The sequence below is a fragment of the Hippocampus guttulatus genome, chromosome 2 (assembly GCF_054856545.1).
Source record: "Hippocampus guttulatus isolate MCC_2025c chromosome 2, RoL_Hgut_1.0, whole genome shotgun sequence".
Taxonomy (NCBI): domain Eukaryota; kingdom Metazoa; phylum Chordata; class Actinopteri; order Syngnathiformes; family Syngnathidae; genus Hippocampus; species Hippocampus guttulatus.
The window spans coordinates 36270482-36337500 of NC_141262.1; the positions used below are offsets into that span (position 1 = coordinate 36270482).

Genomic DNA, 67019 nt, shown 5'->3' on the forward strand with positions numbered 1-67019 from the left:
TGTTCTACTATCAGGCTTACACAACAGGTTTTAACAAATACCGTATGAAGTTTTTTTTTTTTGTTTGTTTTGTTTTTTTATTGGAAACTACACCCCCTTTTTTAGTCAAGTCAAGTCAACTGTATTTCTAGAGCACTTTCTAACAGCCATCGCTGCATACAAAGTGCTGTACGTGGAGCAATTTAACATGCACAATAAACAGTAAGACAAATCGATAATAAAGGCGGTAGAAAGCACCAAACAGTAAAACCAAGAACAAATCAAAGTCATGTGAGTCGAATGCCAAAGAATACAAGTGGGTTTTGAGGAGGGTTTTGAAGATGGGCAGCGAGGAGGCTTGCCCAATGTTCAGTGGGAGCTCATTCCAGAGAGAGGTACCGGCAACGGAAAAGGCTCCATCCCCTCTGAGCCTCAGTTTAGTTCTTGGTACTTCTAATAATGTCTGGTCCGCAGACCTGAGGCGCCGGGCAGGTGCGTAGGGGCGGATGAGCTCAGAGAGGTAAGTTGGCGCGAGATTATTCAGAGATTTGAAAACAAATAAGAGGATCTTGAAAAGAACTCTAAAATGAATGGGGAGCCAGTGAAGGGATGCCAGAGTAGGAGTTATGCGCTCCCTCTTACGAGTACCAGTCAAGAGGCGAGCGGCGGCATTCTGGACCAGCTGAAGGCGCTTAATGGAGGACCGGCGGACTCCAAAGTAAAGGGCATTGCAGTGATCGAGCCGGGATGTGACAAAGGCGTGAATTACTGTCTCAAAGTGTTCATGTGAGAGGAGAGGTTTTATTTTGGCCAGCTGTCTAAGGTGAAAGAAGCCGGATTTAACAACGGCACCAATTTGCCGATCGAGTTTGAAATCACTGTCCAGTTTAAGGCCCAAGTTTGAGACTGTTGACTTAAGATAAGGAGACAGGGGGCCCAAGTCTACAGGATGGAATGTACAAGGGCCACTGGGACCAAACAATATCACCTCTGTCTTCTTTTCATTGAATCTCAAGAAATTTTGTGCCATCCAGGTTTTGATTTCTTCCAGACAGGATAGGAGTGGCCATAATGAGAAGGCGTCTTTCTTGCTCAGTGGGACATAGATCTGGCAGTCATCTGCATAGCAGTGGAAGGGAATACCATGTTTCCTTAAGATGGAACCCAATGGGAGCAGATACAACGAGAACAGCAGAGGCCCCAGAATTGAGCCCTGTGGAACACCACATGACAGGGGAGCAGTGCGTGACTCAGAGCAGCCAAGGCTGACGCAAAAGGTTCTGTCAGCTAAATAGGACCTAAACCACTCAAGAGCACTGCCGCCAATGCCCACCAAGTGCTGCAAACGAGTGAGCAGAATACTGTGATCCACTGTATCAAATGCTGCAGTTAAATCCAATAAAACGAGACACACGTGGTCGCCAGCGTCATTTGCCAGGAGGATGTCATTAGAAACGCGTAACAGGGCTGACTCCGTCACGTTCTGCATGATGGTAGTTGTAGGACCCCAAAAAGCAGGGAGGCAGGGAGGAGCAGGGTGGATTGACCAAAATGTATTTAACAAAAAATACACACAGGAGTACAATGGAAAAAACACGAAGTCGAAGTACTCAAAAATGCCTGGAAATCACAAGTATCAAAGCAAATTATAGCAGGAAACAAAACATGACAGGAGCACATGCATGCTCACATACTCACAGCTCACAATGACCCAACCAAGACTGGCAGAAACTCAGGGAACTAAATACAAGCCAAGTGACGAGACAACGAGAAACACCTGGACAACACACAAAGGGTCGAGGGAGCTAATTGGTTACACACAAGGAACACTGATAACGAGAACAGGTGGCGAAAAAAGGGCACATGAGGAATCAAAACCAAACGTAACCAGATCGAAACATAACAGACTCCGTGCCATGCATCGTCTTGAAACCTGACTGGAAGACCTCCAAGATGTTATGTTCATCCAAGAAAAATTTCAACAGCATGTGCACCACTTTTTCCAGAATTTTGGAAATGAAAGGCAGTTTGGAAATGGGCCTGAAACTTGACAGCACATCTGGATCAAGACCAGGTTTCTTGATCAAGGGTTGGACCACAGCGTGTTTAAACCGTCGGGGAACTATACCAGAAGAGAGGCTGCTGTTGATGATATCCAAGACCGATGCGCCAACACTCGGGAGAACCTCCCGAAAGAAGTGCGGGGGAAGAGAGTCGCAAGGGGAGCCAGATGGCTTCGTCTGGCGAACTACATCCTCCAAAAGCGCCAAGGACACGGTTTCAAAAGAATTTAGCGCAGCTGAACATGGAACATGGACAGAGGGGTCAGATGCGGTATTTGAGACCGGAGTCCTCGCCGTAGAGACCTTATCAATGAAAAACTGAAGGAATCTGTTGCACATCTCGGGTGAAGAATCCGAGCAAGTAAGGCAGAGGGGATTTGAGTACGGAATCTATCGTTTTAAATAGTGCGCGTGGGTTGTGACGGTTAGCTTGAATAAGGTCCGACAGATATTCTCTTTTGGCCTCTTTTACTGTGAGCTGGTAGTTACGCCAGCAGTCTTTCCAAATTTGATAAGAGACATGCAATTTGTCATTTTTCCACTTGCGTTCGGCTTTGCGCCGCCCCTGCCTAGCTGCGCGGGTAATGTCGCTAAACCATGGCTCGGGTTCAGGTTTTTGGTTTTGTCGGCCTATCGATGATGTTTTGCACGCAAATCGTGTAAACAAACTACATTCCTACTCTTTCAACAACAACAAAAAAACACACACACACAACACGACCCGTTAGAAATGTGCACACACGTTCTCATGTGCCGACGTATGTTACATTTTTCCCGGGGGAAAGAAAAGGCCTTCGTTATGCCGTGAGGGTGGAAAATATGCATAAGTTGTACATACTTGGCGTAGACTGAAACCGGCTTTTTGGGCTGGGGGGTCAGGAGTGGAATCTCACCTCCCTGCCTCTCTTGCCGCTGCGACGTGTGTCTCTGTGCGTGCGGTGTGTGATCAGTGTGCACGTCAGCATGCGCTATGTCCGCATTACCGGTCTGGCTGCGCTCTCGAGGCTCGAAATAGATACAAGGAGGTTTTTGCACCATGCGCGCTCTTTTCTGCCTTTCACGAGGATACGACTACAAACATTCAGCGATGCCAAATGATTTTTTTATTCAAAGACAGCTATGGATAAATATTTTTTCTTGCATGCTAACCATATGCTTTGCCTCGTATGAAATTCCTAGAAAAAAATAAATAGATGATCAAAGAAATAAATAAAAAACAACATTCATGATACGTTAATATAGTATGTCTTCGCATTGGACTGCTCTCCACCTGGTGTCCTTTGTCAAAAAAGATATTCGCTAAGTACATCGAAGCCGCATTGCGTTCAAAAGAACACTTCATCTTTTCCTTCCATTCAGTTTCTTCAGGAAAGCCGAGTAGGGTTTGAATGGTGTCAGGCTTCGTATGTTGTGTTCCATTTTGCACTGACGGTCGGTCTGAAAGAGGAACGGAAGTTTCATATTACTGTACTTGCCCGTAGGTAATGCACAAGCGGTCTATCGAAACACAACCCATTGTGCACGTATTCAAAGTAGGAAAGGCTCTGTGGAGATAACGCACAGTAACAGCACTAAAGTGCAACATTTTATTTGGTTTGAATTCAACATTGTGTTCAGTGATAGCACGGTGGACTTTTCCCTTCTAGCTCTGACACTACGGGTTTGAATCCGACAGCGCTCCGTCCATGAGCGGATGGACACGCTCCGCGGTAAATCCAAAGCTGCTCGCCTAATTCGGGTTCGGTGATGATCGTAGACCATCGCAATTAGTTTATTTGTCTCGATAAGTAAAAATCCGGTCCAGATATCAGGTGCTATGGCGCAGACATACCCGCTTGCGCCTAGTAATGAATCAAATTCAAATCGACATTGCAATGCAGTAGAATGCAATTTTCAAATGGTAAAGTTTCAATTCGTAAACTTGAAAAAAGAACCCCAAAAAATCGTAGGCTTTAATCGTTTGTTTGCTTCGTGTCTAGATATGTTCTGTTCTTAAGATGTGCAGTCCACATGTTTACATTTGCCGTTGTTTCATAAAACACAAAGTCACGCTGTCTTTCATATCAATTCATGGTGCATTTGCCTTTATTTTAGCATGATATTATCCTATTAGACCAAAACATTGATGTATAGTAAAATGATATTGTTTATCATTAATACAGATGAATGTATCGCTTGTATTGGTTAAAAAAAAATAGATGTGGAGAGGACCTTGACAAAAGAATCGCATATTAAATGCCAATTGCAATATTGAGGAGACAAAAAATCACAATGAAATGATTTTTCAAAATGGTTCCGCCATAACATACAGCCACATTATGTGAGTGATGTTATAACAATTATTCAAAGTTTTCTATATTTTTCAGCAAAAAATAAATAAATAAAATGCAGATGTTTGTAAGACGTGTCTGGCGTGTGCCAGAAGGGCTACCCACACACTTTGATGACATTGTTTCTGCTGACAAACCTGTTGAAGACGAGGCTTCATGCGCCGGAGATTTCCCTTGAGCTCCGTGAGGATGTTTTCGTTCTCTTGTTGTACCGTCACATTGCCGAGGAGAAGGCTCAGCTCTCGAATGAAAACATTCACGCAGGAGTCCTGAAATGGAGAGATGCCGTGGGCTTAGTCGTTAGGCTTTTTTGTTTCACCGGGAAGTGAAAAAGAAATGAAAAAGAGCTCACCGCATTATTGCGCATATCCCCGGACGGCGTCCGCACCGCATCCGGCTACAGGGATGGAAAGATATTAGATACATAACGAGACGTACAGTACATATTCTCTCATTGGTCCTGAGTCGCAACCGAGGTTATTGTCCTTAAAGGGCAAGCGAAGTCTTTCTCTGCAAAATAATGTTCTGTACACCCCTTCTAGTCGAAACATGGCATTCCGGTCAGTATTGTGTTTGTGGAATATGAATTCATCAGCAAAATCCAGTCCTTTTTATCCATCTCGAGGGGGTGGCCATTTTGCCTTGTACCACCCCTTGTTGTCAACTGAAAATGACATCGCGGCGCCTACGGACTCAAGTCATGACCGATCACGCCTCACCTGTTTTCTGGGTTCGCTTATGTGACGTTCGCAAAATGAACCCTTAGGCACCGCGATGTCATTTTTCGATGACGGCAAGTGGCAGCAAACGGGTAGATTTTGCCGCTTAATTCACGTTCCACACGTGCCATATTAATCAACGTTAATTCCTTAAAACGAATGGGCCCGTGTAGAACATGTTTTTGGGAAGAAAAATTTGACTTGACTTCCCCTTTATGAAAACCGACAACGAAAACAAAAATTGAAAAGACACTCTCATTAACCAAATGAAATGAAAATGCTTTGAACAATGAAAACAAACCGAAACTACAATTTACATTTATAACTGTGACTAAAATTAAGTTTATTAATAATAATTAAGAATTAGTTTTAACTTTTACACGATAATTGTCCTTTGTTTCCATCTTTGTTAAGTGATATCACTGACGAGGTTCAGGGATATTTTTACAACTTTTGCTTTGTATCGGGATTATATACTTCCACACCCTGACACTCTTGTGTCAATTTTCTCTTGTATTCAGAATGGATATTTATATACCTTTCTCTATTTATCAACTTAGTTCTGATTTATCATTATATTTAATGTTTAGAATTGATCATTTTAACTCTGATTGATGTAGGTTGTTTGTACTATTTTTTTGAATTTGTTTTTGAACTCATTTTCAGGTCCGTTTCGAGATTATTCCACAGATTGACACCTTTGATAGATACACTTCTTTGCTTGATGTTTGTTCTTGTTTTGAGTATTAAGTATACTTAAGGCTAAAGTAGGAGCCTCAATGGAGACTTCTTTCTTCTGACTTTTTTCTTTTCTGATTGATATAAAAATGATTTATTAGATAGAAACACTTAACGGGGTAGGACTAGATACGTTTTTTACTTCTTCCTACTCCCTTGAAGGTAAGAACTGTGTTGAATGAAGACTGATTTCTTTCTTTTTACTTTTTTTATCGACCTTATTTCCTGTCAAATTATTACTGTATACATGTTTTATGTTCAATAAACAAACAAACAAACTTATTTCGGTATCGCTGTACTTGGAAGCTACGGAAGAAGGAAGATTCATTAAACAATACTTCATTACAATTTTTTTTGTACTCGACTGATACCGCTTACATTAAAAAAAACTAAAACTAAAACTAATAAAAGCTAAATTCAAACAAATCATTTTCAAAAAAATAAAAACGAATTTAAAATACCTCACTCTAAAAAAAGAATCAAAATGAACTGAAATTTAAAAAAAAACGACACAAATCAAAATAAAATAGAAACCATTATGAAAAATCATAAACGATTAGAACCTTGGTGACAACCCTTGCAATTATTTGTAGTGCTTGCTTGTTCCCCAAAGGGTTGAGGATGATTTGGCGCCCATTCCTCATCAGCCAATTACGGGGCATATTCGGACAAACAATCATTCACATCTCAGGACAATTTATAGTCTTCAACGAATCCAACATGCGTGTTTTTGTAAACTCCACTTAGGAGGTTCCGAGCGGAGATGCGAACCCAGGACCTCTTGACTGTGAGGCCAGCGTGCTAACCGTGCCATTACTGTATTTAATGCTAAAACACTCACATGTACGTAGATGAAAGAAAACATGAGATATCAGCAATCATCCATGAAGTGACTCGGTTGTTTGAATTAATATTAATATACATCTATTGGATTCGCTCGGACCATGTGCGATGAGTGCAATGTCTAATATTTATGGGAATACGCGTTTGAACCGAGTGTTTAATGGAGGCGTGACTTCCGGGTCACGGTACGGTCGGCCCGTGTAATAACACGCAATAAAGTGTGATACCCACGCTCGATGGTCCTCGCACCTTTGCAGACATTGTAAGATAAGCCAGCAAAAAATAAATCAATAAAAAAAGGGCGAGCGCATTTTTACTTACGGACGTCATCTCGAGTTGTTTGCCTTTGTAGAGTTTGTTGAGTTTGCCCAGTCTTTCTATCATCTCCGTGTGCAGGTTAAAGTTAACGCCGTCGTCGGCGCCGTAGCAGAAATGCGGCAGCAAGACAAGAGCAAACACGCACTTCATCATACCGTACTCCAATTCGCTATCTATCTCGCTCTCTCTCCTTCAACGGGCCCGCCTCGTCGTCTCAAGTGCGACCGCTTACTAACGTGACCGGCGCCGGCCCGTTTTATTTGATTCACAAAGTCGCCGCGAAAAAGGAAGCGACTGATGTCATCCTCAAAATGCAAACGTGCTGTCAAAATTTAAAGATTGCTCAACAGTTCACACCAGTGGCGTTCAGCCACATTCTCACTCACCCGATGAGATTATATCAAGTTGTTATGACACTAAGAGTTGCAATTTCTGCCAACAGTAGCCGGTTTCGACTGGAGTTGATATTCTAAAGTCGCCGATGGCGTAGCTTTACACTCGCCTGAATTGTGTGCGGGCAGCGTGGGATCGGTCCCCGTTCAGCGATGGCGCGGATGCGGGTGCGAATGGTCGTTTGTCTCGATATGTGCCCTGCGACTGGCCGGTGGCAACGTTCGGGGCGGAGCCCGCCTTCTACCTACAGTCAGCTGGAATAGGCCCCGGCAACCTCCTCGCGACCCCCTTCGGGATATCCGGGGTTGGAAAAGGATGGATGGATGATATTTTGAAAATATATTCTCAGCCCCACTATGTATCAGTCAAGACTCACTTTGGCCGCGGAAGAGAACACGACTCCTTTCGCCGTGCCCGGCTGCTCGTTTACATCGCTCTGACTCGTAATCCGTAATTGATCATTTGTGAAATGGACGCGATGAAAATCAAGTTCAATGTCAACTTCACTTTAAACGGATGCGTTCACCGTTCTGCGCTGACATCGTCATCACGCGTGGATGAGTAACAGTGGTGGAAAGCTTGAGAGGTGTGCAGTTTGCACGGGCAACGTTGCTTGTGGAATGGTCACCGATCGGTTAGCGCATCTTCCTTCCAGTGTGGAGGTCATAAATTCAAATCCGCGCATTTGGCCTTCTCTTTGTGAAGTTTGCATGTTCTTCCTGTACCTCGGGGGGGGGGGGGGGGGGGGGGTCTTTGATTTCTGGCTCTAAATGATCCGAATATTATCTAGGTTAGTTTTAAGAGACGGCACCGATATAAATGAACGGTATTCCCCCGAGCAAATGAAGTTTATGGAAGCCAATCAAACGACGTTGGATCCGATGCTCGCGAACGACGAATAAAACGCTTCATTACATTGCTCTAACCCAAGCGCATAGACCGGGAGAACGGCTTGATGTTGAAAGAAAACCATTTCGTTGGATAGAAATGAATTCAGTCATGTCTTTGAAGTTCATCGAAGAAGTGTCATATGGGCAGCCCCTCTGCTTTTTGGGACCGTGACTTTGTAATCGTTTTTGTGCGTGTCCATCAGCTGATGAATAATAGGCCGTAAGGGACTTTCTGACGAGTATTTAGAGCACGGTCACAAAAGGCTGGGGAGAGCTCACTCGCGCGTCACCTCGTTCTCAGCTATTTGATTGGCCACGTAAAGGACTTTGTGATGTGACACGTGATAAACACTGAGCGTCGACGGTTATGTGACAATCGCATTATATTTCAACTGAAATTTGTATCATACAAGGTCCCGCGGGGCCACGCGGGGAAACGGTAAATGAGAAGAGAAGAGAAGACGATCTCCAAGTCGCGTCTCCTCACAAAACTCAACTCTTCTCGTGGCAAGCGTCAAGCTACTCTCCTTCGCCCCTTCGATCGCTATCGTCCCGGTCGTCGATCTACTCGGCCGCACGCAGCGCAGGGTGTTTATAGGCGGGTCCTCGGGTTTTAAAAGACATTTCAATTCAAAAATATACGTTACCGTGCCGTCTAACGAGCTGAACTCGGTGTTTTTCATTTGAGGGTGTCACTGCTGCTTCAGCATAGGGCGGGTTACTAATAGGCAGTGCTACAATCTGAATTCTGGACACAAATTCTGCGTGTTTAAGGCCAAAAAGGAACGCTACGGCGCACCTTTTCGGCCGCGCGCGTTCTCCCGTCAATTTCAGTTCATCACCGACACTCCGCTTATCGTCCCGAGGATCGCGGGCATGTCGGAGCCCGTCCCGGCGCTCTTCGGGCCGAATCGGTTGCCGGCCCATTGCCGGGCCCGCGTAGGCAAACAACCGTTCGCGCTCACAATCGCACCCGCGGACAATTTAAAGCACGCGACGAACCCGCCGCGCATGTTTTTGGGGAGGAAACCGGAGAAGAGCCGCGCAGGCGTAGGCAGAACGCGCAAACGCCGAGGCCTGCAATCGAAGCCCACACCTCCGCACTGCGAGACCGATGTGCCGACCGGTTCTCCGCCGTGCCGCCCCGTATTATTTCATACGTAGTAAAATGAAACGCGGCTCATATTCTTGCAGGTATGTTCGTCTTTAAAGCGCGCACTCTTTTTCAAATGGATTTCAGACAATCACTATTGTCGGGAAAAGGTCACGCTCCATGATTTCACTGCGTTACGCCTCCGATGGCTGTAGTCACGTGCGTCGTGCGTGGCAGACTCGGCAGTTGTGTCAAAAATCTGGATGGGAGAATGCGCGTAGTTCGATTGTGTACAACAAAAAAAACGACGACGACAAAAAAACTACGATTTATGCGCGGACGGGACAAGGTGGCCTTTTGTCACGCTATTCTATAGAAATACCATTTGCTTGATTCTAAAACGTGAATCAAAGTACTCGGTTCTGCTTTTCTTGGTATGACACACAAGATCACAAAATATATGGCTGAAAAGAAAAAGAAAACGCCTGCGCTTATCTCACGTGTGCGAAAAATGTCATTGTTATTCCTCCCATTTTCTTCTACCTCCAATGCCGTAGCGCATTTTTGAATGCTAGTGACGGAGTTGCCGTTTTGTGACTCATGCATCCTGGAAACGACCGCGGTGCATTTGTCTGACACCATCAGTGGAAGGGCAGCGTGATGAGTGTGCGGATGTTGCTTTGAGTGTTGCCTCGAAGGAGGGGGATATTTGCAGGATGTAGTGACACTTTGCACAACTTTCTCACATCTACAAATGCCCAATTCCATCATTTATGCAAATGCGCGCGCATGCGTTTAATATTTCATCTGTGTGGTCGTTTGTTTGTTTATCGAATGTATAAAACATACAATACAATAATAAATTGACAAAAATGAAGGTAAGTAAACATCGTAAAAAGGAAAAGAAAAACACTCATCGTCACAATTTTATGTTCAAAGGAGAAGGAAGAAGTAAAAAACGTATCTGAGGCGTGGCCGCGGAGCAATAAAATTGTCGTCTTTGCAAACGGATGCGACCGCGAATGATCCCTGATGAAAAAACAACGTCATCTTCCAAAGGGTCTGCGAGGCACACGCTTGCAGACCTTCGCCGCTCAGTGAGACACGAGTCTTCTCCCCGGTGAAAAACACTGAACTGTTAGATATGACCCGGGCCCCTTTTTTGGATGGCGTGGCCCAGCTTGACATGATTTCAAACTAAATGGATTATCTACAAGGGCGTGCCGGAAACCACCCGGGCGGATTTTGGCGCAATAAAGTCGTCAACCGATCACTGGGTACATACGCGGTAGACAAACAATGACTGACACCCACATTCAAAGCAACGGTCAATTTTGATTCTTCACTCAACCGAACGGGCATGTTTTTAGAAAGTGGCGGGGAACCGTAGTACACGGGAAGGTAGGGGCCCAAATTCCAATTTTCAGATCGCGAGCGTACTGCCCTATGACAAATGCGTATCTAATTGCCATACAATATTCTGCACTCACCGAAAATGTCAATTATTCAATGTATGAATGCGGACAGATGGCTAGAAACGTGTTTCGCTATTTAAAAAAGGTGGCTCTAAAAAGTTTTGTTCCGTCCAACCAATCGGAGGACGGAACAATGCTGACGGGAGCGGTCCTTGTGAGGATCATTTTGAAATCGGATTGGTTAAAGAAGCAGCCCTCTGTTAAATTAGTTTAAATTCACCCGAATCTCTGATTCTGGGGGGCTCCGGGCAGATAAGAGTGAAGGGCACAGAGAGGCTGATTTCTGATTGGGCGAAAAAGCAAATCAAATCTGTGATGCACATAAATGGTACTAAAAGAAGTACAGTCAAGAGAAACGCAAGCGTTGGGAATAAATGATTAAAATCCATGGACAGACAAAAACATTTCGGTGAAAATGTAGTCAAGTGTTGATGATATACGAGCGTTGAGGCCAGCAGAGAAGGCCTTGCTGACCCATCCTCACCTCTAAAGAGGTGTTCACACGGCAACTTTTGCGCCGGCGCAGCACCGGGGCTGCCCCCGTAGAGCGTTCGCAGGTGCAAAGTTACACCGGTGTAGCCCCTGAAAACAGCTTAAAGTTAACCCCGCTCAAGGAGGCGGTTTAAATATTTACTCCGGAGTAAATGCTCGTTTGCGGGCCAGCGCCGATGTAAATTGGGACGTGTGAACGCTACGGGGGTAGACTCGCTACGCATGAGAAGAGTTGATTACATACGGCTAGAATGCTCTGTTGTACTCCCGTCATCTTTCCTTTTGTAGGAGACTGGACTGTCTCGGACTTGTTTGTGTAATTTGTTCCTCTGTTGCATGTTCACGACCCCCCCCACCCCCCCCACCCCCCATAGAATTTATTTTGTGATTTCCTCTCTTGATTTTCTGTTTGGCGCATTATGTTTGCTTTTTTTGAGTGTCATCGAAGTCATCCTTGTTTCTGTTTTCGGGGGCGGTCCTTGAACGCCTCTCGAGCAGAAGGCACGGAGACCGAGAAGGAGAAGGACGTGCCCGTAGTTGCTCGAGTTAAACAAATGAATAAAGCGTATGTTTTCAAAAGAACCGACACGACGGCTCTTTGTTTCATTTCCATATTAATACCATCGTATCGCACGGCCGCAGAAACCGCCGTGCGAACGCAAGCGGGGCTGCGCCGGGGTCAAGACGCTTCTCTTTAGTCAGCGGCTTTTTACGTGTGAACGCTCCACAGAATTTGCACCGGCGTAAGATACGGTGTATCGCAACAAAATACGTCGGTGCGGCACCGATGCGAATGTGTGCCGTGTGAACACCCCTTAAAATAGGGAAAAAGAAATTGACTTCATCACGAAAAACGATGTGATTGACGGATAACAATATGATGACCGAGGTTCCGCCTACAACTGTCGTGCAAAAACCGATTGAGGATCCCGGTTGTGACGAGCATCGCAAACTAATCGTGGATTTACCACCCAACTCTCACGATGACTCATCCGTCGTCTTTGCAGACACGCGCTCTGTGGGAGGCATGGCCATGAAGGAAACCGTGTTGGCCTAATGCTGTTAGGATGGAAAAAGAAATGCATGTTTTCCAAGTGTAACGCAAGTAGGTGAAACGATCATCTCTTGAGAGATCGTGTGGTGATAAACCACCAATCTGACATTTCCGTTCAGACGTTCAGTGCGTCTGGTGCATACAAAGTCAATTTAGCCATCTCGATGTGTTTCCTATATCACAGTTGATCACGTTTGGATGTTCAAAAAGTGCGACCGACGCTAACAATTATTGCAAGGATGTTTGTTTAACAAGCCAAGTACAATCGTGTTGAATCTGCTTACAGAAAAACCTTTTATGTACCGGTACTTTTTTTTTTCTGGCAAAAGGAATTTTCTCTGAGGCGTAACTTGACCGGTTTCCATCGGTATCGGCCCGTGTAGGCTTTGGTGCCGGCGAATCAACCGACGTCACAGTTCTCACGAGGCGACGTTTCATCCGTAATAGTTATGAGAAGCTAATGAGACCATGATCTACAACCACCAACATATTGACATATTCTTGACTTTCGGATGTTTTGCAAAGAGGACATTGTCTATGACAGTTGAATGCAGATTACCTCCATGAGGTAGAAGACACTAGTTCCGTGTTAACACCATGCCAATGAAATACTAGAAGTGCAACGATTAACTGATTAATCAACAACTAATCAATAATCAAATCAATCAAAAACGATTTATGATCATCGATGGATTGTTTGGACCTTTTTTTGGTTTAAAATGGTCCAAATGCTCAGAATTTCAGCTTCTCATACTACCCAAATTCTGGGGTCTTCCGTGAACGTGGACTGGACATCTTTGTCTTACATCCAAATCAAACATTTGCTTTTACTTTGGGAAACAATGATCAACATATGTCGCCCTTTCTGAGATGTTGGGGATCCCGCCAGTAAGTGAATCATAATCCGTTTCAAATATGTCATGTTTTTAATGAAGCGATGCAAATCAAAAGCGTGTCCTCTAAAAATCGGATTCATCGATTAATCGACAGATTGATCAATTATTAAAATAATTGGCAGACGCCACCATCATGAATACAGCGAAACGGCGGCATTCGTGCCATTGAATGGTGGAAAGAGGTGTCAGCTTTCATGGGAATTCGAGGAAATTGTTGAGAATCAACGGGAATTTATGAGAAGACAAGGGAATAAACCGGAATTGAAAATGATTGAAGGTTGTCTCATAATAAGCAATTTACTGCGAATATGGTTTGAGGATACTAAATATAGTTTCACATAAACCTGACTAAACCGACCAAATTTTATGCAAGTACCGTACGTGCATTTTGCATTGATGTCCGTTAATGACAGAAAAAAATATTGACATTTTCAACTTATATATCAACATATGAATTCCCCAAACTCCCATAGAAAGTTTCTCCTTTGATAAAATTCACCATCTTCGTTCATTTCACATTGAAATGTAGCAAAAAAAACCAAAACAAAAAACATTCCGGAAATGTTGCAGCACTACCCATCGACTCTAACTTGTTTGTGTCTCTCCTCAAACGTATCTTTCTTCATCGCGTGGTCTTACAACGACAAGAATAAATATTTGCATTTGTTCATTTTTTAAAAATTTTTTTTTTAGCCACGCATGCATACCGATTTAATCCCGGTCCTAATAAAACCCGAGTCAATGGCCAAATGACATCGACATTGATCCTCTGAACACAACCGCGCTCGTGGTCGGGTGTGTTTGGCTTCAGCAAGTGTTAGAACAGCAACGAAGCAGCCACATAGCTTCTGGAAAGAGGCTCTTTTCACGATGAAGAGCAGGAACCCAAACATTGCCGTCTGTTCAAAAATACATTTTTAGCCCCTTTCCTTCAAAGCCTTCAGTGTGACGAGCATTCCTCCAGCATCGCGGAGCTGAAACTCATCCGGGGAATCATCGCGGTCGAAAGCGGGAATGTGATTTCCGCACGACACGTCCGCGCACTCGTCCTCGTCCTCATCTTCCTCAAAGTCATCCGGATACTCCACTTGGTCCTCAACGTCTTGGCGACACTGTAAAAAAACTGGAAGAGAGAATGCACATGAATTTGCTCAAGAGGTTTTGATCCAAACATTTCTTCGGACTGGCTTCGTGACAAAGTCCTTCAAGAAAATAATATGTTTTTTTAAAAATGGAAATGGAATGCCGAAATGTATCTGGGAAATAAGTAGGTCTGAGGTTGTCGCATTTGTGCTCTAATTTAAATTGAGACAACCCTTCTTTTAACCACACCGCATCTGAGTCTATCTGAGTATGAAGCGGAGGTGAACATTCTTGTCAGAGTGACATTGCGTTGCAGTTTTGAGGAACCGGCGGTTTCGTACACGTTTCCATTTCATTCACCGCATTTATGTCAGCTGTGCACTTTTACGTTACGGTCAAGTATGCTAAGCACTCCTGAAGTCAAGCTTTTTGTTTCTGTCGAGACACTTTTGAGTTCCCCCTAGAAACTTCTTTGATGCTTTCCCTTGATTAACTTTTATTTGAGCAGTCTAAAGCCCCCCAAAAACATGATGAAAAATGAAAACTATAATTATCCCCTTGCCCAAAATACGTGGTTTGAAAACCATCACTTAGTACAGTACACGCAAATTAATCGTCACAGAAAACCAATAGGCAACCGAGCCTATCGAATTGAATGCACTTCACACACTTTACTGACAAATGTATTCTGTATTGCCTTTGATCTAGGAGAAGGAGGAAGGTTGAATTTAGTTTACCTTACGCGGTGATCTTTTTTTTCCCTTGCATTCGACAAATGCTCAATATAGTAAAACGAATAAAAACTCAACTAAAATGAAGCCTTAAAAAATGAACTCCATCCATCCATCCATCCATCCATCCATCTTCTACCGCTTATCCGGGGCCGGGTCGCGGGGGCAGCGGCTTTAGCGGGGAAGCCCGGACTTCCCTCTCCCGAGCTACTTCTTCCAGCTCTCCCCGGGGGATCCCGAGGCGTTCCCCCTCGTTCAGGTGTAGAAAATGAACTCTAAAAAGTAATTGGAACTCATCCATCCATCCATCATCTACCGCTTATCCGGGGCCGGGTCGCGGGGGCAACAGCTTTAGCAGGGAAGCCCAGACTTCCCTCTCCCTAGCTACTTCTTCCAGCTCTCCCCGGGGGATCCCGAGACGTTCCCAGGCCAGCTGGGTGACATAGTCTCTCCAGCGTGTCCTGGGTCTTCCTCGGGGTCTCCTCCCGGTGGGACATGCCCGGAACACCTCACCAGGGAGGCGCTCAGGGGGCATCCGAATCAGATGCCCAAGCCACCTCATCTGGCTCCTCTCGATGTGGAGGAGAAGCGGCTCGACTCTGAGCCCCTCCCGGATGACCGAGCTTCTCACCTTATCTCTAAGGGAGAGCCCGGACACCCTGCGGAGAAAACTCATTTCGGCCGCTTGTAACCGGGATCTGGTTCTTTCGGTCACGACCCATAGCTCGTGACCATAGATGAGGGTTGGAACGTAGATCGACCGGTAAATTGAGAGCTTCGCCCTTTGGCTCAGCTCCTTCTTCACCACGACAGACCGATACAAAGTCCGCATCACAGCAGACGCTGCACCGATCCGCCTGTCGATCTCCCGCTCCCTCCTGCCCCCACTCGTGAATAAGACCCCAAGATACTTGAACTCCTCCACTTGGGGCAAGATCTCCTCCCCGACCTGGAGGGGGCACTCCACCCTTTTCCGACTGAGGACCATGGTTTCAGATTTGGAGGTGCTGATCTTCATCCCAACCGCTTCCCACTCGGCTGCGAAACGCTCCAGTGAGAGTTGGAGAGCCCTGTTTGAAGGAGCCAACAGCACCGCATCATCTGCAAAAAGCAGGGATGCAATACTGAGGCCCCCAAAACGGATCCCCTCAACGCTTCGGCTGCGCCTAGAAATTCTGTCCATAAAGGTTATGAACAGAATCGGCGACAAAGGGCAGCCTTGGCGGAGTCCTACCCCCACTGGAAACGATTCCGACTTACTGCCGGCAATGCGAACCAAACTCTGACATCGGTGGTATAGTGACCGAACAGCCCGTATCGGGGGGTTCGGTACCCCATACCCACGAAGCACCCCCCACAGAACTCCCCGAGGGACACGGTCAAACGCCTTCTCCAAGTCCACAAAACACATGTAGACTGGTTGGGCGAATTCCCACATACCCTCGAGGACCCTGCTAAGGGTGTAGAGCTGGTCCACTGTTCCACGGCCGGGACGAAAACCACACTGCTCCTCCTCAATCTGAGGCTCGACTTCCTGACGGACCCTCCTCTCCAGCACCCCTGAATAGACCTTACCAGGGAGGCTGAGGAGTGTGATCCCTCTGTAGTTGGAACACACCCTCCGGTCCCCCTTTTTAAAAAGAGGGACTACCACCCCGGTCTGCCAATCCAGAGGCACTCTCCCTGTTGACCACGCGATGTTGCAGAGGCGTGTCAACCAGGACAGCCCCACAACATCCAGAGCCTTGAGGAACTCCGGGCGGATCTCATCCACCCCCGGGGCCTTGCCACCGAGGAGCTTTTTAACCACATCGGTGACTTCAACCACAGAGATAGGAGAGCCCACCTCAGAGTCCCCAGGCTCTGCTTCCTCCAAGGAAGGCGTGTTGGTGGAGTTGAGGAGGTCTTCGAAGTCGGAGTTCTGATCGGGGGGGGGGGGGGCGTTCCTCCCAATCACGCCCCTCCAGGTCTCACTGTCATTGCCCACGTGAGCATTGAAGTCCCCCAGCAGAACAAGGGAGTCCCCAGCAGGGGTACTCTCCAGCACACCCTCCAAAGGACTCCAAAAAGGGTGGGTATGCTGAGCTGCTGTTTGGTGCGTATGCACAAACAACAGTCAGGACCCGTCCACCCACCCGAAGGCGGAGGGAGGCAACCCTCTCGTCTACCGGTGTGAACCCCAATGTACAGGCACTGAGCCGGGGGGCAATGAGTATGCCCACACCTGCTCTGCGCCTCTCACCTTGAGCAACTCCAGAGTGGAAGAGAGTCCAACCCCTCTCGAGAGAACTGGTACCAGAAGCCAGGCTGTGTGTGGAGGCAAGTCCGACTATATCCAGTCGGAAATTCTCTGCCTCACACACCAGCTCGGGCTCCTTCCCTGCCAGAGAGGTGACATTCCATGTCCCAAGAGCTAGCTTCTGCAGCCGAGGATCGGACCGCCAGGGTCCCCGCCTTTGGCTGCCGCCCAGCTCACATTGCACCCGACCCCTTTGGCCCCTCTCATGGGTGGTGAGCCCATGGGAAGGGGGACCCACGTTGCCTCTTCGGGCTGTGCCCGGCCGGGCCCCATGGGTGTAGGCCCGGCCACCAGGCGCTTGCCAACGAGCCCCACCTCCAGGCCTGGCTCCAGAGGGGGGCCCCGGTGACCCGCGTCCGGGCAAGGGAAACCTTGGTCCATATATTTTTGTCATCATAAGGGGTCTTTGAGCCGTGCTTTGTCTGGCCCCTCACCTAGAACCTGTTTGCCATGGGTGACCCTGCCAGGGGCATAAAGCCCCAGACAACTTAGCTCCTAGGATCATTGGGACACACAAACCCCTCCACCACGGTAAGGTGACGACTCACGGAGGGGTAATTGGAACTAACTGAAAAAAAAAGTCCAAACAAAGTAAAAGCTATGATGAAAAAGGTACAACTATTGTAGACCTGGAAAGCGGGTGCCAAAAATCAGGCTTCGGTAGCTACTTTGGTTTTGAGTTGCCGGGTCAGTGCAGCAGCCAGAATTTCTTCAGTGGGGTGACAAAACAGCTCAGTGCGGCGTGGCCAGCAGCGGCCGTACGCCCTCCGTCATTCGTTATCGTACGCTGTCAGGCTTTCACGAAATAAAATTCACGCAAATCCAGAACGATGGCCGGCACACTCATAGTCGAGGAGGAACACATCCCAGTAAAAAGCAATATTTGCTGAGCTTATTTTCATAGATGATGCCACTTTCTTTGCTTTGATTTACTATCTCGTTGTCTCCATCTATCTCATGTGCTGATTCGCCACCGAACAGCCAATCAAAGTGATGCGCTCTATTGCCGCTCTACGGCGATTCGGCGTTGCGATGTGAATTACCGAGGCACTCGGCAGAGCGTCTCCTTGTCGATGAGAACGATTGTTGGCTTTGTTCCGCCAACGAAAAATTTCGCTCCTCATCCTCATCCAAATCATCAGGGTAGGTGCGGCCGCAGGGACTCTGGCCACCGGCGCAGATGCGGCCCTCCTCCGCATCATCCTCGCCATTCGGCGTATCGTTACACCGAACGCGCCGTAAGTGATCTTGCACAAAGGCGCCGTCAACTATACGGGCAGCGCTCGGCCTGTTTCGGGGTTGAATGTTTAACATTCTCTGGATTAAAGAAGAGATGTTTGGAGAGTAAAGTTCAGGCACCGGTTCGTACTCTCCTTTGGTGATCTTGCAGAAGAGACCGAGGAGGTTGGAGGCTGCAAATGGAGGCGTGAGAGCGCAGATCTCATAGAGCAGGCAGCCCAGAGCCCAGATGTCGCACTCGCAGCTGTAAGGCGCATCCCGGCAGAGTTCTGGGCTCAGGTAGTGGGGAGTTCCCACACACGTGGAGGCCATGTCAGCCGTGTTGGTCATCACTCTGGATACCCCAAAGTCAGCCAACTTCACCACGCCTTGTTTTGTGAGCAACACATTTGAGGTTTTGATGTCCCCGTGAAGTATTTTCACTTCATGTATGTAACTCACGGCCAGAGCGACCTGCGCAAACCAGCCCATGACCGTACTCTCCGTGAAGAAGTCGTTGGGTTTCCTCTCTCGGACTCTGTCATCTAACGTGCCTCCGTCGCAGTAGTCCATCACAATAGAAATAAAGCCGCCATCGGGGCTCACAAAAGCCTCGCTGCAGTGCACGATGTGAGGCTGCTTCAGCTTTTTAATGATCTCCGCCTCTTGAAGAACAGCCCCCTGTGTCCGTGCGCTCTCCAGTTTGATCCTCTTCACCGCATGCAGTGCCTCTGACTCAACGTGTCTCATCAGGAAAACCTCTCCCGATGCTCCTCTGCCCAAACGCATCACCTTCTCGTACTTGTCCATCGTCTCGAGCAGAGCCGGGAGGCTGCCTGCTCGATACGAGACTGCTAGCGAGGTCTTTTGTGTTGTCGTTGCTATAGGGACCGGACGCTTTGAAAACCGAGAGGAGGGCCTTTTGTGTTGCGCTCAGAAATGTTTAAGGAGTCCTACTTTTGTACCTTTCTCCAAAAGTGAATCCGTGAGTGTGCTTTTGGCTCAACTATTCATTATATTTGTTATGTGTTAAAAATATTAAACCTTATCTAGATGTGACTCCATAATTCATTTAAAGTTTTCCCTGGGTCCGCAACTTTCCAGTATGGTCAATGTATTTTTGTGACACGCTGCTCACAATGCAATGGCTGTAAAGTTATAACTGATAGTTACGGCCATTGCCGATTTAGTTGAGCAAGTATAAGAACAATGTGGATAAACTATTTTAAAAAAAAGCTAGAAAATGCTGGAAAGTTGAATGAATAAATATGAAATCATGTGGAATGATATTGAATTAAATATAATTATGTGGAACAAGATGGAAAATGAAAATGGATGGATGGATAATTAATTATGTGGAATGGTATTGTTGAAAAAAGTGCAATATGTAGAAGAGCGGTATGGAATGCTATTAACTGATTGATAATTTTATGAAAATATGTGGCATGATGTGAAACGATATCGAACAATCTGCCATGATGTGGAATTATATTGGTGAAAAATATGCAATATGTTTGGGAATTGTGGGAATGTTGAAAATTGTTCCCAATGTGAATTGGACGAGCTGGCATTTTTCAATTTCAAATGGGAACGAATGATGATTTTTTTGGGGGGGCGTGGGGGGGGGGGGACTGCCATTGTTGGAATGGAAAAACCCAGTAGCCCGCCTGATGTTAATGTTCGGAATATGTTGGTAAAATAGCATGGTTGGTAAATTGGACTGGTCAGAATCAATTGAGAAATGTTGAAGAACGAGGGTGTCGAAAAATGAAGAGGGTAAAATATCATATCGTCAAATTGTGGAGTAGAAAATATTAACGCAATTATCATGTTTTTGTAAATTGTAAATCCAATCAGGAGGATTAGAAAGTGGCAAAAAAAGGTTGAGAAACCACTTCGTGTCTTGTCAACGACTCAACAACACTTTGCTGTACACCAGATGGCGGAATAAACACAAGCTGGCTACAATGTAGCAATATGTCGCCGTAGAAGAAGACAGCACACGCGTCTACTGCGCATGGGCAACCTAACAAACGTGATGGCATGCGCGAAAGTGCTGTTTACATCGTCCTCCCTTGTTTGAATTTCACGAAACAGTCACTTGAAATGCCACCAAAGGGTAAAGGTGGCAAGGGTGCCAAAGGTTCGTACTCAATTAATTGTGCATTTTTGTTTTTGCTTGAAAATGTTCACATTGTCTCAAATCGGGACTCGTATTGTGGCGTAAACTTGCTACTGTGGTTTTATTTCATGCATCTACTGTGCTATACGTATAGTACATAGGCTGCTTGACAGTTCCTCGTTTCTCAACATTGTGGTCAGGAGGTGCATCGGGAAGTGCGGAGACCGAGAAGAAGGAGAAGGCACCAAAAGGAGGCACTGCTGTCAAGGTTTGATAGATCTTTTACTCGTTCCTTTCTGTCTATCTACTTGGTTAGCCGAAGCCAAAGTACTCGCGTGCACATTTCGCCCAGGTTCGCCACATCCTCTGCGAAAAACATGGGAAATGCATGGAGGCGATGGAGAAATTGAAAGCGGGAGTTCGTTTCAGCGAAGTTGCATCACAATACAGTGAAGACAAAGCGAGACAAGGAGTAAGAACAACTTTTAGTCAAGTGATTCCTTAGCATTAACTGCAAAACCGAATTTCACTTGTGTTCTTTTGATTGCAGTCATTGTACAATTGTTTTGGAAAGGAAAGGGAACTAAACACTGAATTTGTCAAGAAAATATTTTGGCTAATGTTCAATGTTTTGGACAGGGTGATCTGGGTTGGATGAGCCGAGGATCCATGGTTGGACCTTTCCAAGAGGCCGCTTTTAACTTGGCCATCTCTTCTATGGATAAGCCTGTTTACACAGACCCTCCTGTCAAGACCAAATTTGGTTACCACATCATTATGGTGGAGGGGAAAAAGTAATGGGGCACCACAATTTTACATTTTGCTCGATTGTAAATATTATTATTCCAGTTAGTCCCTTGATGCAATGTCTGCAAAGAAGAAAGATTAAAAAAAACGAAACGATTACTTTGTCATATTACTTGTACACGGCCATGTTATTTGGTTAACCATTTAAATTCACACAACTCAAACTAATGAATGAATAGTTAGTCGAGTCCATTGAAGGTACGGGACTGCCTTTGAAGGACAATATCAAAGTTGGAATGTTGTACACAATAAGCAATTACTGAGTATGCGTGTTAACGGATCCACCGGCTATTATGTAAAATGAACCACATGGCAGAGCTCTAGAAATGTCCTTATTGTATCTCACCCAAAAATAAAACTATAGGTTTTGCCTTAACAATGATGGTGCTAAATACGATACAATGCAATACAATACATGCTGATTTATAGAGCGCTTTCACAACAGCGGCAGCTGTAACAAAGCGCTTATTGTCTGATTGTGTTAATGTTTAGGTTTATATGTATACTGTATAGAAAGAGAGAGGGAGCACGAAAGCGGGCAGCCCAGAGCCTAGATGTCACATAAAAGATGTTATTGTAGTATGTTAACCTGTCTGTATCTTAAAAAAACAACAAAAAACATTTCATTATTTCAAAGTAGGATAAAAGCATACTGTACAATCCAACCCTCATTTATCCCACTTCTTTGTGATTATGCATAAATCACATTTTCCGTTACCATGATGATGTTATTTTTCAATATATTTTGCAGTCCTAATTAAAACAAAATCTTCAGTCCAGCCCACCGAGTATTTATATAATCAGGTTTGTTGAACCCCCCCAAAAATGCTACTTTATGATTGATCTTGTGTTGTGCACGAATGAGTGGATGTGAGGCTCTGTTGTTGCGGTGTAGATAAAGCGCTATATAAGCGCTACATAAGTACTCCATTTTCGTTTTCCATTTGTAAACAAATGCAGTCTTTTTTTCTGTTTAAGATAAGATAAGAAAAGAAAAGAAAACCTTTATTAGTCTCGCAATGGAGAAATTCCCAATTCACAGCAGCAAAGTTACGAAAGGAAGAAGTAGAACAACAAAATATAGGAGCCGCCGGAAAGGCGGCCGCTCTCGCGGCGCCGTTTTGAAGTCAAAATAACAAAAAGAACACAACACAACACGTAGGACACAGACAGTCGTGCGATCTTCGCCACTTTTCTGCATACGCTTTGTTGTCTGAAGCGGTTCTAGATGAAAGGGGAGAGGATCAAAGTGTCCTTGCACCGGCGGCTCAGAGACGGCGCGCTGAAAATGGGCACACGTCTGCTAATTTGTTCATTAATTGTCAATACGAAAATTAAAAAAAAGCCAAGTTAATATTTACGTAGACATGCAATTTTCCCTTTATTTGATCAAATATACAATTAATTGTAAATAAAATGGTAGTTGATCACATAAACGACCAATTAAATATTGAAATTAAATACAGTCTTCTAGCCACTTTTTTAAAATATAAATATTTTACCCGATCCTAAAATATAATGATGGATGTTTTTTGTTTTTGATTTTAAAACTCTAATTAACAAAACATGAAGTCCCGACATTTGAGTCTCAGTTTGATTGGCGGTTGATGGGAGTGTCGCGTCATCCAGGCCACCAGGTGTCAGCAGTGCGCTGCTCGAGCTCGGCGAATTCCTGCTTTGACGTTGCTGAGGCTCGCTAGGTGATTGGCGAGCTAAGATGGCGGCGCCAGAGGAGCCTGAATTATCTCAGGCGCAGACCGAAAAACTCCTCCAATTTCAGGTGAACGACGACTAATACACGACCCGAAGCCAGTTCATTTTTGCCATCATACAATGGGGTGTGTTCTTCGAGCGCCGACTGGCACCGCTGGTCCAAATGTCAAGTGTTTGAAGCTTTTTCACACAGTCAACTTCGAGACCGGGCAACTTCGGCGCTAACGTTAGAACCAAAGCTAGCGTTAGCTAGCATATCTTGCGAGTCAGCGGACTTTATAAGGGATTGGATTTATTTGAATTGCAGGCGATCGCTCGTGCCTTCAACAGAGCCCAAGACGTAATGCTCCGGTGTTAACTAAACATTAGTTTGGATCAGATTTGCTGAGATTACGGCTCCGGTGTCACGACATCGCCGACCCCTTGTTTCAATGAGTTCCGTTTATCAGGACAGTCGGGACCTATCTGTCACTAAAGTTTTGCCACGTGTCTTTGAAGTCATCTTTGGACAAATTTTGGATTGTTATAATGAAAACGACCCAATGCATGCTTTAATCTGCTGTTGGAACTGTACCATAGTGCGCTTTCCTTGATGGGCAGTTACAGACCGAGTAGCTCCTCCGCTAACCTTCCGCATCATGCTAGAAATGTTGTGTTGAATGTTAATTTTGCCCGTTGTTAACTTGCATGTCAAGTAACGTTCGAGTTTATAAACTTCATCCATATATTTTCTTTCTGGCAGGACCTTACCGGCTTGGAATCAATCGATCAATGTCGACGCACATTGGAGCAGCATAATTGGAACATTGAGGTAACCCGCCAAAGCTTTCATACGTTGACAAGTCAACTTTTGTCGCACCATATCGTTCTACGTCAGCCACAACCATTAAACGTTTGGCTTCAACAATAATGCGCAATGCTGTTTGCGTAAACCATCGTAGCTGGAGTTTGTCTTAAATTGCTCCATGGACAGCACTTTGTATGCAGCGATGGCTGTTTGAAAGTGCTCTAGAAATACAGTTGAGTTGAGTAGTGTAGAATTGCACTGCACCTTACGAAGAAATGTTTTTGGGGATTTCCAAAAGAAAATGACCCTGTAAACCAGTAGCTCTACGGGGTCATGGAGAAGGGCTTTTCGTGCTTGGTCAGAATGTGGGCTTCAGGTGCACCTGGCGAGTATAGCCTCATCCTATTTTCCCACAAGTGTTGTTCCCGTTGTGAGTTTTGACTTTTTCCCTTCAGGGGTCATGATTAATTTAAATGTTTTGCCTTTCAGGCTGCAGTGCAAGACAGGCTCAACGAGGAGGAAGGCGTGCCCAGTGTGTTCAACCCTCCGCCATCCAGACCATTACAGGTCAACACAACAGACCACCGAGTATATAGTTATATTGTCTCCAGGCCGCAACCCAGGGTAGGTCCGCTGCCTTATACTGGAAAAATGACTTTTTCAGTGCTAGTGGATAAATGGTCGAGCTCGCGTTTGAACCCGATAAGATTTTCAATTTTTTTTTCCCCCCTCATTGATTTAATTGGCTTTGTATTCCAGGGTTTGCTAGGATGGAGTTATTACTTGATAATGCTACCTTTCAGATTTACATATTACACACTTCTGGACATGTTCAGGTAAGAAGACTCGATGGATATGCACCTTGAGCTTGGGGAAAGATCACAGAAGAGCTCTATTTTGTCTTCCAGGTTTGCCCTGCGGTTTGTGCGGCCGGACCCCCGCGGTCGTGTTACGGACCCCGTTGGGGATGTTGTTTCATTTATTCGTAGTTTTGAGGAAAAGTACGGTCGCTCACATCCGGTTTTTTACCAGGGAGCGTACAGTCAAGTGAGTTCGGAGGATTGCCTGATTGATTGATTGCATAATAGTAATTAACTGGTTGTCAAGAATTTGCCCGTTGTAGGGCTGAACAATTTATCAAATCTAAATCGACATCGCAACGTCGTGGAATTCCGTTTTCAAATCGCAGACTGCAAATTTGACAAATTAAAAAAAAAAGATCATTTTGGTCAGTTGGTAGGCTTAATTTTATAAACACATTTATTTTCTATATTTATGCAATGTCTGGTGTAGTCCACTTGTTTACACGTCTTTCTTTCATGAAACGTGGAGTCGCGAAGCCAGTTTTGTTTGCATTGTTGATGTAATCTGACTTCATGACTCACTGACTGAATCCCTAACATACAGCAAGTCAAAGTGTTTAGTATGTTAACAATTTAACTTAATTTAGGTGGAGAAAATGTTTTTCACATTAATGTGTTGTTCATTTGCCTTAATTTAATGTAAGCCTTATCCAAAAGACCACAACATTTATGTACAGTAAATCCGATATTGTTTATTGTAATGGAGATTAATTTATTGCTTGTGTTTGTTAAAAAAGAAAATACAAGGGAAGACGACCCTGAAAAAAAAAAGGCATATCAAATCGCAATTTCAATATTTGGGGGTTGGTGGGGAATCACGGTTCTATTGTTTTTCGAAATTGTACATCCCTAGTCGTTTGTGCGCAACGGACATTTGATGAATTAGCTCTAGGAGCAATTGAATCAGCTATGGGAAGTAGAGCAAGAGCCACAAAAACCTCCATTATGGCATAACTCTTTCAGGAACCATTAAGCTGCTCAGAAATTCAGAATGTTCAACAAAAGCTTCTCCCGCAAATACGCATTAAAAAAAATCGAATCTTATGTTTGAGCCCAAATCTATGGTGGCCTAAAATGCGGTTGTTGTTTTTTTTTGCAATAAATGATCTTACACATGTTGACAGGCATTAAATGATGCCAAACGGGAGCTCCGCTACCTTCTAGTGTACCTCCATGGAGACGATCATCAAGACACTGATGAATTTTGCCGGTATGTGTTGTGGACCTGATGTTGACGCCGAGTCATGTACTTGTTGGTCTTCTGCTGTCTACAGACGTTCGCAAAGCGCGTGAACAGTTTGTGAAAGCATAGATTAATTTTGTGCTGCCGTGTCATTCTCTGTAGCTCCACATTATGTACAGAAGAGGTAGTGACCTTTGTCAACAGCCGAATGCTGTTCTGGGCATGCTCAACAAGCAAACCTGAGGGCTACAGAGGTAAACGGACGAGTTCCTATTTAACTCAACATTCACTCCCGCATGTTGTTTAGCGGTGTCTTTTTCAGTTGGGCACAAGGGCGAGTAAAAATAATAATGTGTGAACATGTGTTGTTGGTTCTGCTGCTTTTCCTCAAATTTTGAACACCGCACCCAAATATACTCGAGGCAGTAAGTAGTACGGTTCTCCGCCACCCCAAACTACAACCGCAACGATAAACAGGCTTGGTGGTGTACTGGCACATTCGGGATCGATTGAAAATGCAAATGCCATTGATACATTTCCAAGCCAACAAAAACAACAAACAAACAAACCCAGACAAAAATTTGTGGAAGCTGCTTTAAATAAAAAAAAGAAATAACTAAACATGACTGTTGATGTGTTATTGTGGACGCACTGTTCATAAAGTGGGTTTTTATGGTACTGCCATTTTTTTCACAGATGCCTCATACTTTTCCTTTTTTTTTTTTTAAACTGAATTTCATGTTCAAAGTAAAGTGAATCCATTGGTTACATATTGGATATCTCTACACCGGTGAAATGCAATGATCGACTGATTATCATGCCCAAAATATGACCTCAATAATAGGCCGCAAAATGGGAAAATAAATCAAAACTTGCGGTCAACCTGGTGGGTTGAGGATATAACTCCAAGAGACCTTTTCTTTTTGCTAGGCCCGATGTGTGTACATTTGCTACAAGTTTGACAACAGCTCGCAGCATTGTGGACTCATACGAGCTTCTGTCCATTCCATTTAGTTTCCCAAGCCTTGCGGGAGAACACTTATCCATTCCTGGCCATGATCATGCTGAAGGATCGCAAGATGACAGTCGTCGGCCGCCTCGAGGGTCTCATCCAGCCGGAGGACTTTGTCAGTCAGCTCACCTTCATTATGGAGGCCAACCAAACATATCTGATGTCTGAGCGCCTTGAAAGGTACCGACACCGGTAGAACTCTCAAGACAATTGTATTGAGAGTAAGAGCATCGGATTGCAAAATATAATACAAACCATGTAACGCTGTAACGGGCCCTCTCTGTTTACAGCGAACACATTTTCCCCACATCAACCTATCGGCTCACAATATACATGATTAATGAAAATAAAAAGAACCCCACCCAAATGTTTGCATTTTCCATAAAGGGGTGGGTCAGAGGGGGCTATGCGAATCCACAGCTGCCGAACTGCAGGCGTGCGTGTGCCTCTCGCTCGTTCTAAAACGAACCTACGGCCGTAGCTTCCTGTAGGCGTACAAAGTAGGATTACAGAGGATGACAATTTTCAAGAAAAACGAGGCTGTGCTGAAATACTCCATTGTTCTTTCAAATTTGCACTCAAAACTAAATTATGTGCCTCCATACAGTGGTTGACAGTGGAATTACACCCAAAACAGAAGAGAGATGGGACTGTAAACTTGGAGGCCCATTTCATTTATTTTGAACAACCCATTTACATTGAGAGTTGTTTCAAAAATCTGTTAGAGGGTGACGCACAATTCTTACACTTGCATGCGTATTGTACAAATCCATATATTGGATTGGATGAAACTTTATTGTCAAATGTACTGTATGTGAAACATAGAGCACAGATGAAATTTCTTCCGTCTCAACACAAAACAAGAGGAGCCGCCGCGGGTGTCCGCGCCGCCGTCAAAAGAAAAGTTAACAGAAAAATGACAAAATAATACAAAACAACACGTGAGACACAGACAATCGTGCACTCTTAACCACTTTCCTGCATACACTTTGTTGTCTGAAGCAGTTATAGATGAAAGAGGACCATCTATATATATATATAAAAATGATTGTCTAAAAAAAAAATGACATAGCTTGGGTGCAAAAAATGAACCGCGAAAAAGTGAGGCTTCACTGTGGATGAATGTTTTCTATTTTCAGAGAGGAGAGGAGTCAGACCCAAGTACTAAGACAACAGCAAGACGAGGCGTACCAGGCATCCCTCCGTGCTGACCAGGAGAAGGACCGAAAGAAGCGAGAGGAGGAGGAGCAACGGAGGCAAGAGGAGGAGAAGGTCCGGCAATGCGCTCTCGCGGAGGAGCGGAGACGACGAGTGAGTCTCACCGCGCGTCGCAAACCATTACCCTGTTAAATAAACAATCCGGGTCATATTGCGATCGTCTTCTGCCAGACACTGGAAGAGGAGAAGGAGAGGAAGTCGGAATGTCTCCCGCCGGAGCCGCTTACAGACGATCCAGAAAGTGTCAAAATAGTGTTCAAGCTGCCCAATGACACGCGCGTGGAAAGACGATTCCTCTTCGGGCAGTCGCTTACGGTGAGTCTTCACTCAGGGATGTCATTTGTGTATGCTAAAACTATACTCGAAATTCGGTTCAATTTTTGGGTTTTTCACTTGATGTTCATCAATATAGTTTGAATGAACCACCTAAAAAAAAAATTGACATTGCTATATATTATTTGAATGATCCATTTGACATTAAAAAAAGTCCCACAATACTAACGTGGCAAGAGTCAGATTGATAATGGGAATCATTCAAAGGAGTTCCCCACACTGTCGGTCTGGGATCGCTCCAATGTTATCCGCTTCGGGAAAGTTGGGACGTTCGGTACGATACTTTGAGATGATTGAGCAATGCGGCAACGTGTGCACGCCCACCGCATTGGTCCTCCGGTGTTGCCACGTTTGGTTCCCCTGGCTGCCCGCCAGTCGACCGGTGAGCGCATCGGCCTCGCACCGGAGAGCTGCGGGGCCAGATTCCGGCTCTGGCCATCCTGTGTGGAATTTGCATGTTCTCCCTGTGCCCGTGTGGCTTTTCTCGGGGTACTCCCCTCCCACATTTCACAGACGTGCATGGCAGGTTAATGGAACACGCCAAGTTGTCCGTAGGTGTGATCGAGATGACTTCCATTATAATTAGTCCATTATTTGAACTTGAAAGCCCAAATATACAGTACATATTGAACTAAAATTAAACTAAAGGGGAAATGAGAAACGTGCTTTCTTAATGGTGTCCCAATCTAATTGCCTGATCAGAATTCAGCTCCGATCACATGCTTTTCAGCTAATCGGGCATCGTTGAACAAAGATGGGTTTTCCTTATTTTCTGAGATTGTATAGCTTACAAAGTGATCGCATCATCTGAAGATATCCATCCATCCATTTTCCGAAGCGCTTGATCCTCACTAGGGTCGCGGGGGGTGCCGGAGCCTCTCCCAGCCGTCTTCGGGCCGTAGGCGGGGGACACCCCGAATCGGTTGCCAGCCAATCGCAGGGCACACGGAGACGAACGACCATCCGCGCCCACACTCACACCTAGGGACAATTTACAGCGTCCAATCAACCTGCCGCGCATGTTTTTGGAATGCGGGAGGAAACCGGAGCACCCGGAGAAAACCCACGCGGGCCCGGGGAGAACGTGCAAACTCCACACAGGGAGGCCGGAGCCGGAATCGAACCCGGTACCTCTGCGCTGTGAAGCCGACGTGCCAACCGCCGGACTACCGGGCCGCCCGCATCTGAAGATATACTGTACATATCTTGTCTAAGTAGTTTAATGTTGTTTTATGTTACGTTTAGTTTTTTGTGATGCACAGTGGTCAGAGTGGCAGTAAAAGAAGCGCACCCACTTTTTTTTTGCGACAAAATTTTCATTTCAAATCAACCCGACTGTATTTATGGAGCACTTAATATAGCACCGCTGCTTCCAAAGTGCTCTTTATGGAGCAAAAATAAGTCGTATAACACCAAAGATGGTTTATACAACAGAAGATGCACAAAAACAGTCAAATGAAAAGCAAGCGTCGAGCCGAGTCAAGAGCCAAAGACGAAAAATGGAAACGCACGTAACAGCCGAGCGTCGTCTTTCCAATAGTTTGTAAATGTCCCAAGATATTCATTCATCTTTTTCTTTCTCAGGTAATCTATGACTTCCTGTTCTCGTTGAAAGAAAGCCCGGAGAAGTTTCAGATTGTCACCAACTTCCCTCGCCGAGTGCTGCCCTGCCTTCCGACCGAGGAGCGGCCCAACCCTCCCACGCTGAAAGAGGCGGGGCTCAGCCGTTCCGAGGTCCTTTTTGTTCAGGATCTTACGGACGATTAAAAAGCAAAACGAAAAGACCTCGAGCCGCATCTGTGCGGGAACACCTTCTCCAATGCTCAGCCGTACCCCCACTCCTTTGTCCTTTTTTTGTTGAATGGCCACGAAGGGATCATTGAGTAAAAATCTGGAATTTTGTCCAATTCCCCTTGGGCAGTTGTCGTTCGCCTGCGTTTACAGGGTTCCCAATAGCCTGGAAAGTCTTGAATTTTATTAAATATTTGTTGAAGTTAATCTTTGAATCCCTTTTTGTCCACAGAGGTCTCATCTCATGTGTATCGGTTGCCCGTTCATGTTGTCTTTACCCATGACTCAAGTACGTAGTTATTGCAGAGGCTGGTATTCCCTCCACTGAGAAAATATTCCGACAAGTAGCTGGGTCTCTTGCTAAACCGCATGACCAAAATGACCTTAGAGTAATTCGCCTTGGCTTTGTTTTAGTATTGTCAGAAAGAAAGAAAAAAATGTTTGACACCGGTTAGAAATGCCTTTGAGTTTCCATTCCTTGTCTTCTTTTTTACTTCCGTATGACGCGTAAGACAGCCAGATTTCGACTAAAAGGAAACATGGGAACCCTGTTTTAAACGAATAACGTGTACATAAGTGTTCATAAACATGGAGTTTGCCCGTCCCACCCCAACTCATCTGTGTCATATAATGACCGGATGCATGTTGACTGTGCAGACTGACGCTCAAGTTTCACAAAAGGGGCCACGGCTTTTTTTCCCCATGTGACCTGCTCTGCTAGGCTGCCGTCACTCACCACCGTTTTGCTTGTAACATCCAAATAAACTCTTGTAAAGATGACATTTCCCCAGCTATAAATAAAAAAAAAGTGGGTTTATTGAACATTTGTGGTTGCGTCCGTTTGAAATGAGACAAGTGTCGTAATAGGTATATGTAATACATTTATTAGTGAACAACCCTCTCCAATCAGCCACAACAATTAAAAAAAATATGATTGCACTACTTGGTAAAGCATAACTAGCAATTTTCATTTAAAAAAAGTACAAATCTTAAAAAGTTAACAGTATACAGATGCATATAATACACTAACAAGTTCATGTTAAATGCTACAAACGATGATTCCAATGGAATGAAAAATTAAAACCATTTCCTCTATGTAATATATATATATATATTAGTTTCCATCCTCCCACCCCCCACATTACAAACATGGAAAATGAGGTAACTGTAAATGTGCAAGTACCAAAGCAAAACATATTTGCCTAACACAACACGTGCCTCTGGCTCTTGGTGGGTAAAAGGGCTGAGGACCCGTTAACGACCAGGCCGGGTAAGAACAGTCAACCACGATCCCACCGCAGCCCCTCCCAAAAAATCATTGGTATACCTGAAATGGCATCTACGAAGCAATCAATCACAACTCCGAACATATTTTAGCTGCTTATTGGAACACCTTATTTTTGTTGCACCAGACAAACTGTGAGATTATCGAAGAAAGTTAACAGAAAGACTACAAGACTCTATTCTGTTGTCCTCATAAACTGCTTCAGTGGGAGGTTTATTTAGTGGGGTAGCTGGATAATGTCATGTGTTGGATACTCCCAAAAGTAAGCGCTAATATCAACATGAAGTACATGTGAACAATACATTTTAAGATATTGATACACCGAGGCCGGTACAGTACTACACTGGAATATGTATGACAACACTTATATATATATATATATTTTTTTTTTAACCCTTAAACTATAATTATGATTTCCACTGGGGTATTAGTATAACATGCTCGAAGAATACATGAGATCCATGACAAAAACTATCGCATTCACGCAAGTGAGTTTTTGTAGCTAAAAGCGGAACATCTAGCACCTCGTCACTATGGCTTTTTAATCAAACTACAGTAGTCTCAGAGCAGGTTGTTTTCAGTCATTAGGGCAATAACAGTAACACAACGCATATTAAGAATCGATGGACCCATCCCCCCCCAACAAAAATGAAGTTAGCGCAATAAAATCTTGTAGTCATTCAGTTCTATTAGAAATATGTGCAGTACAATGCATGGCAGTTATCAGCTGAGCAATAAGATCCGAACCTCCAGAAACTGACTCTGAACTGGATGACAAGCATGCATATTGTGCACCGTTAAATAGGTCCCCAGCAGATCTGAAGCTGTCCTTCACACGCTTTGCTCATCTTTTTTTTTTTTTTTGTAAGCATGCAAACACCTTCTGGAGTGATTAGGTAGGAGTGTGCGCACATTGAGAAGTTGGACCACAGCAAATAGTCAAAACTGGTTTGTAAAACGACTTGTGAACATTGCCTGTTTTTTTTCTTCTTCTTTTGAAAACATGCCTCGTCTTTAAACGGTTTATTATTTCAGACATAAGAGGATATAATAATTGCTTACATGAAATCATTAGTGGTCAGAGAAAAATGACCTCAACATAAATTCAGATAGCTCCTTTTCATGGCATCCTTCCCATTCGACACAAGACTTGACTCTTCTTGTCCTGTATCATACACCGAGTGGCCCTGAGGTTTTTTTTTAAACGTACAATATAGCCTGCAAACAGATATGTATGTACACGTAGATTAATTCTCGAAGCTGTGGGTAGAATTCATTAAATGGCTTTTTTTTCTTTTGAAGATGGCACACACATCAAAGACTGACATTCACTTAAGACACTTAAAGAAAAAGGCAAGATCCCTTTACACGCAAAAGCAATGCTCACAACTGCCTGTTAGTGCTTACTAATTAGTTTTTTTTTTCTCAAGTCACAACGCAAGCCGGAGAGTAGGAGTCCACCGGCGTTTCCGCACTACTGAACGCCAGTGACTTCTACGACATTCTTCTGTCTTCAAATCTAAAAGCATTCACGCACAAATTATACATACACTTGTTTTTTCTTTTCTGCTTTAACACCACCTTTACGTTGATGACCACGTTACCGTAAGATACACACAATGTTAGTGCTCCCAACGCGATCCTTCAACTCATTTTCTCCAAAAGGTTACAAAGCAATAAATAAAACCTTTTAGAAACGGTGAAAATGACACAGTATTTGCCAGGATTAGTCGTAGGTTTGTGCTTGTCAAGGTCATAAGAAGGCAGGTCGAAAGAACATCCGGAAAAGTAGGCGATATCCATATATTGGATTTGGCTCACAAACAAACAGACAAACGTCGACGGCCACGTCCTCCTCAAACAGGAAGATTCAAAAGTCGCCCCTTTGCAACGTATTGCTGCCCGCGCGCGACAACGGCGACTTGCATCCGCTTCAATGCTCGCCTTCCCACATAAGCGAGCCGTTCTCTTTGTACGACGCCTCTTTTTTTTTCTCGCTCCAGTTGCATCATTTTGGTGGTAATGCTCGGTTTAAATATTGCTAGTCGGAATCAACGGTTCATGCAAATCCCAGCATGCCGCCCCGTATCCAGTGTTTACACAATAATACATTGGCTCCGTGAACAGGATCAAGGCGCAAACATACACACGCACACACACACGCCGAGGATAGCCGTAGCACTTGTGCACTTATGCTCGATGACCTTGAAATGATCCGGTCTGTGAATCCAAGACATCTTTTTGCATGCGTGCGTGTTCCAGAGAGGATCGCGTGGCAGACGCGCGGCGCTCGCAGTCTAAAAGCTCAAGCTGAACAAAAGAGGGCTAAATGATCAATCGAGTATTGCAGAACGTGGGTACAAAGAAGTCCGTCTTGCCAACACGAACATGCACGTATGCCGCTTCTCCACGCGTCCAGATAGTCTTGAATCACTTCCGGCCTTCCGTCCTCCACTAAATTCAACTAACGCAACCCTGTAAACAAAAGCGGCAAATAATGCGCACAAAAGGGGATACTCTTTGGAATCGGCAACAAGGAAGTGGGGAGGCCAGAGAAAGAACCAGCTGGTGATCCCAGCGCTCCGCCTTCTGGCTGCAGCGGGGGGTTTTTGTGTTTCTTTTTTTTTTTTTTCTTCACAAGACTCGGGACAATTGAAGCACAGAACCATCCCGGATTGCTTATTATTTAGTGGGTTGTTAGCTGTGGTTAGTTAGTGGCGGGTGTCCACAGCTTTAGGACTAACTCTGGGGTGGGCAAAGCTTTTTCCACCGCAGCTCTCACTCCGCCTCCCGGTGCACGTCCGACGCGTCGGCTCGGCAGATGGGACAAGTGCGGTTGGTCTAGAAATCAAGCGGAGGGAGGTCACGTATGAACGCGCCGGCCGCAACGCCGAGCCGACCGTGTCGCCACAATGTCATCTTACCTTCAACCATTTGTCCACACATTTGGCGTGGAATTCGTGGTTGCAGGGTAATACCCGAAGTAGCTGCCTACACTCAAAGTCACTAAAGCACACAACACATCTGAGGACAAAAAAAAAACAACAACAAATGTAAATGCAGTCCACATAAAATGAATTGAAATACATTTTAAACCTGAAGCGAACGTGTTAGTTTCCAATCGCCGCAGACCAAACGTCCTCATTGAGATGCCGTACGAATTGAATCCCTAAATGGTACCGTATTGGCCCGAATATAAGACGGCCCCGATTAGAAGACGACCCCCTCTTTTTCAAGACTCAAGTTTGAAAAAAGACTTTTTGAACACCAAATCAATTTTTATACAGAAAATAATTAGAGTACATCTGAAACAAACGAGTCTAACAATATATTTGAGAGAAAAAGCATGTCATTTTGCCTCATTCAAATCTTAATATCTGAAATGTAAATGACATCATAACTTCTCCTCAGCTGCCAGTTAACCTGGCTGACCTTTGACCCACTTTTCTCCAGATTGTCGCTATGTTTCTCCATTTTCTGTTATCTCTTCTATCATTTTCTTCTCTTTTCTTTCTTACTGCTATTTTTTATTTTTCTTCTTCGTGCTACCGCAATTTTTATTTTTCGTGACAGGGGTTCACTTTGGCCTGGGGAGTCCTGTTCAGCATTCGCTTCAATGATATCTGGCGCCATCTAGCGTCGTGAATGGCTATAATGATTTTTTTTTTGTGTTTGTTTTTTCTTCTTTCTACCCACATTCTTGCTGCTGGAGGCTGTAAATTTCCCCAGTGTGGGACAAATAAAGGATATCTTAATGTCTAGACCCCAAATATAAGACGACCCCCACTTTTTCAACTCAACTGTATTAATGGAGCACTTTCAGACGGCCATCGCTGCATACAAAGTGCTGTCCGTGGAGCAACTAACATATACAACAGTAAAGCAGCAAATTGAAAAAAATGCAAACCAACACCGTCTTATATTCGGGCCAATACGGTCATTACATTATCAATGGCATTAAATACGTATGCGTGTCTATAGATAGATAGACAGATAAGAGCTTACAGCGTTTGCTCAGAGAGATGATTCTCTGAGCTGAACCTGTAGGATGGAAGTTGCTCAATGTCGGCCTTGGTGAGTCCACGCGGTTTGGCTTCACCCAGCCTCTCGGCGAGATTCAGTAAAGCCTGTGGAGAAGACCCATGTTTTAATGGCTTGTTGACAAGCAGTTGTGTTTTTGGAAAGTGTATTTAATGAAGTGTTGCCACTGCGATTAAATGGCTTTTCTTGTCTAAAAAGGTTGCTCGCAATCCCCACCCCACACTCTGGGCTCTGCTGATGGAAGCCAAAGTCATTCGAGTTGCAATGCCGAAGGCTCCGCCGTGGGCCATTATGGTCACGAAAGACAGACTCGACATGAAACCAGCAGAACGTATTGCATGACACCCGTCTAATTTCAGCGAGACAAGGCGTAAGAGTGCGTCAAGTAGACGTGAACAATTAAAACTTCCGCACTATAAGGCGCACCGAAAAGTCTTCGATTTTCTTAAAAGCTCACGGCGCCTTAAAATCCGGTGCGCCTTGTGTTTGGTCATTACGGTAATATGTCGATCCCAAGATGGCTCCTTGCTGAAGACATGCTTACAATGTTATAACTTGGTGTTGGTTCAGTGAACCGTGTCGCTGCTTTATTAAATAAGTTTTTGTTGCAGCTCCGAAAAAAGGAGAGCTGTGGTGTTGTTTTTTAAAACGCACACTTTATTAATGGTTTTCACAGTCTCAACAAACACGGGTACCGGTACGTCTTTGTCCGTACCCGTGCCTTCTCTTCTTCCGTTCGACTCGAGAGGCATTCATGATCGCCTCCGAAAAACATAAATGAACGATTCCTTCAACGAAACTACGAAAATTGAAAATAATGCATCAAAACAGACAATCAAGCGAGGAAATCACAAAATAAATTCCATCGCCCCCACTACAGAAATTATTTTGTGATTTCCTCATTTATGAATACAGTACACAACAAAGGAATACAACACTTCCGAGACAGTCTAGTCTCCTACATTTTACTGACATCTGATCGTTCTGTTGGAGCTACGCTCTAGGAAACGCCAAAATTCTGTAGGCGGGGCTATAGAATTTATTTAGTCATTTCCTCGTTTGATTTTCTGTTTTGATGCATTAGTTTCAATATTCATAGTTTCATTGAAGTAATCGTTAATTTACGTTTTTCAGCGGCGGTCACGAAGGCTTCTCGAGTCGAACGTATGGAGCGTAGCTCCGTCTTGTGGATGCATTGTAGATTGCGTTTTATAATCCAGTGCGTCCAATACATGAAAAAAAGGACAAAATAGGCCATTCATTGAAGATGCGCCTCATCCAGTGCGCCTTTAAGTGCGGAAAATACGGTATGTAATTCCGATCGGCCTCTAAATGGACTAAACTGCAACTTTGAGAAAGAAAAAAAAAGCTTCATTTCGCCCAGTTGGTAAGCTTTATTTTTTATTGATATGTATAATTTATATGGTGTCTAGATAAGGTCAGTGCAGTCCATCTGTCTCCATACTATTTTCATGAAATATAGAAAGTTGAACTAATAAAACCAGAGATTTGTTGGCATTGTTGTTGTAATCTGATTTATGATTGAGTGACTTATTTGTAGGCCACACTTTGGTCGAATTTTGTGAAGTTGTCATAGCGAAGTGTTTCGTAAGTTCACAACTCTATAAATAAACCGTCTGTCATATAAACTCACGTGTCCATTTACTTTAATTGTAGCATAAGCCTAACCTATAACACCAAAGCATTTATGTAGAACAAATCTGACATTGCAAGGTCTTTTTTGACGGTGGCCAGAAAGAGCCGCCGCGGGCCCTGTTGCGGTGGCCCTTCCGGAACCGACACCGGCCCTGTAAATTCATGAGATCATGTGTTATTTCATTTGATATACCATGTTATTTAAGCCTTTAAAAATATATAACTACTGCGTCGTTCCCCTTTTTTTTTTTCTTATTTCTTTTTGGCACGTTATTGCTTTTAGCTTAGAGTACAACATCTAACTGAATATTGAATATTTCAAATTTTGGGGATCAAAAAAAAAAAAAAATGAGTGTGCGCTATTATTCTTGATCCTTGGGGTTTTGTTTGACAAAAGCCCCCATAAGCATGTCATTAATATACCCGGGGCCTTCGATTAACTCATTTTTCATTCATTGACACCCCCCCCCCCTTTCAATGACCAAGACTTTTTACAGTACCGTGTGTTGCATGAGCCAATAATGAACATGAACATGAACAAACTCAGTAATGCCACAATGAATGATTGACAACAAAGGTGATCTGATGCGTGCAGATCACAATCGCATGGGGAATTAAATGAGAAATGTTGATGATTTCAATGTAAAACGTCATTTAAGGTATTTCAAACGGCATCGTGATCTTTGGCATCATTTCATTTGCCCGTATCGTCCGTTTTTAAAAGCTGAGGGGAAAGCGATAAATAGAAGCATATTCTTTTTTCTTCGCACCGCGTCCAAATGTACACGAATAACATGTGTACGGACAGTATCTCGGATTCATTTTATACCGCGTGTTCTTGCTTTATTGTGACATTCATTCATTTCGTGGGGTGCTGGTACCATAAAACCGTGTTCTAAAACGTTTAAATAAAAAGTACAGCCAAGAGGTAAACTGACCTCATAGTTCTCCATTTCCACATCGTCCACATCGAGGTCGAGACCGATGGCTGGGCCCACTGCGGTCGGAGGCACGGGAAGCATTGAGCTGCGCAAACAAACGCGGGCATTTACATGCGGTCCGTCTAAAAGCATTCGCCGCCGGTACGCGGGGCTGTGAAACGTCATCCGGGAGCACTGGTAACTAGAGGTGATCCTCTTTCCTGAGAACCGAGCTTTGTCCACATTGTGCACTCACAGGAAGTAAGGGAGGAAGCCCGGGTAGTAGGACGGAGGCGGCGGGGGAGGAGGGAGAGGTCGCTGCGGCCGGTATCTCTGCCCATTTGCTCGCCGGGGCGGCATGTGCGGGTGTGGCTGGTGGGAGAAACAACCGTGTGGATTCAAAACACTTGAGAGTCATTCCGGCACATTGCGGGATTGGAGTTGCAGAAACTATGTACGGCGATCCCTCGCTACTTTGCGCTTCGTTTATCGCGGATTTTTTCAAACCTTTTTTTTCTTTTTTACATACGCACGGAGTACAGTACCGTATATGTTGCTCTATGTGACTCGCTGTTGTTTTGCAGCTTCTCGCGGACCGTTTGCGGACTTTAAAAATATATATTCAGGTATAGATTTTTTTTACCCGTTTATGTTCGCGGATTTTCGTTTATCGCGGGTGGTTTTGGTTCCCGTTAACCGCGATAAAGGAGGGATTACTGTAATCAATAAAATGCGTTTACAACGACGGGTACATATGGAGCGTGTCTTGATATAAGCCTATGCTACTTGGTGCTCCATATGTGATATGGCATGAATTTGTGCTCCCCCCCCCCCGGGCTGAAAAAAAAAGTTCTTTTAATGAAAGCAGTCGCCTTGCACACGAAGCACAAAAAATATCATTTAAGGTGGTAACACACGAGCCCGATATAACGCCGATATGAGATCTTGCATGTTTTTGAAGAAAGAAGCGCTTCTTGTAATCACACTAATTAGGGTACTTTCAGACTGCAGGTCTTAATGCTCAATTCCGGCAAAGTTCATTTGTAGTCGGATGCGCGTGCGCGTGTGTAATTGTTCACGTTACATATGAATTGCAAGCTCAGTCCGTCTGGTGCGGGAACCAAACGCATCCCCAAAGTGACCCGCACGTGCAGAAAAAGACAACGTCACTCACAACGGAGAGTTTACGGAAGTAAATATGGCCCGGTGCGTCGGGGCTCATCTTTTTATCATCTCACACGTCCAGAGGAGCAATGCGGCGGGAGGAGGTCAAAATATTTTGGGGGATCGGGGCGAGGCATCTCCTCATTTTATGGAGCTACTAAAGATGATGTCACGTCATTGGCGTGCAAAATAAATGAAACGTCCGCGCGGCCTAGTCACGACAATCGACACAAATGTGCACCGTTTGCTTCATATGGGATTCCATCAAAGTCAAATAAGAAGCCAATTCTGTTGCTCGTAGCAGCTTTGCAGATTCAGAGCGCGTTTGATATCGTATAGGGTGGACACATGCGACCTAGAAAAAAATAGCCGCCCATAATCCTGCCAAGATACTTCCGGGCGTCAACCGAGGGACTCTAATGTGGATTTGAAGTGAAATGCACATTCTTACCACTCCGAAAGGAAGCTCCTGATGCAGAGGCTCTCGAGGAAGATACGGTATGGGCAGAGAAGGAGGCGGCGCTGGCGGATGATGCGAGTAGGAGAAGCTTCCTAATGGGTGCTGGTCCCCTCTTAGGTCGACTTCATTCTCTACCCGCCGTAGAGGCTGGCGGAGGGCAGGTGGGCGCTAAATACCGACCGTTTGCCAAGTCGACAACGATCGCGCGGACTACTCACCATGCGTGGGTGCCGATGCTGTAAAGGGACATATTGGCTCAGAGGCGTAAGGTGCGGCGGCTGGTGAGGGGGTACGGATGGGGTTGGGTGCAATACAAAATGTTCACCGGAGATCAGGGCTGGGAAGGCTTGGTAAGACACCGGCATATGCTGCATGGTGCACGCCTGTATGAGCTGAGAGGAGACAAAAGCGCGGGAGGAGACCCATTTTTATGCGACATTCTTCACACCCGCTCCTCCGGCTGCTCGAAAAATGCGTTTTAGGTCTGGCTGGGCAATGGGACACTTGGAAAAGAGAGCGCGGTTTCACACCATTTCAGTGCGTTTAAAATGACCACAAAAAAAAAAAAAAGGAAGATTTCAGAGCAGGATTCCGCCGTCCCGTCGACAAACGTAAAATAATAATTACTACATTTTAAAACCAATATTCAAGCGAGAAAATGTCATCAAACGTGCATCCCGAGATCTAACAATACAACACAATTCAAAACAGCAATGGCACATAAGAGCATTTGCATTTTCAGGCAACACCAAACACGGTGGACTTATTTTCAACGACAACAAATTCACGCCGCTAATTTAGCTATTTCACAAGACACGTTGTAGCTCATCAGAAAAGTCTCCGCAGAAAGAGACCGCGCGTTGGCTATCGAGTGCTAGGCTAAAGCCACCGACAGTTGGGCTTTCCCCTTTCAAACTCACGGGAGGAGGAAGGCAGCAGAGCAGAGAGAGCTGTCCGCCGAGCATTACCGAGCATGCCGGGAGTTGCGCAGCGTTGCGCCCTGGTAAAGGCTGCCCGGCGTGGATGGGAAATCCATGGGTCGTCACCGTCGTAACAGTGTATGATATCGGAACAGATCCCTGGGGCATCTAAAATAAGAGAAAAACCATAGGTGGATCGAAACGAACGGCAAACCGCCTCACCGTCTGAAATCGCTTCGACCGGACCATCTACGCCGGGCCGCCGTCCCGCGCGCTTTGCGAGTCTCCCCGTCGCAACGCACCCGATTCAAATGAACGGGTTCAACGTCGGGCTCGCGCGGAGCTCGCCGATGATCCGTTCATTTGAATCGGGTGCGTTGCGACGGGGAGACTCGCAAAGCGCGCGGGACGGCGGCCCTCCGGGAACCGAGTCGGACACCCCCGATCTATGCCGAGTCCAAACGGTCACTCAAACGCAGGCCCGCGCTTAATATACAGTGTATTGAATATATTGGAGAAAAATACGAATAGAAGATTTCTTTTTGCACGATCTTAACTCGTAAGGCTTTATTCTACGCCACTGCCCATTTCTGACCAATATTGTTCACAAATCCGTCTAAATCCGGTCTACCGACACAGCAAATCGCACACATCGCAGAGTGGCTCGTTATTACGGGCGGCCCGAGGCAAACCCGTGAAATAATCTTGCCGTCCGACTGGCATCTTGATATGCCGCACCTTCGCAGTGGACAGATGATCTGAGTAAGGGGGTAAAGGAGTGCTCACTAACAGATTTAGACAGACCGGTGAACCGTTTCTGAGAAAAATGCCTTCGAGTGTTTAGTCTGCGTCGCCGGTCGGTTTATTTATTTTATTTTCATTTTTTGCAAAATTGGCAATTCGGCACGGGCCAATCACCAGTTTGACCGTTTACCGTCGTTTTAAAAAGTCACGGTTTCAATAAGTGCCGAAACTGTCCGTCGCCGGTCATAAGCTCTTTTCTTTATTTGAAGAGACACGATCGGTCGGCTGCTTTCAAATACCGCGAAATGAGCCGCCGCTTCGACGTAAGGAGGAGACACCGGCTGCTTTTTCTTCTTCTTCTCAGATGAAGAGAGGGGAGGAGGACGGGAGTTCAACGGAAGCCTTTTTGTCGTAGCGATCAATGTGCGTCGCCCGAAAATAAAAATATTTTTAAATGATGCCAGCGGGTCTCAGTTAGCCCCAAAGACATCACGAGAAGACCGACTCTGTGCTGAAATTAGCTCACCGGCGATGGGACAGTGTGACTTGGTAAGAACAATTGAAACAGAAGAAGAGTCTTAACAATTGTATTTATTTCAACTGTAAAAACTTGGGCTATCGACCCAAACGGGTGGGGTTGAGCTTTACCGCGATATTTTCGCTTATTGCACGTCTTCACGGACGAACGCAATCGAATAGTTCCCAATAAAAAAGGTTTCCTAAAGCGAAGGTCTAGAATTCGGTGTGTGACAGAAGATCATATATAACATCTGACGTGCCCTTTCTTTAAAGTACTGTAATTTGAGCAGGAAAATAAAAAACGAATGTAAGAAAAAAAAAAAAAAAGATGCATACTATGATTGCAAAAATACGCCACTAACAATTGTAGAGATTGCACGGGGAAATGCGGTATCCGCTACCTGGAACATCAACGGGTATCTGATGTGCTACCTGCTCGCGTAGATCCACCATGATGGGGTTCTGCTGGGGGGGGTGGGCCGCAGGGTGAAGCATGCGTGGCGCCGCGCCGGTGTGGCCGTATTGTCTGGATTCATCTAAAGGAACCCGTTGGTGATGCGAGAAAAGCAGATGACGGAGATTCTCATCCCGGACCGGGGAAGTGTGCGGCGCGGGCCCGTCTCGTAGCCCCCACTGGCGTCTCGCCGGTGGGCTGCGAGACCAGAAAAAAGGATGTTAGAGATGAAGAGGATATCGCGCACACAAATGAACCATTTCAATGGACAAGGGGCTTTCTGGCATTATGTAAACTCATTATGAATGTTGAAAAAGTTAAGAGGGGGTGACACAACCCTAAAATGTAAATAGAATGCCCCCCAAAAATCAAGGGAACACTTAGACAACACAAAGTACATCCAAGTGTTCCCTTAAACAGCACAAGCGTATATTTTTGGGAGCAGTTTATGACATTTGTACATGTTCAAAAATGTTCTGTGTGGAGCAGAGCTTTACTTGCGCGCACTTATATTTGCGAGGATGAAAGTAACAGTCAAAACGGTTCAAACTTGCAAGGATCCGTTTAGGCCCCAAAACACGGTATCGTTTCATTTCATGTGAATCGATACACCGCAGCGGGGGTGGCCGGCCCGCGGCTCTTTGGCCGGTTCAATGCGGCTCCCGGGCTCTCACGCGCCGAGCGTCGAAAAAACCCGGTGGTGGCGATGATATTCAAATAAGGCGCTAACTTCACGGAACACACTCCGTCAGCCTATCATCGATCCCGTTACCGACATGGAGGGCAACCAATCAGATGACTGCATCATCGCTCATGCGCAAGCAACGGCGCTAAACGCTAAGCTAGTCAGCGAATTACCTCCGATTTTAAGGCAGGGGGCCCAATACGTCGATCAGAATCGACCGGGAGCCGATGAACTGGTCCCGAGTCGACCGCAAGGGGCGAGAGGAGGAAATGGGTGGTGGTGGTGGTGGGGGGGGGGGGGGGGGGAGATTTGTTTGGTTGTATCTTTAGCTTTCGTTCATTTTCGGCCCGTTCCGACTGTTGCTCGCCGTGGTGCGCATGCATATGTGCGCGAGTGCACTGGTGGGCACCCGCGTGACTGCGTGTGTGCGTTCGAGCGCGCGCGTGTGTGTGTGTGTGTGTGTGTGTGTATGCTTGCACGTGCGTGATCGGGTCGTTCGTGAGAAGTTGGTCACTTCAAACGTCGATCTTTGGCCAAAAAAGTGTGTATGTGCGTGCGTGCGTGCGCGAGGAAGGGTATGATTTGGCTCTTTGCAGTAACTCGGTAAAAAAATTGTCTCTTCGTGTCTGACCGCTTGGCCACTCCTGCACTGGAGTATCAACCTAATCGATCCATACCAAAAAATGCAAGCTAATATATTCCACCGTACCTTCTCCTGAGATGCACAGGGGCAGTACAGGGCTCTCCTAGGAACCTCCTCGGGCTCAAGGGGGCTGTTGGGGGCAGCCTATTTACTGCTACTTCCCATGGTCGCATTGGTGACGTCGTGCAGACGAGTCACACTCTGGGAAAGGAAACTACACAGTGGAGGAGGCACTCGTTTGTTGCCTCCGATTGTCTTCACCCTGCATGAAAAAAGAGACGAGCGAAAGCTCATACAAAAGTGCATATGGTTAAGATGTAGCCAGAAAGATTTGGACAAAAAATATAAAGTCATTCCGTATCTATATTTGATGCGTTACAAGTATGAGCGGCTACAATGTTAGGTTCTGTAGAGGCGTAAATGTGAATCATTGCACGAAATGCCATCATTTCTGATAATTGGCACATCTTGGGTGTGGTTTCGACTGATTCAAAATGTTAAACACCTGCTCACCAGGACAAAGAACAAACTGAAAACAAACCCGTAATTATTAATAACCAAAGGGGAAAAAAAGCCCCTCGGGGGATACTGGGTGTCGCTTCATATTACACAAGCATTTTCAAAACACAAAAGAATAACAAAACTGAGAATCACAGTTTTTCCACGATAACGGAATGGCGGATAGAGTCCCCAAAAACTTCACGCGGCCGCTTATGTCGCCAGCAGCCGGGTAGTCAGCGGGTTGAGCGGCGGCTAGCTTTCGCAAGTTTAGCAAAGAACTTCAGCTGGCTTGTACTGCCCGCTAAACACATTGCGGTTTCGCTCCCAACTCGGCAATCGCAGCCTCCGTGACGGCGAATAAACTACACTCCTTCGGGGATTATGATGAGTAATTATTAGAGGGAAAGTCAGAAAACGCATGCTAATTGCTAATCACACCTAATGTTACAGAGAAAGACCGGAATTAAACGCACGGGTGATTGAGTACAATGGTCACGGAGGTGTCGCTGGGACCGCGTTCAAGCGGAGCGTATCAAACTTTGAACGGCAAAATAGCTGGCAATTTAAAAAGCGTCTGGAGATAATAATTTACAAAATAATGCTACACACGCAGCAAAACGGTAATTTAATGTTATGGCTGTTCCGGCGTCCCGTATATCGGCTGGGTTGGAGTGGCCTAGGAGATTAAAAGTACATTAATCTTGAGGATAAGCGATTCAGAAAATCGCCGGATATAGTATATCGAGTAGAGCTAGTAGAGTCGAGCTCATTTTTTTATGCCTCTTATTTAGATTAATATCTACATTTGTGCAAAAGGATGAAGGCTACTTTGCTTCTATTTACATTTGATTAAAAAAAAAAAAAACAGGAGAGAAACAGAAAACAAAGTAAATACTTTGAAAGCCAAAGGGCTATTCATTCTTTTATTGATTTATTAGTCTGCCCATGGTGATCATCAACTCGCCTCACACACCGGCTAGATGAAGACTCAAAGGAGCAAAACCCATGACCTCGGCAACCACGGTGGTTTCTGGCAACCTTAAAAGTGGTCCAAGGTGCCAGGGACCAACAAGCACTCCACGGAGAGGTCGGAAGCCAATAGGTCCTATGAAAATCGATAACTCGGCCACGGGCAATGAACTGTAGGATATATGCCTCATTCTCACTGGCAGAAAGGCCAAAGCAAAGATTCATATTCAGAATCTTAAACTGCAAGGCAGACCTCAGCCATTTTGGGATATATTCTGCAAAGTGCCGTTTTAATCTTCAAAAACATCAACGAGACGATTGCCGATTTTACAGGTGGCAAATGAAACTGAACGGACAAGAACAACAGACAAACAAGCTTACAAATGAAAGGGCACAAACTGCCCAAGTTTGATTTCGTTAATTCGTAAAGAAAGAAATGCGGTGCTATATTCATTAAACCTACAGCACAAGGGTTAAATGGCGTGCAAAATAATACTAACAACAACGACCGACGTCCTGTGGGCATAAATAGGGGTCGCTGTTACACGGCTGAACAAAAACATGGAAGCCATGTGCTCACGAGACAAAGCGACAACAACAAAAGCTATAGCGGCACCCGTCTCCCATTTTACCGTCGCGGTACTTTATCGGAGAACTACACGAAGCTGTGCACGCACGACAGACCGTCTAGGAGACGGGACCGCGGCGGCGGCGGCGGCGGCGGCGGCGGCCGAGAGCCCGTTTCGCCCGCGACAACCCGACGTCCCCCGTTGAAGGAGAGATGAGCTAGCTAGGCTTGCAAAGCTATGCTAACGCTTCGTCCAACGGGTTCGTAGCAAGGACAGTCGTCGAGCATGCGCGTAACCTCGGGACATTTGCGTTCAAGCCCAAACAAGGATCTCAAAGAGTTCGCACAGAATAGAATCCACTCACCCGGCAGCGTGGAACGGACTGAAGTCATAAAACCCCGGTGTAGCTTGAGAGCTTACTTTCGTGGCTAGTTCGTGTGCTCCGTGAGAAGGGGAGATGATGGCAGGTGTTCCGGCTTGCGAAATGCCGTCTTCCATCCACTTATCCTTGTGCACGACAGCCTCCGACTGACGCGTGTCCCTCAATACTACACCGTCCTCTGAATTTCGTCCACAGCCGCGTTTCCTTTGATGTATATATCCCCGAAACTGCCCGACAGTCGGCTTGCTAAACTACAGCCCTATCCGACGTTTTCCTTTGGCTGCGGAGAGGCTACGTCTCCCCAGCAACCGTGAGAATACTAAAAATAAAAATCCACCCCTTAATGCTAATGTCTCCCAAGTAGCATTAATGATACAAAAATAGAAACGAGTCGTTCTTTTATAATCGAAGAAAACCCCGATGACCGCGCGCACGTTCCCGACACTGCATTGTTATAAGGGAGCCACGCCCCCGCTTTGTATAGGCCAATCCGAGAGCGGCAAACTCAGACGGCGATGGCCGCGACCGAGCAACAAACATTTGTTTTCCGACATGGAAACAAAAGATCCCCGCGATAAACGAGTGGCTCAACTCGAACTGTAACGTCTATGCGTACTTGTTCAACGAACGCGTGAATGAAACGTGAGCTGACGTCACGTTATTCAAATACCGCGCACACTTTTAGGCCACAAATCTGAGACGCAGTAAAGCTGATCTGGCACACGCAACAGAATTTGGGTTCGAAGCCACTTCGAAGCTGTCTGGTATCTCAACAGCACGTGAGTGTAAAATAATACATAATATCGATTTTCTTTCCATATTTGCTACAATTGTTCATATAGATCACGGGAGTCCAATTAACGACTGCTGTGATCCTCGATGGGACATGAGGTCCTATGAGGACTATCCGATAGGTTATGTCATTTTGCACTTGCACGATCGAGAGAGCAAAATAGCTTCCATTTCCTCTTCGGTTCCCGCTCTGCATTTTGCACACCGGCGAATGTAGCATGGAGTGCGTCTACGACAATGTCAACAATCGAGGCATCTTCGCATCGCCGTCAGGTCCATTTTGTGTTTGCAGTTAATTCACGCCGTCACGGCCGCGCTTTGCAGCATATTCCATCATCGGCTCACGATGCGAGTAAAGTAAACCACGTAAAGCCTCACCAATGGCGGCCTCTTTTGCCCAGGGTAAACATTACAGCGGAGCAGTCGGCGCCACCAAAACAAGGAGGGGCTGCGGAGACCGAGCCCAACGAGCGCCATCGCAACACGGCTTCATTTCCAGCCTTCGACAACGTTTTAGCAATCTACCCGTGGCATCTCGTCAGGATACAAGCGCCGTTACCCGATTGTTAGTGTGCAATCATATTTCCCTTGTCAAGTTCACATCGCCTCAATCAAGTGCGGCGTTCCCGCGTGAGACATTTCGTGATTTTCACCTCCGCTTAAAAAAATGCGCTAGAAATGACAAATCCTATCAGGCGTCTCGGAACGGCTCATGCAATGCGACGTTACGTCTTTATTGCACACCGCGTTCATTCTGCACACGCCGTTTTCTGGTTTTGAAACTCAAAGTCCAGCCCACAGTTGTCTTGTGCCTCCCGCGCTTCCTTAAACTGAACGGATGGAGGGTCCTATGTGCCTTCAACTAAATAGAGTGGAGCATAATAGTCGACTGAAAATAGATGTAGTCCATCTTGACGTACTTTCCAATACATTTGAACATTAATGCAGACACTGGTAAATCATCCAATGTGTTGAAAATGGTTGTTGGGTTTCATTCGCCCGAATGCCCCAATAAACTAACTACTGTTTATCAAATCGCGTCTTTATTTATTTTTGATTAACTTTATTCCAATCGCTTGATCTTTTTAATTAGCGGTTCATTTGTGCAAATCGGGGCTTGTGTCTTGGGGGTCAGTTTTCACCTATCGGCCAATTAACCCGTCGCGCAGGTGGTCTGTCTGCACGGCAGAAGATAAATACTACTGTCATTGTTTTACCCAATCACTTATTTTTGGTGGGTATTTAGGAGGTGGGCTGCGTGGCATATGCAGGATGCGGGGTGTGAATTAGCTTAATAAAGCACGAATGCAGTCATTGAAATGGTCCTCCACAGATATGTCAATATCTGTGGAGGACCAGAGAACACAATCATTTATAGATATGCCACGCGAATCGTCCCCGGTGAACAACGCGTTGGTGACGTCACGTCACAAAGAGAACCTGTGGAGAAATGAGGGAGGAGCACGAAAAGAAAAAAAAAGAAAAGAAATGACGGAGGAGCTTTCGGGAGTTTCCTGGCACAAGCCGAGCTCGCCCCGCCCGGGGGCGAGCGCGCTTGCGCTTTTCCAGCAGAAGCGGACACATGCTCGAAGTGCGTCTCCCTCCCGCCGACTCCGTCCGTCTTAGGCCTCTCCGCGCGCCCCCGCCCCCGCCTCGGGGCTCAAAGCGGATCTGAAGCCGAGCCCAAATGCGGGACGGAAAAAAGCTTCGTGTCGAAAACCTGCTACGAACCGTCACCCCAAAAAAGGGCCACTTCAACCTTTGAAAATATCAAAGCGATATGTCACCTTGCGACATATTGTGGGCAAGAGGGAGCAGCGGGGTGGACTTGACAACACACAGAAAACCGAATCCCAAACGAGACAAAAAGAATCCAAAGTAGCAAACCAAAACCGTGACTGAAGCAAAAACCATCACAAAGAAGCGTGCGCCGCTTCATTACATCACGTGACCGACACGTGAACTCCGGTCACCTCTGGGACCTTTTCAGAGATTGAAGCGGACGTGGCTCGGGATGCGGACGTGGGAATTTTAGCGACAAAGCTCCGTCGCACTTTTCTGACATCGAGTGACAGATTCCCCCCCCCCCCCCCCCCCCACGGATCAGAAAACCCCGAACGCGGAGTCTCGCATCCGATCGGTGGGCGGCGTGCGGACGCTGCCGACCATTGTTTGCAGTTTGCCGACACGAAGCCGCGTGAAGCTTTTTTTCCGGAGTGAATTTCCAAAATGCCAAATATTTTCAGAGGTGGAAGTGGGCACGGAGGGCCATGTGAATTTTGATCACGATGGCCCCTAGTTTTCTGACCTTCATCAAAGACAACGAAGGGAAATGACGGTTGCGCCAATGAACAAAATGTTGCTTTCTTGCTTCTCTGACAAAAGTCGTCGTTGGCGCGAACGCAACCGGCGGGAGATTCGGGATCCGGCGGCCATCCGCGAGCGGCGGGCGGCCGTTTTGCGGGCGCGCCGTCGACGGAGGGATTTCTGACCTCCGTCTCCATTTCGGCGAGCGTCCGGAGCGTCGCCGTCATGAGCGGCCGGCCGTCGTTTCGACGGGGCGACTCGCCGCTCGTCGAGTAGGCGACGAGGTGATTTCGGCGGATCGACCGCCCGCGGCCTTTGCCAAAATGCTCGGCTTCTAGCAACGCCTTGAACTTGTTAACTCATTCGGTACCGGCCAATTCTGGACCAGGTCTTAAAAGACGTTTAAAAACGTCTTTGGGAGTGAGTGAGTTAACATAGTTGCAGATTCTTCGCGTACATGTCGCCGCTCCAAATTTTAAGACTCGCCCTCAAATGAGCAAATTCACCTCTCGATTTGAAATCACGGAGAACCTTTCGGACTTTCAGCACGGGAGACATTTACGCGCGTGAAAGCGAGGCGGCCGAAAAACCAAGGCGAAACTAGCGCAAACTACCCCCCCCCCCCCCCCCCAGAAGCGTCTTCATGAAAACCACACGTCTTTTTGTGTATTTTACAACAGGAACAATCATAACGATACGAGGAATAATCCAAATGAACTCGTGCCCGCCGAGCGAGAAGACGAGCCGCCGCAGCGACCCGAAGGAGGCGCCGGGTTGATTTCCGGAAGACTTTTCCGGAATGAAAGCGAAGCTCCAAGGCGCGGCCGCTTCACGGCAGCTCTCGTGCGCCCGTGCGGGCTCTTCACGCGGCCTCGTGGAACGGGCCGGCGGGCAAGACGGGACCCCTCGCGCCACTTTTTGACCCGGAAGAAGGTGCCATCTGCCCGCCGGGCCGGAGCGAGCGCACGCGGACCTCGCCGCGAGCGCAATGGAAAACGAATTCGGGGGGGTTTCTTTCCGGCGGACCTCCGTACGAAATACACGAATGGTCGCGGCCAACAGGCGGCGCCGTAGGGCTCCCCCTGCAGCCGCACACCTGTTGGTCATTAAGAGGGTGACCCAAAAAGATGCGTACCCATATTTTATTCGATAGAAAATCCATTTTTTAACGAATGTCTTTTCTGTTGCAGGACGTGAAAGGTGAACCTATGGATGATCGTTTTTAGCTATAGTTGCCCCAAAAATGTCTTGGACAAATCAGCAGAAGATATTCTCCCTGGAGATCTATTTTGCAACAAAATCATACCAGAGTGTACAGATTCAGTTTCGAAAACGTTTCCATTGTCGCAACTTTCCACCAAAATCAACGATTGTTAGTTGGGTTACGAAGTTCAGAGAGCATGGGACTGTAGTGAACTTATGTTCTAAAGCCACAGGGGGAACTTATTCAGGCAGGAAAAAGAGTGCAAGGACAGAAGAAAACATTGTGCAGTGAGGGACTCAATAGAACGCAGCCCTAGGAAATCAGTGCAAATTGACTAAAAATGGACAGAAATAGCTGAAACTCTGGTGAATGGTCTTCCATAAACTGAATAATGTGTGGTTGTAATTTGAAATAAATAGCTTTTTAATCAAACTCACAATTGAAATTTTCATGGATACGCATCTTTTTGGGTCACCCTTGTAATTAGGGCTTTAAAGGGACTCCCGGCCCGAAGGCTCGGTGTCGGCTCATTGTTTGCTCTCGGCTTCTGTCATGTTTGTTTCAGTCACGTTTAGTTCATTGTTATGTTTTAGCTTCAGTCCTGTTTTGGTTCTTGAGAGTTTTTAGTTTCTGCCATGGTGTTTGTTTGTTACTTTGGATTCGTTTGGTTTTCATGACTTTGTTTAGCATTTAGTTTTCTGCGTTTTATCAATCCACTTCTTCAAGTACACCCCGCTATATTTGACGGTCGAGTGACAAAAGGGTGAGAAATCTCCCCGGCAACCGAAGCGCGGCGGCCGCGGGTCGGGTTTCCTTTGCGGCCGAGCGGAGAGGCGGCGCGCGGGATCGCGTGAGCCCCGACGTCAGGTCACCCGAATCGCAGCCGAAAGCGACGCCTGTTTGGACGAAAGCGCCGGGGGGGGGGGGGGGCGAGATGGCCGTTCGCGTTCCGGACGACTCGGACTTCTCCTCCTTCAAGGCTCGGTGCCTCGGCACCCGGGGCCGGTCCAGGCGTTCGGACGCAGGCGGAGAGCCCGCCGGGTCCGTTTTCAAGGAGGCCGCGGATTGAATTTAACGACGGGTGGAAAAGACGCGTGGCGTTGACGCCGCGCCGCTCTCGCCGCGCGATTCAGATGAGGATGGCGTGCGGGGGCGCGAGCGCCGAGACGCCGTACGACGTCCTCCGCGACGGCGGCTACCGCAGGAAGTGGGACGGCGACACGATCGACGCCTACGACATCGGCCGGCTGACCGCCAACGCCGACGTGGGCTATTATTCCTGTGAGCTGCCCGACTCGCTCGGGATGCCGCCTGGCTCCGTTTCAATCCTGCTTGAGTTGTTGCTAAAAGAAGAAAAAAAAGGGGGTTGCTTACGCTTCGGTGCCGTTTCCCCAGCAAGAGCGCAACAAAAGAGCCGAGATGGGAGCAGCCCAAGCTCCTGACTTGCTCTCGTCGCCGGCCCCCGGCGGGGCAACGAGGCGGTTTCGGCCCCGTGAGCCCAACTCGGGCCGTTTGCATCTCGGCCGCTTTTGCCGACGGTCTCGCTCGGCCCGAAATAAGAAAAGGTCGTGAAAGGGCTTCGCTCAAACGCACGGGCGCGCTCACCAACGAATGTTCCCGCTCGAAGGGAGGTGTCCCGGTCCGCTGAAGAATCGGGACTTTGTGACCTTGAGGTCCCGGCTCCCGCTCGGCGACGACTTCCTGATCATCGACTCCTCCGTCAAACACGCGGTAAATATTTGGTCCCGTCGAAACGACCGCGGCCGTCCGAGTCCGCCGTCTTTCGCGCCCGCGTCCCGGCGGCGACGTCCTCCCGAGAAGGACTTTGTCCGCGCCGTCTCGCTGCTTGCCGTTGAAGCGAGTCTTTTCTTGTGTTTCCAGGTTCTTTACCAAAGTGGGTGGTGAACAGAGTCTCTCAGTTCGTGGCTCCCAAGGTAACTCAAGTCCCGCCGTTCTAAATGTAAGCGCCGCGAAGGGATTTATTATTTTCCGGCCTCTAGGCAAGATGACGGAAAACCTGTCGCGTCTCGCGCCGCCCGAAACGCGGCGGCGGCGGTGTTGTTTTCTTTCCTTTCCTCCGACGTCCCCGCCGGTTCCTCGGGACCTCCCCCGGCCGGCGACGAGGCGGCTTTCTGGCCCGCTGGCTTCCTCGCCGCCGTGGGTCTCATCTCGCGCCGCCTCCTCTTCGGTAGCGCTCGCACTCACAACGCCGCTTGCGGCCACGACCGCTCGACGTAGGCGCAGGAGAACTTGCGGGCCGAAGCGGATGGGCTCGCGGTCCAAATGAGTCTGCCGCTCCGCTTTGTGCCTAGCGAGCGCTTGAGGGCGCCCCCCCCCCCCCCACCCCCTCACACACACACGCATATTCATCAAACTCGCACCCGAATCGTCTTTCTTGGCCGGGTAGTTTGAACGCTAACCAAAAGGGCATTTACGGGGCTCTCTCGGCCCGGCGAGGGTTTCCCAACGTAGCGGGTGTTGGAATTTGCTGTGTTGTCATCGTGCAAATACATCTGGTCATTTTGGCCCTGGGTTGAATGTGCCCCCCCATCAAAACCCCTGGCCCCAGCCCGACCCCCTCAGTGAAATTGATCCAGAACCGCCCCTGGTGGCCGGCCCTGCAGGTGAACCCGAACTCTCGTCCCGACGCGTTGACGGTTTGAGGCGGGTGCGCGCGCGCGCCGAAGCCGTCGACGACCTCGTGACGCGCGCGGACATCGACGAGTCTCCGCGTCGCTTCGAACGCAGCTTTTGGGAGCTTTCTACTCGATTATTTCGGACCGTCGCGGAACGAGCGGTGAATCCGCGGCTCCCCCGAGAAAAGGGGGGGGGGCGGCCGCGGACGAAGGCGAGAAAAGAGCAACGCCAATCCTCCGACTTCCGCTCTCAATCCGAAGCCGGAGCGAGGCAGGGGCGGTTCTGGATCAATTTCACTGAGGGGGCCGGGCTGGGGCCAGGGGTTTTGATGGGGGGGCACATTCAACCCAGGGCTTAAAAAGACAAATTCGAAATCTTATTTGACTTTTTATTTCTTCAGACTTTGAAATTGTAGTCATAACATTACAGTGATGAGAAAAAAAACAGTATTGGGAGGGCTAAAATGTCTGCAAGCGTAACAATACGTCTGTTGAGAATATTCAAACCAGGGGATGATATGGTACCAGCCTGCCGGGGACAAAAATTGCAAATACACTGAAGCTAGATGTTTTACATGAATATAATTATCCAAATTTTAAGAGGCAATGTCTTATATATTGATCCTGTTAAATAAAAATTAAAATAAAAAGGGAGACTAAAAAAGTTACACACACACAAATAGCACTCGTGTGGTGGTAATTTCCTTCTCTGCGGACTGCTTCTCATTTTCCCGCTCATTTTTAAGTGGCGCAGCGCACTAAAGGGTCCGACTAGAATGTTAAATCACGCACTTTGGTTCCACCTTTCGCGTCGGCGACTCGGCACGACTGCGTCATCTGCGCTCGGAGGGGGGGCCAGAATCGGTGCTACAGGGGCACTGGCCCCCGTTGCCCCCCCCCCCCCCCCCCCCAGAACCGCCACTGTGCGACTGACCGCCAATGCCTGCTTTCAGATTGCGGTGGAGAACGGCTTCGGAGGCGCCTACGGCCAAGAGAAAGCCGATTGGCTGGTGGATGTTGTCCAGCGGTACTTCCATGACAACCGTAAGTCCGGGCGGCTTTGCGGCGGCGCTCGTCCGCTGGTCGCCGGCGCGGTCCGCTCCGAGTCTCTTCGGACTCGCCGCGCGTCGGGAAAAGGCCGCGTTCCGCGAATGAAGCCGAGCCGTCCGCTCGGCGGGACTCTCCGACGTTGGCGCGCGAGCCGATTTCGGGCCGCTCAATGTGTTTTGTCCTTTTTGTCTTTGGCGCCGTCGGCCGATCTGCCGCAGGATGAAGTGGAAGATTTCATCGGCGCACTCATGGATCAAGAGTTTCATACCCTGGTGGATGACGGCAGTTTACCTCAGGTACGCGCGTCGTCTCCATGACGGCGACGATGGCCAACGCGCGCCTCTGCGGCTGAAGAACGCTTGTCAAAGTTGCGTGTGCGTCCTCAGATGTGCGTCCAACTCATGCGGATGTTCAGTCAGTGGCGGCAGGGGGCGCTGCGGCAACTGTCGCACTCGATCCACTTGCTGACACGGAAGCGGGCGCCCGGGGCGAAGGTCGCGGCCCCGCCCGGGCGGTCGGACTCGGACAGCGACGGCCCAACTCAGGTGAGGTCGCGCGACTCCGCCCGCACCGCCGCCGATTCTCTTCCCTACGCGTTCCGGCTGTCACTAACGAATCTTTGCGTATCCTGTTGGCCCCGGCGCATGTCCCCCCCCCCCCCCTGGGAAAATGTCACACAGAAGTAAGGACTTGTTAAAATAAAAAACAAGGCATGCTTTTATGCTCTTTTGGTGATAAACACCCACTTCTTCTTTTAACTCATTCAGTACCAGCCAATTCTGGACCAAGTCTGAAAAGACGTTTAAATACGTCTTTGGGAGTGAATGAGTTAAGGGACGAGCATTAAAAGTGTAAAATGTTCGCCCCTGTTTCAAGGTGGAGCGTTTGAGATGAGAACATTCAGGCCTTTGATTGGTCAATAATTTACATCACCGCTTTGAATGAGGGGGGGGGGGGGGGTGGCCGTGGTGTAGGTCAACAAATCCTAAGCCCGATTTTGAATCGGACACTCGGTTAAGGGGACCGGCACCGAAGGTGGCGTTTCCTGCCGAGAAATGAGTCGCGGTGTCTCGTGCCGTCCTTGAGATGAGCTCGGATCCTTTGATCGGCATCAACGATGTCGTCCGTCTCGACTTGCACTCGCGCTTTCGCGACGGCTGCAGCTGGAACACTTTGCAGAACAGTTAGCATAAAACGGGACGCGCGGTTCCAAATAATGTGCGTTTTTTGGGACGCGAGGAAATTTCTCAGTCAAAACAAAACAAAATAAATCAATACTACGGCAGGCCTGAGGATTTCACGATAACGATCGTTACCGGTAGCGTGTCGTTTCTGCGGCGTCACTTTGACGGTACGGAAAAAATCGTTTAACCGTAAAAGTCACCGCGCACGAGTTGACCGTACGCGATCAAATCTCTCCCGCGTGATCGACGCCATCACACTGCGTCTGCACGGGTGCTTGTGGCGTGGCGCGTGAGTGTGTTTCTTCTCATTTACTTTTGTTTTCGGTGTTGGGGGTGGGGGGCGGAACAGATGAGGTTACGTGCGCGTTGCTATTTTAGTCCGAAAACTGAGGAATCGCGCGGATGAAAGCTTGCGATGGCGGCGAAAAAAAAACTCAGCGAGGTCTACGAATTACGACTTTTAAGAAATGGGAACGCCAGTCCGATTGTTGGTGTGAATCGTCCGTCATTCGATCTCCAGGCTAATCGCTATGAAAAATAGGATGAAACGGTCTTGGTCTTATTGTATCATTGACCGCTTGTAGCGTGGTAACTTTAGGAAGAAAACATTCGTCACAAGGTGTCGTCGTGCTAATGTTAACTCATTCACTCCCAATGACGTTTTTAAACGTCTTTTCAGACTTGGTCCAGAATTGGCTGGTACTGGAATGAGTTAACTGTCGGTAGAACGACCATTTCGGAATTTGAAATTCGGGACTCTCTAAATGCATCATGGGGACTCATCCTTTTCTGATCAGCGAGTCCTCGCGGGACGCGCCGGGGGTAAACTGTCAGATGATCGCTGTATGGCGTCCATTGAGAAAAAAAAAAGAAAAAAAAAAAAAAGCAAGCTTCTGAGAGCCGAGCGTTGAGCAATTTCCCACTTTGACGCACCAAATTGTTCAGGTGGACCACATTGGCACATTGGATTCCGTTTTCAGGAAAGAAACGCCGCAACACGTCAGGATTAGAATACTTTGAAAAAATGTGTGTTCCGGCTGGACCGAAAGCCGTCCTCGGGATGGGCGCGATACGCTTGACGAAAATCTCCTCCTCAAAATCCTTTGAGCACACGAGCCGATAAGTGTGTGTTTGCGTGTGTGTTGTGTGTGTAGGAGATGGAGATGGAGATTGAGTGTGCGTCGGCCGATACGGCACATCCTCCTCCCCCTCCTCCTCCTCATGATGACGAAGATGGATGGACTCTGGTTGGAAAGAGGAAGTAACAGAGGAGATGACCTTTGACCTGCGCTTTTCTGAACTTTTGAGGACTCGGCGGCCGCACGTTGAGGTGTGATGTCATCATGAGCGGAATTTCCCACGCGGGGGCCGTGCGCTCCTTCCTACGCGGGGTGCCCCGCTCGCCCTCATTAACGCAGGAGCGCCCGTGTCACTGCTCGCCTCACCCCTCGCCCAATGTGGCTCGATAGAAGGGCCTTCTTTCACACTTGTATATTTTCTTACAAATCTCGCTTATAACGCCACCGTAAACGCATTTTACCCTCCATTTGAAACTCATTTGCGCTCGTTCCGAGGCGGAAGCTTGAGTTGAAATGTACTTGAGATGTCGGCAGCAGGAGACGTACGCATATATCGTACTCCGGACTTGTTTACGCGAAAACAAGATTTGTGCTAAAATCCTTTTCTTGCGGCCAAGAGAACGCAGAGGCGCGCGGCGAGCTGTTTTTGTGAAAGTTTGGAAGCGCAGCACACAGTCGATATGATTAGTCTTGATTAGCCTCACCCCCTCGAGCTGATTGACTCCAGTCGGACACGTAAGTGGACAAATTTGGGGGCATTTTAAATTGGTTATCGCAGCTCCTGGAACCGAAGCGCTGTAGCGAGTGTGCGAAAACATTGTGACTAGATTGGACAGGATTTTTTAAAATTTATTTACTAAATAAAAAACGCCCCCTTTGTGCTGGGCATGACTCGCGACTTCAGTTCCATTTGTAGCATCACGAGGAAATACGTGACCTTTATGACATGTTTTCTTTCAAGTTGGGTTTGTTCTCTTCAGCGCTTTTCGTCACCACAGTAATTTGTGTTCGATTTCTACACTTGAGGACTGAAAATGCTTGCGCGTGGAAACTTGCTCACGCTGTGGATTTCGCTGCATTTCGGCGTCTCGAGCAGCTTTCAACTTTGAGCTCTTCGGTAAGTTGAACCAAACCAACATAAACACCATCAATGCTAGTGTGTTGCAGCTGAAACTTGATAGTGGGTGAATCGATCAAAAAATGGTGATTACAATGAAGGCATTGCCGATGATCAATATAAGAAGGGACGTGAATAAAATGAATTGGACAAGAATTGAACAAAATACAGCTCAGCTCGAATTGATGATAAACACGTCAGTGTTGACTGCGAAAGGGATGCTTGTATTATACATTCGCGAGTTAAAAAACAAGATTTATGGTCAATATGTATTTTCTATTAAAACTGCCCCAATCCTTGCCTGTTTTTATTTTTTTAATTGGATGTAATCCAAAGGCTCAAGAGAAGTAGCAATTTTGCGACCGGACCTCATTAACTCATTTAATGTCCTGTCATATCACGAGCTGTTGAATGAGTCGGGTGCTTGTTTCTCTTCAATCTTCCGTTTATCAACTCATCGACTAAATGATCGTTTTAAATAAAAGAAAAGCCAGCATCTCCGAGCCCTGAATATGGCTCCCTCCGGTGGAGACCTCGCTCCACTGCACCCCTCCATTTTGGACAGGACTTCCCTCTGCTCGTTGACACCCCCTTGGGAGCCTTTTCGCAGCAGCAAAAACAATGGCATTCGCAAAGAATTCCTTGCTGTCATACGACTAGCTGTTGGATGATTTAGGTTTTCATTCCAAATTCGTCCACGTATCAACTCGTGTTGAATGATCTACCTCAAAGCCACTCTCCGAAGGCCTGTGTGTGTCTCCCTCCGGTGTACACACCACGCCATCGCACCCTTCCAAACCGTTTGAATCGTCGTAGGTGCGCTTTGTGCTCGTCGAACCGGTTTGGGGAGCCTTTACCAGCCACAAAACTAATGAGGGCATGAGAAACAATTCTGCCCTGTCGTCTCACCTGCTTTTTGTCTCTTCGTGCTTCCATCGATCAACTCGTTTATTGAATTGTCTTCCAAAAAACAAAGCCACGATCTCCGAAGGTCTGAGTGTGTCTTCCAAAAAACAAAGCCACGATCTCCGAAGGTCTGAATGTGTCTCCCTCCAGTGGACACGCCGCGCCATCTCACCCATCCTGTCTGAACTTCCAGTTCCATCACGGTACCACATTAAAAACCAAATTTATGAAAGCAAATTGAAATCAATCTTAGCTGATTATGAAAAGAGAGAAAAACGACTGAATAAATAAGTATCAAAAACAAATAAGAAAATAATTGTCACAAAACATGCATTTAAACGCGATTCTTAGTGCCACAAAACATGGTGGGAGCAATTCCGAAAAAAAAAAGCCACAATCCCAATCTCGAAGGTCTGAAAGTGTCTCCCTCCGGTGGACACGCCGCGCCATCGCACCCACCCTGTCTGTACTTCCAGTTCCATCACGGTACCACATTAAAAACCAAATTTATGAAAGCAAATTGAAATCAATCTTATCTGATTATGAAAAGGGAGAAAAAGGACTGAATAAATAATGTACCCGAAACAAATAAGAAAATAAAATAATTGTCACAAAACATGCATTTAAACGCGATTCTTAGTGCCGCAAAGCATGGTGGGAGCAATTCCTCAAAAAAAAAAAGCCACATTCTCGAAGGCATGGAAGTGTCTCCCTCCGGTGGACACGCCGCGCCATCGCACCCCCTACACCGATTTTCCAGTACAATCACGGTGCCACATTAAAAACCAAACTCATGAAAGCAAATTGAAATCAATCTTATCTGATTATGAAAAGGGAGATAAAACGACAGAATAAATAATCCATCCATCCATTTTCCGAACCGCTTGATCCTCACTAGGGTCGCGGGGGGTGCCGGAGCCTATCCCAGCCGTCTTCGGGCAGTAGGCGGGGGACACCCTGAATCAGTTGCCAGCCAATCGCAGGGCACACAGAGACAAACAACCATCCACGCCCACACTCACACCTAGGGACAATTTAGAACGTCCAAACAGCCTGCCATGCATGTTTTTGGAATGTGGGAGGAAACCGGAGCACCCGGAGAAAACCCACGCAGGCCCGGGGAGAACATGCAAACTCCACACAGGGAGGCCGGAGCTGGAATCGAACCCGGTACCTCCGCACTGTGAAGCCGACGTGCTAAGAATAAATAATGTATCCAATAAAAAAATAGGAAAATAATTGTCACAAAACATGCATTTAAACACTATTTTTAGTGCCGCAAAGCATGGTGGGAGCTATTAATCAAAAAAAAAAACAACTGAAATCTATCTTAGCTGATTATGAAAAAGAAAAATCGACTGAATAAATAATGTATCCAAAACAAATAAGAAAATAATTGTCACAAAACATGCATTCAAACACGATTCTTAGTGCCGCAAAGCATGTTGGGAGCTCTTCCTTTGACGTCACAGGAAATATAAAATGGCTTCCACTCTCGCTCCTTTTGACTTATTTAATGATACTCTGGGAAAAAAAAATTAAATGACATTCTGCCACTTTTTCCAATCTTCAAGATGTTTTTTAAAAGTTCTTGAAGTTGTACGCATGTCTAAATTTGAATTGTCCGCGTGTATTACAACATACGGTCGCGGAATGCCGGGCGAGAAACTATACCTTGCCAGCATTCATTGCGGTACTCACGAAGAATGTAAATCGTGTTTAAATGTCTGTTTTAGGGACATTTTTTCTTTTGTCATTGCTTTTATTGTGTCATTTTTTTACTCATACTTTATTCAGTTTGCTACGAATTAGATGTGACACCTTGACTGTAAAGGGTATGACGATTAATCAATTGCCAATGCCAATCATCGTGATGTCAAAATTGGACGCTCGTCGCAAGAAAAGGGATAGGATTTCTTTCTACAGATGTAAATTTTCTTACATTAAATGCTTCCAAATCTTGCATCTAACGCCACCATAAACACATTTTACCCTCCATTTGAAACTCATTAATGCTCTTTCCGAGGCGGAAGCAGGAGACGTATGCATATATCATATATGTAATCCAGGCTTGTGTACGCGAAAACAAGATTTGTGCAAAAATCCTTTTCTTGCAGCCAAGAGAAATTTAAATTTGTTACCGCAGCTCCTGGAACCAAAGTGCTGTGGCTAATGTGCAAAAATATTGTGACTAGATTGGACAGGATTTGCTTGGTTTTTATTTTTTATTTTTTTAATACGGATTGATTTGGGTCATGCTCATTCCTTGAATCTTAAGACTTCTTTATGACCAGCAAATAGGTGACCTTTATGACATGTTTTCTTTCAAGTTGGAGTGACTCAAATTGGGGTTGCTCTCTTGGGCGCTTTGGTGTCACTACAGTAATCTGTGTTTGATTTCGACACTTGAGGAGTGAAAATGCTGGCGCGCGGAAACTTGCTCACACTGTGGATTTCGCTGCATTTCAGCGTCTCGAGCAGCTTTCAACTTTAAGCTCTTTGGTAAGTTGAACCAAACCAACACAAACACCATCAATGCTTGTGTGTTGCAGCTGAAACTTGATAGTGGGTGAATTGATCCAAAAATAGTGATTACAATGAAGGCATTGCCGATGATCAATATAAGAAGGGACGTGAATAAAATTAACTGGACTAGAATTGAACAAAATACAGCTCAGCTTGAATTGATGATAAACACGTCAGCGTTGACTGCGAAAGGGATGCTTGTATTATACATTCGCGAGTTAAAACACTTTTGAAAGCAAACTGAAATCAATCTGAGCTGATGATGAAAAGAGAGACAAAACGACTGAATAAATGATGTATCCAAAACAAATAAGAAAATAAGTGTCACAAAACATGCATTTAAACACGATTTCTAGTGCCACAAAGCATGGTGGGAGCTATTACTAAAAGAAAAACCCAACTGAAATCTATTTTAGCTGATTATGAAAAGGAAAAATGGACTGAATAAATAATGTATCCAAAACAAATAAGAAAATAGTTGTCACAAAACGCATTTAAACGTGATTCTTAGTGTCGCAAAGCATTGTGGGAGCATTTATGTAAAATATATAGCCCTCCAATCTGAATTTCCAGTACAATCACGGTACCACTTTTAAACACATTTATGAAAGCAAACTGAAATCAATCTGAGCTGATTGATGACAAGAGAGAAAAAAAAGACTGAATAAATGATGTATCTGTAACCCAGCCTTGATAAGACCGTTATTTTATTGTTAGTTCTGGAGGGTGATATTTGTTTGTGATACTGCTGTTTCCGAGGGACAATGAACGCACCGCAGCGCTCGGAGCGAGGACCCGTTAGCGAGAGAGACAGAACATTCTCGCACTTTTCCCAGGCGGGTCGAAACGAAAGAACGATAAATGAAAACTAGTCCTTGAACCTCTACCTGTACAAGATAGTAAAGTTAAATCCTGTGGCAATCTTTCTTTTTTTTCTTCTCAAGGCAAGAGAAGGGTTTAGAAGAGATAACGCTCCTGGTGAGTGTTTTTTGTTGAATATGTCCGATTAGCATTTCTAGCATTCGATTTGTAACATAAAAAAACAGTCAGGAATGAAGTTGGTGAAAATGGAGATTGTTGTTCTGTTGATATAAGATATAACTGTGCCGTTATAAAAGAAAGAAAAAGGGATAAACCATTGTACCGACACGTGCGCTCCATAGCAAGTGTATTAGCATCGAGCTAAGCTAACGTGCTCACGGCGAATAGCGCTGTGGCCTTCGTTCGAGCCAATTTTAGAAAATCGTTATTTTCCCTAGCCGATTATTGCCACGTTTAGTGAATGCCTTGCGCACTTTGTGCAGGCTGTTTTTTTTTGGGACTCTCAGACCATCAGAAGATTGGACTACGTAGTCTGGAGATTGGATGCCACGTGGGACGTTGGTGAAGGACATCTTGGACTTCAAAGCCACCCGTCCGCTGGAGGGCGGTAGGACAGTTGAAAGGATTTCCCTCTTTTTTTGTTGAATCTGAGATCTCAGTCGTTTTTTTTATGGGTCAGATCTGATACCAAAAAAACAATTGATAAGAACTGATAACAATTTAACTTACTGTATGTTTTTTTCCTTGTTCATCTTTATGCATTCTGGTTCAGTTTCCCATCTACTCCTATTGTAAATATTCACTCAATATATTTTTTTATAAAAACCTCAGTCAGTGTGTCTTCTTCCTGTTGGAGGTTTCCCCTTGACTCTAACTAGAGTCTGCTGTTGCCAATCTCGCTGTGACCTTAAGTAGTGCACCCTAACTCAAATAGATTTGATAGATTGACACACTTTCCCTTGACTGACAACTTAATAGAAGGGTGCCACTAGTAGCTGCACCTAGGGTGGCTACACAATTTGGCGAGCTAGCCAGGAGATTGGCATAGCAGCTTAGTTACCTCCAACGCAACCCCTAAGACACAGGTGACAGGTTAGTCTATTTGATTTTCTTTGCAAAGAAAAAAAATGGATCTTTGTGAACGATTTGGAATTGATGGTCAGAAAACCTTGTTTGTTACAGGGGTTGAACAAATTTGCACCGATGATAACATTTCTGATGTGTTTGTGATAAATGGCAAAATAGCTCAGGTCATTCGAGTTCCTGATGAGTTACATCAGCCTAAAGGCAGAACTCTTGTTGTCTATGAATCAGAACAGGCTATTCTGAAAATTGATCCATTGACTTTAGGGGGACTTGTAAGCCCTGTCGATCCAAGTTCAGTTTGGACTTCTAAAACTGTTAGAGACATCACTCAAGGCGAGATGGGCAAAGAAGTGGCCCGTCGATACCTTAGGGAACTTGAGTCTATGGGGAGTAGTGGGAAGGTTGGCTTCCTTAGCTTTCTTCAAAGTGAATCACAGACAGACCCCACACCAAAGATTGCAACACAATCGAATGACGACCAGAACGTTGACACTGCCACTCACTATTCCGATCGAAGTGAACCAATGGAACCCAGTAGCGCTTTTAGCCCTAGGAATGTCCGCATAGATGAGAGCCTTTACAACCCTCCTCATGTTCAGAAGGTTAGTAGTTGAGCACATTGTACGTAGTGAGCCAACTCACACATCACACACGAGAATACGCACTTTCTCAGGTCGAAGTCCTAGGCCCAACGGTGAAGTGGATTATGAGACATGGCGCAGCCAAGTCGATCTCTTACTCAGTGACTCTTCTTTGACTGATGCACACAAGGTGAGGAGGATCCTTGAGAGCTTGCTCAGCCCTGCTTCTGAAATTGTAAAGCCCCTTGGTGTCACTGCGTCACCAAACACTTATGTCGATCAGCTTGAATCTGCTTTCGGTGTTGTCGAGGATGGAGAAGAACTCTTCACTTCCTTTCTTTGCTCGAACCAAAACAGCGGAGAAAAATCCTCTGCTTTCTTGAGCCGCCTCCACAGTCTTCTCACCAGAGTAATTTTTAGAGGGGGAGCAGCTGCTACGAATGCAGATGGGCTGCTCCTTAAACAATTTATTCGGGGTTGCTGGGACCAGAGTTTGATAATAGGTCTCCAACTTGAAGGGAAAAAGGGTTCTCCTCCCTCATTCCCTGACCTCCTTCTCATGTTGAGGACAGAAGAAGACCGACGGTCAGCCAAGTTTGATCGTATGAAGAAACATTTGGGTACAACAAAGGCTGCTGCACATGCCCACTCTGCATTTGGCATTCCAGTCTTTGACCAAGTACCGCTTGTAGGCCCCACTTCATCAGATAACGAAACTGTGAAACTTGATTTGAAAATCAATGAACTCATGAGACAAGTCGAAAAGTTGAGCAAAAAAGAGAGAGACACCACCCTACTGACAAACACCGCTGTATCCCCACAACCCATTGAGCAACCCCCAAATGAAACTGCTAAACTTGAAAATCAAATTGCTGAATTGACCAGACAAGTTCAAATACTTGTCCAGAACCAGAAGGTTACATGCAAATCCGAACCCCCCAATCCGAAGGAGTTCTCGGCTGTAAATATGAGACAAACACAGGCCTCTACAAGAATCCCTGGAATGCCTCGTGCATGGTTTTGTTTCAAGTGTGGGGAAGGAAATCATATAGCAGTCCATTGCACGAATGAGCCAAATCCCACGCTTGTCAAGGAAAGGAATGCAGAGTTAAAGAAGAAACAAGCAGACTTTGCTGCAAGACAAACTACAGCTCCTTTTGCTTTAAACTAGTGACAGCTCCTGCGGTGGGACGTCCAGGAGTTGAAACCCTTGATTCTCTGAGTCCCAAATCCCTGGGCATTGAATGCCAAACCCAACCTGTTGACATTTTTAACCCTCAATTGATATTACCCCAAGGTCTTATAGGCCCACGCTGTGCAGCCTCTGTACTTGTTGAAGGTACGCCATGCGAATCCATAATAGATTCCGGTTCACAAGTGACGACAATTTCTGAAACTTTTCACAAAGAGCACCTTTCCCATCTTCTCATCCAACCCATCCACACTATTCTTGAGATTGAAGGAGCTGGAGGACAAAATGTCCCATACTTAGGCTACATTCAAACGAACATTTCGTTTCCACAGCACATAGCGGGAAAAGAGCAGCAATTGGTCGTACTCGCACTTGTGGTTCCTGAATGCCACTTCAACAGTAGAATCCCACTACTGATTGGGACAAACGTGCTTTTGCGACTCCATGAGCAATTAGTGGAGCAAAATGGGCCCAAGTTTATTCAGATCTTACCTTCTAAACAGTTTGCAATGATCCTCCAACATGTTGCCCAGGCACAGAGAAGTGATACTCATTCCTACCCTGTCATGCTGCATAGTAAGAAGCCAATCACAGTCCTTGCAAACCAAAAATTGTGCCTTATGGGGATTGTGAGATTAGGACGGAAGAACCAGAACACAAGATTTGTGCTTGAACAGCATGACCAGTACAGATTACCAGGAGGACTGCTAATCGAATCGACTTTAGTGGACATCCCCTTTAGGGCCAGTACCAAAGTACCGGTCATAGTGCATAATGTGAGCGAACATAGTGTGACATTGCGGCCAACTAGTGTCGTGGCTCAAGCTTGTGCAGCCCAGCTGGTTTCCCCTTTAGAATCTGTGCAAGCTCAGTTTTCCCCAAGTCAACCGGAACAGGAAACCAATAGACCCCCATTCAGTCTTGATGAGTCTCCCATCCCATGTGAATGGAAAGAGCGCATCCAGAAAAAGCTACAATCTATTTCTGAAGTTTTTGCCCTTGATGAAATGTCGTATGGCCACACCACTGCTGTAAAACATCAGATCCGGTTACATGATGAGACACCTTTCAAAGAAAGACCAAGACCTATCCACCCAAGTGACAGAGAAGCAGTGAAGCAGCATCTCAGACAGTTACTCGATGCTGGAATAATTCGTGAGTCTCAAAGCCCTTTCGCTTCACCCATTGTCTTAGTTAAGAAAAAGAATGGCTCAATTCGCCTATGCATAGACTATCGCAAGCTAAATATGAGGACCATTAGAGATGCATACGCCCTACCGAATATTGAAGAGACCTTTGCAGCTCTCAGTGGAGCAAAGTGGTTCTCTGTCATGGACCTTAAGTCTGGCTATTATCAAGTCGAAGTAGCCGAAGAGGACAAGCCTAAGACGGCTTTCGTGTGCCCCCTTGGCTTCTATGAGTTTAACAGGATGCCACAAGGCGTCACAAATGCCCCAGGCACTTTCCAACGCCTCATGGAGAAGTGCGTTGGTGACCTCCACCTCAACGAAGTGCTTGTTTTTCTGGACGATCTAATTGTGTTCTCAGACACATTAGAGGAGCACGAAAACAGGTTAATGAAGGTGTTGTCACGTCTCAGAGACTATGGACTCAAGTTGTCCCCAGAAAAGTGCCAACTCTTTCGAGATTCAGTGAAATACGTAGGACATGTTGTGGATGCACGTGGAGTTCATACCGATCCTGACAAAATCTCAGCTTTGAAAACCTGGCCACGTCCATCTACTTTCAAAGAATTGAAGTGTTTTCTAGGCTTCGCTGGATACTATCGCCGTTTTGTTGAAGGATACTCCAAGATAACTAAACCCCTTAACCGCCTCACTGCAAACTATCATCCACCAAAGATTGCCACAGGATTTAACTTTACTATCTTGTACAGGTAGAGGTTCAAGGACTAGTTTTCATTTATCGTTCTTTCGTTTCGACCCGCCTGGGAAAAGTGCGAGAATGTTCTGTCTCTCTCGCTAACGGGTCCTCGCTCCGAGCGCTGCGGTGCGTTCATTGTCCCTCGGAAACAGCAGTATCACAAACAAATATCACCCTCCAGAACTAACAATAAAATAACAGTCTTATCAAGGCTGGGTTACATATCCAAAACAAATAAGAAAATAAGTGTCACAAAACATGCATTTAAACTCGATTCTTAGTGCCGCAAAGCATGCTG

At 46.2% G+C, this 67019-nt stretch overlaps 5 protein-coding genes and 1 long non-coding RNA gene across 10 annotated transcripts; 3 read left to right on the forward strand and 3 right to left on the reverse strand.

Moving 5' to 3' along the window:
* Positions 1-3196: 3196 nt before the first annotated feature.
* LOC147209881 (uncharacterized) lies at positions 3197-4915 on the reverse strand. The gene is made up of 3 exons (XR_015097652.1): positions 4725-4915; positions 4510-4641; positions 3197-3479 (listed from the first exon to the last, which is right to left on the reverse strand). It is a non-coding gene; the product is annotated as an uncharacterized LOC147209881 (long non-coding RNA).
* An 8443-nt stretch (positions 4916-13358) lies between these two features.
* On the reverse strand, positions 13359-19424 carry nek12 (NIMA-related kinase 12). Its single transcript, XM_086106079.1, has 2 exons — positions 18440-19424; positions 13359-14406 (listed from the first exon to the last, which is right to left on the reverse strand). The coding sequence occupies exons 1-2, from the start codon at positions 19422-19424 to the stop codon at positions 14201-14203; spliced, it is 1191 nt and encodes a 396-aa protein (XP_085962205.1). The 3' UTR covers positions 13359-14200.
* A 1197-nt stretch (positions 19425-20621) lies between these two features.
* On the forward strand, positions 20622-21639 carry pin4 (protein (peptidylprolyl cis/trans isomerase) NIMA-interacting, 4 (parvulin)). The gene is made up of 4 exons (XM_086106080.1): positions 20622-20757; positions 20937-21004; positions 21089-21208; positions 21376-21639. Exons 1-4 carry the CDS (start codon positions 20658-20660, stop codon positions 21532-21534), a joined length of 447 nt encoding a protein of 148 aa, XP_085962206.1. The 5' UTR covers positions 20622-20657; the 3' UTR covers positions 21535-21639.
* A 1552-nt stretch (positions 21640-23191) lies between these two features.
* On the forward strand, positions 23192-31265 carry faf2 (Fas associated factor family member 2). Its single transcript, XM_086105932.1, has 11 exons — positions 23192-23323; positions 23999-24067; positions 24533-24667; positions 24803-24879; positions 24952-25090; positions 26031-26116; positions 26252-26343; positions 27104-27281; positions 28241-28412; positions 28491-28634; positions 30237-31265. Exons 1-11 carry the CDS (start codon positions 23261-23263, stop codon positions 30417-30419), a joined length of 1338 nt encoding a protein of 445 aa, XP_085962058.1. The 5' UTR covers positions 23192-23260; the 3' UTR covers positions 30420-31265.
* A 39-nt stretch (positions 31266-31304) lies between these two features.
* rnf44 (ring finger protein 44) lies at positions 31305-46841 on the reverse strand. Of its 5 annotated transcripts, none has more exons than XM_086105936.1 (11): positions 46394-46841; positions 44001-44196; positions 42585-42804; positions 40890-41057; positions 40188-40361; positions 39961-40116; positions 38602-38717; positions 38364-38451; positions 35734-35855; positions 34653-34752; positions 31305-34569 (listed from the first exon to the last, which is right to left on the reverse strand). In XM_086105936.1, exons 2-11 carry the CDS (start codon positions 44105-44107, stop codon positions 34507-34509), a joined length of 1314 nt encoding a protein of 437 aa, XP_085962062.1. In that variant the 5' UTR covers positions 44108-44196; positions 46394-46841; the 3' UTR covers positions 31305-34506. The 5 variants fall into 5 exon arrangements, with proteins under 5 accessions (XP_085962062.1, XP_085962060.1, XP_085962061.1 ...); XM_086105934.1 differs by having other exon boundaries at positions 46338-46841; XM_086105935.1 differs by having other exon boundaries at positions 46089-46841.
* On the forward strand, positions 44609-58008 carry LOC147209886 (uncharacterized). The gene is made up of 8 exons (XM_086132578.1): positions 44609-44664; positions 47087-47134; positions 52286-52389; positions 52540-52592; positions 54248-54337; positions 54548-54640; positions 54731-54889; positions 56683-58008. Exons 1-8 carry the CDS (start codon positions 44609-44611, stop codon positions 56791-56793), a joined length of 714 nt encoding a protein of 237 aa, XP_085988704.1. The 3' UTR covers positions 56794-58008.
* Positions 58009-67019: the final 9011 nt, after the last annotated feature.

Excerpts from the sequence above, each read along its gene's own strand:
- nek12 (XM_086106079.1), bottom strand. The coding sequence starts at position 19,424 with ATGGACAAGTACGAGAAGGTGATGCGTTTGGGCAGAGGAGCATCGGGA. Across the intron at positions 14,407-18,439 it reads ACGCTCTGCCGAGTGCCTCG|TTTTTTTACAGTGTCGCCAA; the intron begins GTAATTCACATC and ends TCTCTCTTCCAG.
- pin4 (XM_086106080.1), top strand. The coding sequence starts at position 20,658 with ATGCGCGAAAGTGCTGTTTACATCGTCCTCCCTTGTTTGAATTTCACG. Across the intron at positions 20,758-20,936 it reads AGGTGGCAAGGGTGCCAAAG|GAGGTGCATCGGGAAGTGCG; the intron begins GTTCGTACTCAA and ends CATTGTGGTCAG. Across the intron at positions 21,005-21,088 it reads AAGGAGGCACTGCTGTCAAG|GTTCGCCACATCCTCTGCGA; the intron begins GTTTGATAGATC and ends CATTTCGCCCAG.
- rnf44 (XM_086105936.1), bottom strand. The coding sequence starts at position 44,107 with ATGCGACCATGGGAAGTAGCAGTAAATAGGCTGCCCCCAACAGCCCCC. Across the intron at positions 42,805-44,000 it reads CCTGTGCATCTCAGGAGAAG|CCCACCGGCGAGACGCCAGT; the intron begins GTACGGTGGAAT and ends CTGGTCTCGCAG. Across the intron at positions 38,718-39,960 it reads AGGAGCTTCCTTTCGGAGTG|CCACACCCGCACATGCCGCC; the intron begins GTAAGAATGTGC and ends TTCTCCCACCAG.
- faf2 (XM_086105932.1), top strand. The coding sequence starts at position 23,261 with ATGGCGGCGCCAGAGGAGCCTGAATTATCTCAGGCGCAGACCGAAAAA. Across the intron at positions 25,091-26,030 it reads ACCAGGGAGCGTACAGTCAA|GCATTAAATGATGCCAAACG; the intron begins GTGAGTTCGGAG and ends ACATGTTGACAG. Across the intron at positions 26,344-27,103 it reads CAAACCTGAGGGCTACAGAG|TTTCCCAAGCCTTGCGGGAG; the intron begins GTAAACGGACGA and ends CATTCCATTTAG.
- LOC147209886 (XM_086132578.1), top strand. The coding sequence starts at position 44,609 with ATGGCGGATAGAGTCCCCAAAAACTTCACGCGGCCGCTTATGTCGCCA. Across the intron at positions 52,593-54,247 it reads CTCAGTTCGTGGCTCCCAAG|ATTGCGGTGGAGAACGGCTT; the intron begins GTAACTCAAGTC and ends GCCTGCTTTCAG. Across the intron at positions 54,338-54,547 it reads AGCGGTACTTCCATGACAAC|GCCGATCTGCCGCAGGATGA; the intron begins CGTAAGTCCGGG and ends TTGGCGCCGTCG.